This window comes from Panthera pardus, unplaced genomic scaffold, assembly GCF_024362965.1.
Source record: "Panthera pardus isolate Hobbes unplaced genomic scaffold, ASM2436296v1 HiC_scaffold_17, whole genome shotgun sequence".
Taxonomy (NCBI): Eukaryota; Metazoa; Chordata; class Mammalia; order Carnivora; family Felidae; genus Panthera; species Panthera pardus.
In genome coordinates, this window is record NW_026526732.1 from 19,020,211 (window position 1) to 19,081,158 (window position 60,948).

The 60,948-nt window shown below is 43.4% G+C and overlaps 1 protein-coding gene across 3 annotated transcripts; it reads right to left on the reverse strand.

Moving 5' to 3' along the window:
• Positions 1 to 4,300: 4,300 nt before the first annotated feature.
• On the reverse strand, positions 4,301 to 56,201 carry SAMD5 (sterile alpha motif domain containing 5). Of its 3 annotated transcripts, none has more exons than XM_019424988.2 (3): positions 55,395 to 56,201; positions 7,208 to 7,318; positions 4,301 to 4,685 (listed from the first exon to the last, which is right to left on the reverse strand). In XM_019424988.2, exons 1-2 carry the CDS (start codon positions 55,848 to 55,850, stop codon positions 7,220 to 7,222), a joined length of 555 nt encoding a protein of 184 aa, XP_019280533.1. In that variant the 5' UTR covers positions 55,851 to 56,201; the 3' UTR covers positions 4,301 to 4,685; positions 7,208 to 7,219. The 3 variants fall into 3 exon arrangements, with proteins under 3 accessions (XP_019280533.1, XP_019280534.1, XP_019280537.1); XM_019424989.2 differs by having other exon boundaries at positions 7,204 to 7,318; XM_019424992.2 differs by lacking the exon at positions 7,208 to 7,318.
• Between the last annotated feature and the right edge of the window lie 4,747 nt (positions 56,202 to 60,948).

The following is a 60,948-nucleotide window of genomic DNA, read 5'->3' on the forward strand; positions in this document are numbered from 1 at the left end:
ATGAAAGGGGAAAAAAGGTGTCAGTTGCAGTTACATTTGCAAAAACCAAACTGCAGCTTTTATTTAGAATGAATCTGTGCTCAGCTATGTAGACGTACACATGTTGATTATTTGGACCTATGCACGCATTTCTGGATGGGCAGAACTTCTCAATGAATAATGGCTGTAGTAACCCAAAAAGTATCTCAGAATATTGTCAGTCTTAGAGACCAGGGCAACAACTGCAATAGAATTTCTACCATTTGCCCCAATTAATACACCACTTTGCCCTGAAGATGTTCAAGTCAGCATTTTATTGTTGGAATAATAAAGAGAAATTCATCTGACAAAGGGCATGATACAGAATACATCTATAGAAGACACTTCTCATCTTAATGTTGACAAGTTGATGTCCTTCCTTTTGTATCAGTGAAAGAAATTTTGGTCAAATTGTCAAAAAAAAAAAAAAACAACAACAGAAACCCACCAGCTCCTAATGTGGAATTTAACCTCCCATTTTCGTCTAAAAGTTATCTTTTAACAACAACAATAAAAAAACTTCATTTCCAGGAATTTAAAAAATTGAAAGAAAAACATCAAAGTTGATAATTAAAAATAAAAATTTATATTATTCATTTTCCTGACTACTACCATTTTGTTTTGTTTTGTTTTTTTATGTGTACCTTTCATGGAAATATCTGTCACAGTGATCATGGAATAGAAATTTGATTTTATATCCTTAGAGGTTAATAATATGATGTTAACAACAATTTTCTAATCAAAGAATCTGATAGTGTAAAACATCTGATGTAGGAATATCTAACCGATGACCACTGAGATTGTGAAGAATCTAGAAACTTCAGAAAGAGAAAACCTAGCTGATTTGATTGGCTCTGTGTTGTACTACTTACTTTGTTTAATACAGCATCTGTTATTAAAGATGCTTTGGTCAAAGCACAAGTTGTCAACTGACTTCTAAGCATTGCCTATTACTTGGCCCCTGGTCTGAACAGAGAACTGGCAATTTAAGGTCAGGCTCTTGTTCATTTCCTGTATATGTCTCTGGATATAATATTCTATTGTTTATTCCCTATTTTACTTTGAAATTCAGAAACCTTCTACCTGCCTGAACCTGACGTTTTGATACCTAATTTAATATTTCATGTAAGAACTTATATAAACCAAATATTTTGTCTAAAAATGTAATTTTCTTTAACCTCTCTTTTTGTTATTCTTCAATGCCCAGGCAAGGAACCTGTTTACAGCAGTCAGACTCTTTCCAGAGAATAATCCAGATAGGCTCAGCTCAGTTTTCTGGCGGGTGCTTCCTAGTCACTGGTACATCTGGTTTCTCTTCACATAGAAAAGTTTGTTGATCTGCCATCATCTGCCTGGTACCTTGCTGGATTTATCCCAGAAGAATCTACGGGGAAATGCCCATTTGCACTCCTAATTTGTAAATCACAGTCACAAAATCAAATACACTACTCACTAACCTATACACCAAATTTATAAATGTAAAGCTGTAAAAAAAGAAGAAAGTTGGAGAAATACCTTCCTATGTGTCTATGGGACTATTTCCTCAGCCTTGAAAAGTGCTGGCCTTACACATTTGCTCACTGTTTTTAAAAAATCACATTCTTTTCATTCAATCAATAAACATTTACTGAATTCCTACTGTGAGTGGCCACTGTAACCTTTCTATCCTTTCTAAAAGAAAGCAAAGGGGCCTTGTTCAGTGGGTCTAAGGCAGTAATAAGGACATGTCAATTTATGCTGGAGTTTTCTAGTCAGTTTTAAGGTAATTTCTTTCATATAAGAGGAAATAACAGAGTAAAAAATGGAAGAGAGGAAGGCACTCAGTACCTATTTGTCAAGCCCTGGGCCAGGAACTCTGTGGATGTTTGGTGCAGAATGCTAATAAGCCTCTTAGGAATTATGGAAGGTATTTATTTTTCCTATTTTATGGACAAGGATAAAAAACTGTTGATTAGTTCAATAATCGTTCAAGACCATTCCCCATGCTACACTATAGTTTATGTTCTAAATTGATTCACCACCTGAAAAGGCAATCGGCATGATTCCAAAATTTGAACTAAGAGCCAAGGAGCTCCAAAGTAAAAACTCAAGGCTTACTGTTTTTGTTGTTGATTTCACAACACAAGATGCTGTAAACTTCTCTGGACTAAGAAACTGCTTGAATACAGCTGTTCTAATTTGCTTAAATTCCTGTAGTGGGAGGAAGCCCTTCACATTATGCATTACCTAAGTCAAGAAAAGGCTGATTCCTCACCCCACAAAATTGTGTTGTAAGATGAACTGAACAGGAATTTTGCTATAATCCTCCAAATTCATAATATCCTCAATATTATGAAAGAAAAGTCTCTAACTAATATCTTTTGATGTTCTAGGAAATACAAATCAAGGTACTCCTCTAGTTCTGTTAACATATCTGTCCCTTACTTACCTTATCTTAAAATATTAAAGATATCATAAATGTTAGATAAAAGAGAAAATGCTACGAAATGATTACTCATCCTTAAGAGTAATTATCTCCAGGTATAATTCATGGTAAGACTCCTTCCTTTCTCTTATATTTTTCTCTTATATTTCTTACCTGATCTTCATTTAATGCAAAAGAATTAATGAGCTGCCTTTAATACTTCCCTACTTAAAGTTTTCTTCCTCTGGCTTGAGGTAAGAAGTCTTACAAGTCCATTGGCTAGTTAACCATTCTAGATTGTGACTCTTAATTTAGGTAGAGAATCATTATTTTCAGATTCCAACAGCAGACACAAAGAGATTTAAATGTAGCAAGATAACTGAAGTTAGACATAACACAAATAGAAAATAAAACTTTAAATGACCAGAGTCCCCCCCACCTTTTTTTTTTTTTTTTTTCCACTTGCCATAGATTGTAATGCCCATGGTGAGCAGAGTTTTCAGAAATTGGGTCCCTTCTAGCAACAGTTCAAAAAATGCATGTAAACGTACATCTGTGAAATAAATCTACCACCGATGCTGCACCTGGAGATGAGGTGGTGAAGAGGAAGCCATTTGTTATCACAATAAATTATATCTGTAATCTATACAGACCTCCCACTCCTTAAAAAAACAAAACAAAACAAAATCTAGCTTGGAAATTTTAAAGACTCTGGTTCCCTTAGAAAAAATTACGAAAAGGTTGACTGGAGTATGATCCTTACTTATCCGCAAGCAACATAGAGTTTAAAGGACAATTTATACATGCTTTTGAGCTTAGTCTCCTTGCGTTGCATTTGAGACTGATTTTACAGTGTCTAAATTAATCTCTAGAAGTAGATAAACTATGTAAACCTTAGATTTTTAAAGCAGTACTGTGATAAAAATGCCCTTGGAGACCTTAACTGCTCACCTAGGGGCCAGTATACACCAGGAAGAAAATGAATGTTAATTGCTTTTCCTTTGAGAGCCTCCTACTCTTAAGAATCACAATGCTGATGTAAACTTACATATCGTGTCTATTTCCAAGTAGTGTGGGAAAGATTCTGTAATGCAGGACTGCTCAGGGGCTCTCAGAAGCTGCCTGCCCTGGGAGCCTGCTGTGTATCTGTGTCTTCTTTGATAACTTCCTTTCAATTATTTTTGATCCCATCAACATGGCTGTGTTTTCTAAGCAGAAAATAAAACTACTGACATCCAAAGGCAAGAAAAGTAAGAATCAGGAATATTCCAGATTTGTCTTCATTTCCTTCCCCTACTTCCTTCTACTCTCCTTTCTGGCTGTGGTTATGCGACCAGTGGTTAGGTCTACCACCCTGCCCCCCACATGCCTGACATCAGAAACTTGGGGAGTGAGGTGGGATTGGACACAACACTGGCCTTGGCAGCCCCCAGGGAGTGAGGGAAACTAGCTATCAAGTTACAGAGCTGGCTCTAGCCTAGCCGGGCTTCTGGGAGAGCAAGACACTGTTACTGGTCCTAACACTAAACTTCAGCCAGGTTAAATTTAAAACGAGAAGTTAGAAAAATTGGTCTTCCCTGGGTGATGTTCCTTAATTCATCAGCTTTATGATTCTACCTGTATATGAAATGACTATAAAAAGCACCTTAAAATAAGAATTCCATCACCAAACTATTCTATATTGAATTCTATAAAAAAAAATCTCAACCCACGAAAACATGGTCCTATATGAAGCGAGAAGAAGATGTATGTTAAAATATAAAATGAAAGCTCCTAACTCTCAAGTTAAAGGCTAATGTGGAAACGATGTAATGGCGAGCTAATGCCAGAAACCTGCTCTGTGTCTTATATTACACTTACAATCAGTTATCACCCAAATGCCTCAGCCAACCTCATTTATTTCCCCCCAAGAATTCGGAGAATGGACAGGAGAGTTCCCAAAGTATGCACAAGACCTTATCTCAAAACTGAACTCAGTTCTTCTTTATGTGATGTTTCACTGCCTCACTTCTAGCTGTTGTAAGTTAGTTACCCAGGATACTAAGTTGATTATTCCAGAATTTTTCCAAGCAAAAAGTTAAGCTGATGAATATTTCCAGGGTCATCATCCATGTCCCTTTTTTGAAAGAAGGTTCTAAATATGCCCTTTTCCAGTCTTCAGGCACCTCATCAGTCCTCCACGAGTTCTCAAAAATGATATCTAGCGGTTCTGTGATGACTTCGGCCAATTCATTAAGTACTCTAGGATGCCGGCCATGGGGACCTGTGGATTTGAACATATCGGGGTTATTTAGGTTCTCCTTTACCCATTCTTCCCCTAGTCCATCATGGATTTCTGCTCCTAGTTTTCTTTTAAGTAAACTCCACACCCAGTGTGGGACTTGAACTCACGACCCTGAGCTCAAGAGTCACATGCTGTACCAACTGCTGCTCCTATGTTTAAGTCACAATTGTCCTTTCTGGTTATCAAATGGACTTTTAAAACAATAGTTTTTTTTTTTTTTTTAATGTTTACTTTTTTAGAGAGAGAGAGAGAGAGAGTAAGTGGGCGAGGGGCAGACAGAGGGAGACACAGAATCTGAAGCTGACTCCAGGCTCTGAGCTGTCAGCACAAAGCCCGACGCAGGGCTCGAACTCATGAACCATGAGATCATGACCTGAGCTGAAGTCGGACGCTTAACTTACTGAGCCACCCAGGTGCCCCTGAAAAAACAGCTTTAAGTCTCTGTTTTTTTTTTTTTTTTTTTTAACCTATCAATTTTCTCCTTGAAGCTACTGAATGAAAAATGTAATTTTTTTCAGGCCCAAGTCTTATTTGTCTTGTTTAAAAACGTTGTTCTTTTTTTCCCCCCCTTTTATGTTTCTTGTAAGAACAGGCAAGTAAAACAAAAAAAAAAAAAAATAAATGAAAGTATATCTTGCAACAGTTTGTCTCCTGACGTCACCTCGCTCCCTACTACGCGGGAGCGTCCTCAGTAGCAGAAGTAACAGCACACTTGGAGACATTCTAAAGGCCACCTATCTCGGGCTCAGAGGGTACATATCTATTCAACTTGTACCTGCAACTGCTAACTCAAAATGCACCTTCTGAAATAGAAAAAAGATTCACAGTCATCCTTAGAATCGTTTGTAGGCACACACAGTCACTTTTTCACGTAGGCATTTCAAAAGCGTAGTCGTACACGAGCTGGAAAGAGATCGAGAAGGATTTCTTAGGAAGCAGCCCCCTCTCGTAGAAATTGCCTGCTGTCCTGCGGTCATCTGTGCCGACGTTCTGGGATTGCTATTACACTAATTATCACCGAGCTGTGATAGGCGTTGACAGTTTTAACCCCTTCTTTGTCACAGAGAGTCCTCAGAAACCGAAAGCCAGCAACAGATTATGGCTTCCTGCCCATATGTCGCCGCATGCCCCAAATCCCCTGATGGATCTAGAATACAGGCAGGGGAGGAAGAAAGAGAGTGCAGAGGGGAAGAATGAGGACACGTGAGTCTTCCAACGCGATGTCTGATGTGACAGGCAGACCGTGCCGCTTGGATTCAACTGTTAACTTGTTTCATTTTGTTTTCTAATTGGAACAGCTTTTGAAAAAGGTTGAATCAGTTGTGCGGTCTTTTGTTTTGCCTTTCTAGTCTCCACCTCTCCAGCCTCACCCCTCGTTTTAGCTCTTAAAAGAGCCGTGTTAAGTGCCAAAAAAAAAAAAAAGTATTCTAGACATCACTAAAAGACTCTTTTAAAGAATAATTCTGCACATTTCTCTAGGGTACAACAATTTGTTTTAGCATGTGCCATTTTCACCCCTGCTCAAATAGCCACCTGCTGATGGCAATATGTTAACTAATATGTCATTATTAATTAGTGTGGGTAATATCATCCACCAACTGCATCTAAATGGAGAGAAAGTATTACTATCCGTGCTCAGAAAGTTTCTTTCTCCGGGGAATCAAGCTCTTTCCAGGCCCTTTTTTTTTTTTTCTATATTACTAAGTAATAATATCATACTACTAATTTACATATTCAAATAGTCACTCCAATAAATTCACATCTAAGCCAACGCCTCTATCAAGATCACTTCCTGCTATGAACTGTGGAAAAATCATGTTCAATCTATCTTGACAAACTATTTTTGCAGGGCGGTGGGCAGGGGGGGGGGGGGGGGAACGAGGGGAAGTTCCGTAGAGGAGGGAAGTCACCCTAATATAAAGACGGCAAGACTGTTTGGTGTAACGTTGTCATAGGTGAATGAATGGAAAGGCATTCCACCAAAAACTATCTTGCCTATACAGTGCAAGAGACTGCATTTCAAACAGAAAAGGCAGAAGAAAGAGCTTCAGGTTACAGCTTTAGGCGTCAGCGTTTCTCGGATGGCAGGAAGACCCCAGCTAGGATCAGGGCAGAGTCACAAAGGGAGGGATAAGGCAACACCCATGGTGAGGACATTCTTCCTACAACGAAAGAGTCTCTGATGTCTGCCCAAGCTAGATATAGTTCCGTCTGAAGTCAGAAAGATGGCCTCACCTACCTTGAAAGGTCATTTTTATTCTAGGAACCTACGAAAGTAAGGAAAATGCCTTTGGACAGGTTATCACCAGCAAATGCAGACACCTTCCATATTATTAAACCCCTTAAAGACGTGGGGCGTGAAATCATTCACAAACCCAGCACCGAGCTGACAGCCTCTGAAACCTCGTGTGTGCCTTTGCTTCAACAAAAACAAATCACATTCATTAAACAAGCCCAGCCTTCCATTTTGCTTTGTTTTATTTCTTTATTTACTTACTTACTTACTTGCTTGTTTATTTATTGTTCTTTGGGGGAGAAAGCAGGAGGCAGACAAACAGGATTTCCGCAGTTGGGTCAATGGAGAGTTTCAAGATGTGAGCAGTCCCAGAGAGCTGTAATGAGCCCAGCACATGTTGGTTCATGATTGCAAGGAAACGTCACTAATTTCTCTGTTACAAACGCGGCTTCACGCTCTGGCAGCTGACATGCACCGTGACGTCCCTGATCCGGCTCCTGATAGAGCCCACTCTTCGTGTGGAATAGGAGCGAACAGATTTTGAAAATTCTGCCCGGCTTGCAGGGGATACCTGCTGGAAAGGAGTCTTCTGGGCACCGCCAGTCCAGCCTTATTTCGCACGGCTGTTCTCCCCGCCACACTTTTTTCATATTTCCTTTCCCCCCTAAATTATCTGGCAGATGCCTACCAAGAAAGAAGCTCTTTCTTCACTCCAGAGAAATAATAATCTGTTTATATGTATTTATAGGCTTCTTTGGATATTAGGTTGACAAAAAAAATCATGCATGGCATTGCTTCAAATCTGGTCCTTTCTCAAAAACCATGAAAAGCCAAGCCTTGGAACAATAAATAGCAGGCTATATTTTTGGTGCTATCAATGCTCCTGAAGTGTTGCTATTTTTAAAGGTGGAATTTATGAAAAATGAATGCAGTAGTTTGTAATGTGCCAAATTATATCTCTCTATTTCTAGGGAAACACTGCTAGAAGAGAAGAGAAGAGAAGAGAAGAGAAGAGAAGAGAAGAGAAGAGAAGAGAAGAGAAGAGAAAAGAAAAGAAAAGAAAAGAAAAGAAAAGAAAAGAAAAGAAAAGAAAAGAAAAAAGGGTTCTTCCCCAGCTGGCCTAATTCTCCCCTAACCTGCCTTTGAAACCACTCTCAATAATAGTTATGGCCACACAAACCTAATTCTTGGGCTGAACGGTGACTTTTCAGTTTTATATGTTCTAGGCTATTATGGGGAGTGGGAGGGGCGGAGGGAAAGTCTTTCACTTCACAGATATTTGGCAATTCTCCTAATCGACGTTAGAGTTCCAATCCGAGAAACAGGGAGGGGCGGCGAAAGTTATTTAATGAATAAAGAAACTATTGTGCTGTAGTTAAAAATTAGATTTATGAGACTACATTTTTTCTCGGTTGATTATTCTGATTTTTAAGTGATTTCAAGTCTGTTACTCTTTTTAGCTTGTGATTTACCCCCCTAATTAAAGGCAATCAGAGTTACACGGAGGGTGCCCGATTTAGAAGTTATTTCTCTGTTGTGTTATTATTCTAGAGGCTATAACTCCACTGCAGATATAGAGCCAACAGGCAGAAAATATCCACATTTGGGTGCTGGGATAAAGACATAAAACTGGCGAGTGAATATTAATAGCCCATGCAGTTTCCTTACAATGGGGGTGGGGAAAACACTCTCAGGAAAAAGTTAAGATTGATGGTACAAATGCCACGTTCTCTCCTTCTGGATGACACAAGGGGCACAGAGCTGAATGTGGTCTGGTGGTCTGGTGACAAGATAAAAGCTTTTTTTACCTCATGACTTTCTCAAGCTAAGTTTCCCAACATTCAGTCACATCACAATGCCTATCGTTATGGAACGAAGGATGGTTGGAATTTGCTTAGAGAGACGGGGCTTAAATACAGCTTGTTTTTCTTTTTTTATTATTTTTTTTAATGTTTATTTAGTTTTGAGAGAGAGAAAGCGGGAATATGAGCGGGGAGGGGCAGAGAGAGAGGGAGACACGGAATCCAAAGCAGACTCCGGGCTCCGAGCTGTCAGCAGAGATCCCAATGTGGGGCTCGAACTCATGAACCATGAGATCAAGACCTGAACCGAAGTCAGACGCTTAACCGACGGAGCCACCCAGGAGCCCCTTCAGCTTCGTTTCAACTGTGAACTTCTCCAAGGGCAGAAACCACATTTCATTCTCTTTATGTCTCCAGTGGAAACATACATATAACGTCACACACACGACTATTGCTGACCAATGGGATCCCCCACAGTATAACGTTTACGTATCATTCCTCAGTAAGCTAAGTTCCTACTGGAAAATATCAGTCCGGCAGTCAGCTGAGAGTATCTATTTCCAACAGAGAAAACATTTTCAGTATATGTCCACTCCACCAGTATATATCGTGATGGTCACCTTTCCGTTCCTCAAAAGGCCTGGGTCCCCTCGGCTGCTGCACTAGGAAAGGCCAAGGCTGCCTCCCAGACCCCAGGAAGCTGGAGGATGCCTACTTAAGGTCACATAATTAGCTGGCATACATGTCCTTTCGCTGCTAGATTTCCCAGGGAATTCTACAGACTAAAAAAAAAATAACTGACTTCGGAGTGACCTACGTATATTTTCTTTTTTTGACTTTAAACACAAACACCCAATGGGGCTCCTGGGTGGCTCAGTCAGTTGGGCGTCTGACTTCGGCTCAGGTCATCATCTCACAATCCATGGGTTCGAGCCCCACATTGGGCTCTGTGCTGACAGCTCAGAGCCTGGAGCCTCCTTCGGATTCTGTGTCTCCCTCTCTCTCTCTGCCCCTCCCCTGCTCAGACTCTGTCTCTCTCTGTCTCAAAAACAAATATTCTGATACAACAGAATACCAGAGACTGGGTGGTTTATAAACAACAAAGGCTGGGAAGGCCAACCTCAAGGTGCCTACAGATTCGGTGGTGAAGGCTCTCTTCTTGGTTCACCGACACCATCTTCTCGCTGAAGGAGTGAGGGAGCTTTCTGGGGGACCTTTTATAAAGGCGCTGACCCCGTCATCCGTGCCTCATCCTCACGACCCAATCACCTCCCAAAGGCCCCACCTCCAAATACCATTCTAGGCATTAGGTTTCAACCTACAAATCTTGGAGAACACAGACTCAGTCTGCAGGAATGTTTGTCTCTAACCAGACTCAAGGCTGCCCACTGAAGGGTTCTCTCCTCTCTCTCTCTCTCTCTCTCTCTCTCTCTCTCTCTCTCATCTACCTAGTCGCTGTAAAATCATCCATTATTATGTACTAATGGTCTCTGAAGACACCATTAGCAGTAATCTGCTAACTCTTACTATGATTATCATCGATATGATTGCCCTTAACGGTATGTTTACAGAGAATACTGTAATTATTATTACCTGCCTATCCTAGCAACAGTAAACAACTGCTAATCTTTATTAAGTGACCTTCCTCTGTGCCAGGCACTGTGCTGAGAACATCGTGTATTTACGCGAAATCTCCATCACTTGTCACCAGAAGCCAATGTGATGCCTATCACAGACCCGGTTTTATAGATGAGGAATCTGAGGCTTTGAAGTGTAGGTAACCTGGCTGGGTTAAAGTATTAATCAGTGGCAGAGGGGGTCTGTCCAACAGCAGAGCCTCCTCTTATAAAAGGACGTCTGCACCCTATCATTTTTTTGAGTTTTTTAACATTTTTATTCATTTTTTGTGAGACGGAGAGAGACAGGGTATGAGCAGGGGAGAGGCAGAGACAGAGGGTGACATAGAATCCAAAGCAGGCTCCAGGCTCTGAGCTGTCAGCACAGAGCCCGATGGAGGGCTCGAAGCCATGAACCATAGAATCATGACCTGAGCCAAAGTCAGATGCTCAACTGACTGAGCCACCCAGGTGCCCTAAGTAGGTCTGCACCCCACTGTTTGTGATTGGGAATGTATAATAAATGGTGTTCCCCAAAGTGCCTATCACTTAGAATGTGAACTCAGAAATACGGCCTTTGCAGAAGGTTCAGGATCTCAAGATAAAATCATCCTGGATTTAGGGCCCACCCTAATCCTAAATCCAGTCACTGGTGTGCTTGTAAGAGGAGAACAGTCCACAGAGAGACATACACAGAGGAGAAGCCCATGTGAAGACAGAGGCAGAGAACAGAGAGAGAGGCAGCCATAAGCCAAGTGATGCCAGGAGTCGCCTGACGCCGGGAGGAGTGCGGAAGGATTCTCTCCTGGAGGCTTTGGGGGGAGCACGCCCTCTCCCCCAAGACCTGATGTTGGACTTCTGGATTCCAGAACCATGAGAGAATAAATTTCCGTTGGTTTAAGCCACTCAGCTTTTGGCACGTTGTCATAGAAGGCCTCGGAAACTAATACAGACCCCTCTTACAGAAAGATATAATTTCTCAAATGCTCTTAGGAATATTTTTAATCACCTCATTGTTTTAGGCAGTACATGCAAATGTGATTTGAGGCAAAAGGTATTTTTATTCAGAATATTAAATGCTGAGCATAATGCTTACTTAGATATTATATGCAATGTCATTCATAATATATAAGGGAAATTTTGCTTCTTCACATTAAATAAATGATGCAAACTATTTAAATTAATTATATAAGAAAAATACGACTTATGAAAAATACATTAAAGATGATACACTGTGTTTATACATGAACTCCGTGTATATTAAAAAGCCGGCTGAGATTTAACCACTTGCTACAGCATCAAAAATAGAAAATAATCAGAATTTGAAATTACTGCTTTTCTTTTGCTTAATGTCCACTGATTTATTATTTGTTTGAATATTTATGATTTGCTTTAAATTGCAGGACAAGAGAAGGGTTCAGTGGCTATTTGCAAGCATTTCTCTACAGATAACAAACGATGTATGTGGATACTTTCATTTCCAATGAGTTCAAATTGCACATAATTGCCCATAGTTTTCTGTTTTAGTATCAGTTATTGATGAATGAGAATTTAATGTGCAAGGTAAGCATATTTGAGCTCTATGAGGTTTTCATTTTAAAGAGGACAATATTTAAATAATTTTCGGTATTTTCATTACAAAATACATTTAAAGGTCTATAATGAAACAGTCACTATTCCCAACCTGGAAAACTTTTTTTGATTTCTCTGACAGCTCAGAAGGCTCCAGCTGGAAAACACTGCAATTCTCTATTAGCAGTCGCCAAACATTTGGTTCCAGGATCCATTTGTATTTAAAAAAAAAAAAAAACAAAAAAACAAAAAAACAAAACATTGAGGATTCCAAAGAGCTTTTGTTTATGTGGGTTATAACTATTGATATATTTACACTATTTGAAATCACAACTGAGCAATGTTTGAAATATTTAATTCATTTAAAAATAAAAATAGTAAATGCATTACATGTTAACCTAAGTAAGATTTTTATGAAAAAAATACATTTTCCCCCCAAATTAAGAAGCATGGCGTTAATTTTCATTTTTGGATATTTATTTAATGGCTGGTTCGACAGACTACTGGATTCTCACCTCATCCACATTTGATCTGTGACAATATGTTATTTTAGGTGAAGTATCTAAACAAAATCTAGCCTCACACAGATATGTCATTAGAAAAAGACTAAAAAAAAACAAATAAAAAGGAAAATTATTTTCATAGTTTTATTTTTTATTTTCAAAAAATTTAATGTTTATTTACTTTTGAGAGAGAGAGACAGAGTGCGAGCAGGGGAGAGGCAGAGAGAGAGAAAGACACAATCTGAAGCAGGCTCCAGGCTCTGAGCCGTCAGCACAGAGCCTGAAGCGGGGCTCGAACCCACAGGCTGTGAGATCATGACCTGAGCTGACGTAGGACGCTTAACCGACTGAGCCACCCAGACACCCCTGGTCTGTTTTCTACTAATGGACCTCTTTCCATATATGACTTGGTAACATCATGCATTGGTCATTTGGAAACGGGTGGATTCATGGGTTATGCACTCTGCCAAACAATACACATCATTATTCGATATCAAAAAAGTAATGTATTTGTTAACGTCACTGCCCATTTCATCAAAAAAGCCTTCGACATGGGAAAATTGTCAATCTCACTGTGACAGATTTAAGTTTTCCAAAATGTACTTTTATTTGAATATTCAGATTTTAGCATTAACCATAAATATCCGTCACTCACGTTCAAAAAGTTATCTGCTAAAAAAAAAACAAAAAACAAAAAACAAAAAACAAAAAAAACCCAAAAAGTTATCTGCTAAACACCCAAGTCTAAATAACCACAGTTTGTTTCTCAGTCACTCTTTCAACTGAAAGTGATGTTCCATGAATAAAGCAGCCAATTCAGCGGGGAACTCAAACAAGAAGAGACTTGGTTTGCAGAGTCAAGGTTCACACACACTTCCATTTGCAAAGGAAGTCTTTATGGGTACCTAGGAGAAAGAAAATAAATTTCTCCCTACCCTCTAGGTTCTTGGCTGAACTCACCCCCCCACCCCATAATAAAAGAGAGACTAAAAAGAGAAAAACAAATTTAATATCGTACAGAAGCCAATTTGACAATAAGTTACATTAAAAAATAAATAAAAATAATATTGTGTGCATGAAGGCCCCAAAGATATGAGACCCAAAGAAGTGACAAAAACAGGCAGCTATTATACCTTTTCGGCAAAGAAACAATAAATGTGTAAAGAATTGACAAGGCAAAGAAGTTGAGGCTTAGGGTAGTAACTTAGTAAAGAAATATCAAGGTTTGTTTACAAAGGCTCTTGGCCTTGAACTCCCTAGCTCTGATGGTAAAGATGACTCCTTTCCCCCTGGAGCGGGGGCCACCATTCACATGGAGATTTATTTTCTGCTCTCAGAGAGACAAAGGACAGTCAGAGCATCCTTCCTGCATCAGCTGTTTCTCATGGAACTTTAATTCAAAGTAATCAATATGCCAAAGTGGTATTATTTGGGGGAACCCGGCCCCTAACCCCCATGAAACAGTTTTCTCTTGGTCAGATAGAGTGTTTTGTTTTTTTTTTTTTTTGAAATGTACGCAGAGATTGTGATTTAATAAACATACGTATCTCCACTACCCACCAAAGACATTTTAAGGCAGATGACTTTCTGGGGCATGTAAAGGTGAGGAATACAATAAACCCTAATACAGCTGGTGTCACTGCCTTGATCGGCACCAACATGCCTGCGTTTTTGCTCCCTGTTGCTTTTGTGCCACTGGTGCAAATGTCCACGGGGCGAAAAGGTGAACAATGTCACAGGGTTGCTATAAAGTAACTCTTACCTTGCAGAACCTAGAAGGGTCTCAGAGACCCCCTGAGGTCTGTGGCTCACACTTTGAGAACCACCGCTCTATACCACTTCTAGACGCAAGGGTCAAGTTGATATCGCAAAATCAGCACCAATCTCTGACCAACTCCTCAGTCTGGAATAGAATTCTGCCCTTTGAAATAGAAGCTCCTTGCTAATAATTGCTCTGCGTTTACCCTCCTGGCTCCCTATTTGCCTCAGCCCCAAGAAACTAGAAAGTCTGGAGCCTTCCTGCCATGAAAGCCAGTTGACTTTCTTCTCCTGTCTGGTGAGAGAGACTGCAGCGATAGCTGGTCTGAGGGGGTCGGGGGCGTCTCTAAGGCACTGTGCCTGCCAGCTTTCACAACAGGAGCTTTTGAAGTCACTTGGGCAATTCTGAACACAGCCAGCCTGCCGCATCAAAATAACCGTGGTCTCTTGGCATCCCATCCCGGCTTCCCGAACACTGAAGCGTGGCCTCCACGGGGCCTTGACCTCACCTGCCAAATTGGAATGGGCAGGGAAGCAAGGCAACTGTCATAATCCTCTTTAGCAATTCCTTGCAAAGCATATTTGCATGTTTAGTGGCAGCCAGAATGAAGGACTGTCCAGGGCATCTGTGCGGTTTGCTATCTCTCTACCTCTTCTCTGGTGTTGGCAGGGGAAAAGAGGGACAATTTCAAGTGGCTCACAAAGGCCACACTCTCTGATGCCGTCACTCAGAGTCTCAGAGGCCACTGGCTCATTGTCTTAAAGGAAGAGTGTTTATAAAGGCATCCGAAGAATCCTCAAGATTCTGGCCTTGGCCAAATGAACTCCGAAGACACGTGAATGGGTCACCGGAAGCCGCAAAATATGTGACTAGGACTGAGTTGCATCACACACCGGACGCCTTTGCCACACATACTTGCTGCTAGGAAGTGATAGTTCCAGAAGGTCTGGGAACAGAGCCCAGATCAAAGGACTCCACAGTTATAGTACAAGGTAGCTTAATGTCATTGTGTCCAGAGTAAGCCCAGGTGACTGTGTGTGTGTGTGTGTGTGTGTGTGTGTGTGTGTGGTGTTGAGGGTTAGGGATAGGGAATGGAGAACACACAGGGGTACACTACCTGAAATCAAACCAGCCTACCCTCCAGGTAGTCCTCAAGAGCCATCTATCCCTTTCTGCCAGGAAAGAAGTGAAATCCTCTGTGGGTTGGGGGGGGGGGGGGCGGGGAGCGTCAGAAAGCAGTGCAGGACCAGAGATCCAGGCTCACAATCTGAAATGAAACCCTAGGTTTACTGCTTCCTGATGGGTGGCCATGGGCAATCACTTAATCTAACCATTCTGTGCCTCAGTTTCTCATCTATAGAATGGGAACAACAGTAGTACCTACATCTCAGAGTGTTATTAGGAGCATTAAATGAGCTGGCTAATATTTCTAGACTCTTTAGAACAGTATCGGGCACAATGTAAGCCCATATAAGTGTCTGGGTGTTTTTTTCCTAACACTTACCCCATAAAAGGCACGGAACTCTATTTCTTCGTTCAGTCACTGAGTGATATAAACCCTCCCCCCCCCCCCCCCGGCCTTAGGAGGCACAGAGACTTAGGCACATCTTCAGGAAAAAAACATAATAGATGTGCGGCAGCATTAAGTTAGTCATCCACAAATGTTATTAGAATAAATCATGAGTAATGTGTATGCTTTAAGCACTGTCTAGCCATTAACTTTTAAATATTTCATTTAGCTTTGTGAAGCATGCCCTATAGAACATAAGTACCATAGGAGTATAGTTCTCAGCTTCTTCAAGCACAAAGACCTCTTTAATTATTTTAAAAACATAGTACAAGATAGAACCACGGCCCCCCCACACACAGGGCATGTGAATAAAAAAGTAATTTTACTGTTATATATACTTTTTTTACTTTCCTCCTGCCCTTTGATTGGGAAAAAAAAAAAAATACTGCTTTAAAAGTGACCAAGAACACCTTCGAATAAATGTATGCAAAGCAGGTTATTTATGTGGATATCCAACTGAGAATGTTTGGTACCCAAACAGGTTCTAGGACTCTTATTCCCCAAGGGTCCGTCTTCTTTGGATTAGGAGCAACTTTGCCAGAGGGACAGAATCCTCAGAAGCTAAAATCACATTCTTGGGAACATTCAAATGTATTAAAATGAAGAGGGGTTAACCAAATGAAAGTCAAACCCCAGAATCCCAACCTCAGGGTCACCCTTGTGGCCCCTACATTCTTGCATTGGTTAGCATTTGCCAGGCAAGACTTTTTAGAGCAGTATTTCAAGAAGCCAAAGGCCAACATTTTTTATGTCTTAACTCAGAATAGCCTGCTTTGCTCTTCACACAATCTTCCACAGTTGGGCCTTACAATTTTTCATTGTTCACTCCTTCAGGAATCCAAACCACCGTAGCAAAGACGTTAAACAGAGAAACAGATAATCCCACGTAGTTTCTGCAGGAACCAAGCCTGTTTCCAGAGATAATAGAATGGATCCAAATTTCATGGAACTAATACAGATCCATGGAAACCTCCCCAAGCAAAAAACACAGAAGCTCAATGCATTGGATATTTTCCAGAAACTTCAAAACCAGGATAACAAGGGATTTTAGAACTCCCCCACCCCTTCCGTTGATAGGAATTTCTCTCCTATGTGACCCGGAACACGATTCCAAGAACTGACTTTTGTCCACCCGGTAAAATAGTATTTAAAATAGATATATCCATCGGCTGAAATCATGTTTAAGAATGACTTGTCTGTTTCTCATTCCCTTTGAAACCAAATGTAAAATAACCTTTCACATTGCTGTATTTTACTACCACTTTAAAGGAGTTGTTTTTATTTTAGGATATAATGTGCAAAATCATGCCACTTAACACTACATTATATTCACAGATCAGGAAAGTTAAATACAGACACCTTGCTGATTTCCTAATATAGATTCAGCTAAGATTAGTTATGCATCCACCACCTTAACATTCAGATTGGGGGGAGGAAAAGCCTTAGTTAAAAATCACACTTGCATTGTAAGTGCTTAGATTTTCATGGTTCATTTAAGAGCTTCACAATCAAGAATTTAATTATGTCAAAAAAAAAAAAAAAAAAGAATGGTATCTTCTTAACAGGCAGGATTGCATCCCCCTCAACTTCTCCCCAACCCCCCCCCAAATGGATCATTATCTTTAACCTCTGTGGACTTGTTTTCTGACCTATGAAATAAGGCATTTGGTTAGGTGATTTTAAGATACCCTCTGGTTCTATCATGCTGCGATTTTAAGATTTCTAAGGAACAGACTAATGAGGAGGCGAAGAGGAAACAGAGCCAAGATGCTATGGGAACCTGGCCAATTCAATTCCTAAACAAGGTGATGTTTCCCATGATGCCAGACAAATGTCCCATACCTCACTGTCGGGGGACTGGTAACCGGGCTGATGGGTAACAAGGCATCATAGAACAACGGAGACCCCAAAACCTCAATTTTGCTTTAATATTTGAACATTTGCCTCACAATATGCTATTCAACAAATCACTGACTCTCAAAAATCATGGCCCTGGGTGTTAAGGCACCAGGACGGAAGGAGAACTAATAATAGTAAGAGACTAATCGGGGCGGGGGGTGGGGGGGGGTGAGGGGTGGGGTGTGGGGGGTGGTGATGGTCTTGTTTTTGGATCAGCAAATCTAACAATAACTTCCAGGCTGAGTAACAGAGTGTTCATGCTTTGCAAGTTTGTATCAATGCACAGTATAATCCTTTACACTGCTGAATTACTTAAATAATTCACCCTGGTGGTAGCCAGTGTTCTGACTGGTTCCACTAAATGAAGGTCTGACTGGTGAGGAGTCTTGCTCCCCCACCAAACAAAGCCTAAGACACAGGCTTGCGTGTGTGTAGTTTGTTTGGGAACGCGATCCCAGAGAGTAGAAGTAAGGGCCAGGGAAAGTGAAATAAAGGAAGGAAAGCCAAAAGGAGGATGCATGATGGAGTTGGCCACTTGATGTGTTCCTTCAATCCTGCAGGACCTTCTGAGGAGCCTTGGGAAATGCATCTCAGAACCGTGCATGTAAGAGAAGAAAGAGGGAAACATTTATCCCTCCAAGTTTCTTGCCCATTTGTCAAGGTTTTGCCTCGTGGGTGTTCATTTCCCTGCACTTCCTGTTTATACATGTGAGTTCTTAGCTCCCACAGGAATGCGTGACAAAGCCAGAGAAGCCCCTGGACGTGAAGCAAGAAGCACGGGCTTATGCCAACGAGCTGTCAGCCTGCACCTATGTGCTGCTAGCTAAGGCCTGTGTACAAGCGCTTGTTTAGCAGTGCCTGGAATATGAACCAAGGCCAAGATGATTTGAACTGGCATACACAAGCATCAAGGCATGTGCAGCAGTCAGGATGGGCCAGTTACGCTGCAGGAACAAATGCCCCCACAGTGTCAATGGCTTACAACAACAAAGGTTTGTTTTTCAGTCACGCTGTAAGTCCATTGTGGGGCTGCTATGGTTCTGTGCCATTTTCTCCACTCCAGGACCAAAGGGGACAAAATGGTCTCCATCAGGAACATTGCCAGTCAATATGACTTGAGAGAAAAGGTTAAATTTATGAACCATGCATAGTTTTGTCAAGCTTTTGCCTACAAGAAATTCGCCTTCTACTCACCTTTCATTGACCAAAACAGGCCATACACCTATTCTCGGTTCAGGGCTGGAATGTATGATACTCTGGCGGGGGATGGGGGTGGTGGGGGGGATGGGGGCGGGCAATGCAGGAAGGATGATGTGGAGTAGAGTAATTAATACAATCTAGCACACTATGCCTTCACTTTCATGGAAGAAAAGCCAAGGGTAGGAGGAACAAATCACTTCAGGGAATCCTGTGGAAATTCTTTTATAGCACCAACTTTTCCGTGGGCACATGGCCAGCCAATATTTAGAAATGTGAAGTCCCAGGGCACTTGGGTGGCTCAGTCGGTTAAGCATCTGACTCTTCATTTCAGCTCGGGTCACGATCTCATGGTTCACGAGATTGAGCCCCACGTCCGGCTCTGTGCTGATACAGCGTGGAGCTTGCTTGGGAGTCTCTCTCTCTCTCCCCTTCCCCTGCCCTCCCGTTCTCTCTCTCTCTCTTAAAAATAAGTGAAAGAACATTTAAAAAAAGAATAGAAGCTTTAAAAACAAAAACAAAAACAAAAAACAAGAAGTATTGAGTCCCATTCAAAGAAAGCAGATCTTTTCCCAATGAGAGAGGAAAAAAAAAAAAAAGGTGGTGGGTGATTCCTCAGGGGGAAGCATTAGAAATCATCTACTTCTTATGCCATAAATTTCTTCATTTTATAGATGTTGAGATGGGTCAGTTCTCAGAAATCACAAATGAAGTGACTTGTGCACAAGTTTGTGACAGAGCTGGGACCAGGCGTCAGCCAATTCTCCGTATTCCCATTCCAGGGCAAAGTTGAAGGAAACATTGCGGTTATAACTTTATATTCAAGTTACCTGAAAGGTATCTATATTTTCCAGAAAATATATTCTTTTCAGATTTAACAACCTCGCCTAACAATAAAACAATTTTAAATAGCTAGGTTAGCCCTACACTGACAAGATAAAGTCCAACCTAATTTATTAGTAAGTATTCCTGTGAGTGAGCATTTTACGGTCAAGGCACTTATCTACCAGCCTCGTGACCAGAGACATCAAGTGCTTTGTATAAACAGTTAAAAAGCATCAGAATTCTGTCGGACGAAAGGACCAAGAGGGAAAAGGCCAGAGGGGCCTCCCTCTAGAGGAAAGCAAAGTAACCTCCAGGCCCTTCCTTCACTTCATCTGCTTCACAGACCAATGGGGAAAGGGTGGCAAATCATTTCATTCGGTTATTGATTCAATCAATATTCACTGAGCCCCTACCACGTGCACAGGGCAGTTCGAGCCACAGGGCTTACAGTGAAAATGTGAGGCAGCCGAGGTCCCCGCCATCGTGGGGTGCACACTTTAGGGAAGGGGTACAGAATGAAGAAGAGAAACAATTAGACGTGCAGATAACCAAGATCATTTCAAATTACAACCTGTCTGTAAATCTAGCAAAAACAGTGACAGGGAAGTGAGAGGTGGGGGGCCAAGCCGTACGTGATGTTCTCCCTGAACAGGCAATAGGTAAGAAAATTACAAAACCGCTTCGGTAAAATCACAACATGGTTTTCAGCAGCAGTTAGCAGCATTATCCCATAAGGGCTATTGTTCCTCTATTAAAGATCTTGGGATGAGTTTTACCTTCTGTGCTCTCTACCTCCCGTTCCCCACTAAATCTCTCCCTTAATTGGCCATTACTATAGTTCTTCTGGCTGTATGTATTAAATGCAGTTTTGTGATTATGGTTCTTAATTTAAAAATCAAGCAAGGAAGCTTTTTATATGCCCCTTACCTAAATTCAGTTGCTTTTTAAGTATTTTCTGTATATCACAAAGCCTTTGAAAGAAAATTCATCCTTTCTCCTCACAAACGCTAGCCACCCTACCGGCATCTAATTCTTGTTGTAGAAAGATCTCTTACCTTTCAAAACCGTAGTCTGGGGCAAAAATGAAAACTTCCTTTCTAAACTATCTTGGACAACACCCATGCCTTTGTCCAACGCCCTCCCTTCCAAGTATGGGTGGACCTGTGAATGCGTGAGAGGTTCCTATGATTAGGCTACATTATCAGACAAAAGGCAGATTCTTGCAGTGTCTTCCAGTGCCTAATCTAACCCTTGTGTTTTAAAAGTATGGCGTTTTTCTGACTAGAAGACAGGAAGTCAGAGAGATTGACCCAACCCGCCACCACTGGCTTGAAGATGGAGAGGATACTTGAGAAGAAATGCAGTTAGCATCTCAATGCAGAGTGGCCCGGTCTAACAGCAAAAACCTGGGGACCCTGGACGTACAGCTGCAAGGAACTGGATTCTCTCAATAATTTAATTAAGCTTAGATACAGATTCTCCCCCAAATCCTCCAGATAAGAGCTCAGGCTGGCTGCTCCCTTGACTGGCCTTGTAAGACCCTGACCCGGTCCAGCTTGCCCAGAATGTTGACCTACGGAACTCTGAGATACTAAACGAGGGTTATCTTTAGCCATTAAGCTTGTGATAATTTGTCATGCAGCAATAGAAAACTAATAGATGTAGCCAGATTTATCAACGGAAGTGTTCTGTTAAACGGCTGAATGACTCTTCCCCGCCTCCAAAACGTGCACCATTAATTCTAATGAAAGGAAGGGAATTCTCTGGGGGGAAAGGGGAGGATGGTCAGTGATGGAAAACCAGGACCCAAGGTGGGACAGACCAGTGGGAAACACGGTATCATTTACCTGCCCAGTTGCAATGTTACACTTGGGCTGGACCACCAACTACTCTCAAGGAAGGAAAGAGATAGATGGACTGCGATAAACTGAAATGCTCCAAGCCACAAGTGATGGGGATTTGGAGACAACCAACTGATTTTCTTTCCTATTCTTACTACATGGGGTGGGAGTGAGAAGGATGTTGTCGTGTCATGTTGATCATGCTATCCTTGTCATGCCTTTATGGCATTTCTCCAATTATAAATTCACATGCTTGCATGCAAAGAGTTCAAAAGCATTTACAGAATGCAGCAGAGACACTGCTTATTCACCTGGTTCCCCCCTTTTCCTTGGCACAAAGGAAGGCTACAGTTCTCAGGCTCCTCTACAAATAGGTGGGAGACATCTGATGGCATTCTGGCCAACGGGATGGAAGCAGAAATAACCGAAGTCATTCCCAGGCCACACTTTTTAAAAAATATCATGAGTCAATATCCAGTTCTCTTGTCCCTGAAGAGGCCATGTGTTGAGATGATAGGTCGCTGGATGGAGGGAGCCTGGGTCTCTGAGTCACTAGATGGAAGAAAGTCTCCACCAACACACTGGACTTTGCAGGAGCCAGAAACAAGTATTTGTTACATTAAGGTTTTGAGAGTTGGGGGGAGGGGTATTTTCTTATTACAGCATAGCTTCCTAAATGCAGGAGTCCCTCCATCTGTGATACGAATGTGGGCTCCCTCTCTCTTACCACCTTATTCCACCGAGCTCCCCCTTCTTCTTGTGATGATGTGAGATGATAAATTGCCTATGTGACGAGGTGAAGCGAGGTGAGCGACGTAGGCACTGTGACCTAGCACGAGGTTGCTACTGACCTTGTGAAGCTACGTCAGAAAGAGGATCGCCTGCTTCCAGACCCTGATTAACCGTGGGTGACACAAACCGCAGACGGCAAAACCACAGCTAAGGGGAAGACTACTGTCTTAACCCACCCTGAATAAATCACACACGTTTTCTCATTGGATTCGATTTAACAGGTTTAGACAGAGTCTCTTCGTCTTCGACTTTTTCTTGATTTGGTACAACAACCAAGCATTTACACAAGAACATTAGCACAGGCATTTGAATATCAAATTTAATTACTGTAACAAGAAATTCATATTCTGACACATCTGATATTTACGCTGGGTGAGTTCTGTCTTACATAAAACCACAATGAGGAGCATATAAATCCTGATCTTTTGTGTCCATGTGTAAATATACTATATGTATACACACACGTAAATTTACACATATACAATAGCTATTAATAACAGGAATGATGGAAAAACAATAGAAACCATGACAAACTCCTTGCGATGCCAAATGAAAGTGTGCTCAGCCAGGGGCACCTGGGTGGCTCAGTCGGTTAAGCGACGACTTTGGCTCAGGTCATGATCTCACAGTTTGTGAGTTGGAGCCCTGCGTCAGGATCTGTGCTGACAGCTCACAGCCTGGAGCCTGCTTCCGATTCTGTGTCTCCCTCTCTCTCTCTGCCCCTCCCCAACACACACACTCTCTCTCTCTCAAAAGCAAATAAACATTAAAAAAAATTTAAGGGGCGCCTGGGTGGCGCAGTCGGTTGGGCGTCCGACTTCGGTTCAGGTCACGATCTCGCGGTCGGTGAGTTCGAGCCCCGCGTCGGGCTCTGGGCTGAGGGCTTGGAGCCTGGAGCCTGCTTCCGATTCTGTGTCTCCCTCTCTCTCTGCCCCTCCCCCGTTCATGCTCTGTCTCTCTCTGTCCCAAAAATAAATAAAAAACGTTGAAAAAAAAATTAAAAAAAAAAAAAATTTAAAAAGAAAGTGTGCTCATCCTTAACTACCGCTCAGTCTCCCACAACCCCACCCCCAAATCAAGAGAAGGGCCTACCTCTCTGACCCTTTCCAGACCAATCTCAGCAATGTCAACCTAGAACAAGAATAAGTTTAAAACAAAACAACTAGCATTTGTTTAACAGGGAGAAGGACTGGCAATGAGGAGTCAAAATCACTTTCCCAAACACTCAGAAAGGTGTTAACCATTTATAAACCGGGAAGCAGAAGTGAAGGCACCCATCTCTTCCAACCCCATCACCCATTACCCCACTGACTTGAAATGAATTTCAAAGGGCCTAGGAAGTGACAAAGGGCTAATACATATTCTTTAATGTACAGGATTATAATTAACCTAACGTCTGTTTCAAATTTACTATTATCTATTAAAGAATAAATAATTTTACAGCCCTCTAATATAGGTCTTAAGCTTTAAATCACTGACCATAACTAATAAGCAACTTAATAGCAAGAATGCCCTAAATAGAACCACAGACTGCAATTGCACTGAGCATAAATCATCGTCATTTTTAATGCAAAGGCAACAGCAAATCTCGGTAATTACTGGGTGCATTTTGAATCACTTTTATTATTACTGCACTGGCCCCATTAAAAATCCAAAACACTGAACTGCATGGAATATAAAACTGGAATTATGATACCCTACAAACTCTAATTGAAATCCATAAATTTCCTACTAGTATTCAGAATTATTTTGTTGCCAAAGAATTTCAGCTATTCAGAATTAATTTTGAAAGCGTTTGCTTCAAACCATAAGCCATAAGTAAGAAGATTTTATACCGCCAAATTTGGAGAGTCAGATCTAAAGCAAAACTATGTGGATGGTTTCTTATTCATTCAGGACTTCACCTTTCTCCAGCAAACCAGAATATGCAAAAAAAAAAAAAAAAAGAACAGAAAAATAAAATAGAATATACCATCCACAAAAAGAATATTAATTGGTGCATCCCTTCCAGAATCACTGGCATGCCTAAGGAAGCTCTCACCCACTGTACAACAGGGGTGAGCCTCCACAGCATCAGCGTTAATCTCCTTACTAAAAATGAGAGGCGCCTGGGTGGCTCAGTCAGTTACGCATGTGACTCTCGGTTTCAGCTCAGGTCACGATCGTACAGTTCGTGAGTTCGAGCCCCGTGCCAGGCTCCACGCTGCCCTTGCAGAGCCTGCTTGGGACTCTGTCTCCCTCTCTCTGTGTCCCTCCCCTGGTCACTCTCTATCTCTCTCTCTTAAAAATAAATAAACATTAAAAAAACAAACAGCACAAAACCTCCTTACTAAAAATGATAAAGAGATGCCACTAAATTCATAAAAGGGTAACAATGGCAACATTATTTGTCTGCGTAATAAGAAATGATCACAGGATGGACCACGAGCTGTTGGGGGGAGGGGGGGCAGCGGTGAAAATACTATGCACATAACTTCCTGTGTAAATTTAATGGCTAATGATTTAATAACGGCCTCATACGTATTCCATAAATACTGGCCTTCATATGAATGTATGTATGTAAACAGAATGTTTACTATTTTACATCATGTGGCTGAGCACGTAGTGCGATCATCCTATTAAAATCAAATTCTCTATCCGTTGACTCTTACTAATTTGCCTGATGTCCACAAAGGAGGGTACCGCCCTGGAAAACCAACAATTTTCTTATAATCAGGTTGTGCCACCATAGGGAGCCTTTTCATAAATTATATGTCTTCTAATTTTCTATTCACAGTACGCTGGCATCTTAAGGGCCGTAATCTCCCTGAAGGATCTGTATTTTAAACATCCCTTTTCTACCTTTAAAAAGAGAGGACTTCGGGGCGCCTGGGTGGCTCAGTCGGTTGAGCGTCCGACTTTGGCTCAGGTCATGATCTCACGGTCCATGCGTTCAAGCCCCGCGTCTGGGTTCTGTGCTGACAGCTCAGAGCCTGGAGCCTGCTTCCGATTCTGTGTCTCCCTCTCTCTGACCCTCCCCCGCTCATGCTCTGTCTCTCTCTGTCTCAAAAATAAATAAACGTTAAAAAAAAAAAAAAAAAGAGAGAGGACTTCGTTCCTTTGAACACTCCAATCCCACTCTGCATCACCCTGCTATCTTACGCTCTCCAGGACTGCCTTGGCTGCTCCTTCCTCCCCATATCTGCATCCGACTCAAGTCCCATCCTTTCTGTTGGAAACACCCAGAGCACCCCATCCGAAAGAATTCATCCTCCTCATTCTAAAGATTATTTTTAAGGGGGCTCAAACTCACGACCCCGAGATCAAGAGTCACATGCTCTACCAACTGAGCCAGCCAGGTGCCCCCACTCTCCTTATTCTAAATTCTGTCTTCGTTTAACAACCATCCTGATTTCCTATCTTTGCTGCCTTAAGCTCTCTTTGAACTTACGCATTTAATACTCCACAAATTTGTTTTTCTCATCAACTCGAAGTTCATCAACAGAGACCCTATCTTAGTGCTGAAGCATCCAAAAAAACTGTTCATGATTCTATTTTTTTTTTTAATGTTTATTTTTGAGAGAGTGAGAGAGAGAGAGAGAGAGAGAGACAGAGTGTGAACAGGCAAGGAGCAGAGAGAAAGAGAGACACAGAATCCAAAGCAGGCTGCAGGCTCCGAGCTGTCAGCACAGAGGCCAATGCCGGGGCCTGAACTCACAAACAAGAGTAAGCTACACCTTTCGGTGGAGAGAAAGGATTTTGCGGACAGAGGGAATGTAACCTCAAATCTGCTCCTGTCCTTCTGTGATCTTGGGACGCTGGTTCATTGGTTTAAAAAACCGGGATTAGAGAGTACGGTGAGAATGGCAGCGATTAGTGATTCTGGCCCCCGCTGCGGCGGGGAGGCTGGGTCCCGTTCCTCGTCCTGCCCCGTCATTCAAACTCCTTCTAGCTCTGTTTTCAAGTTTGAGACTCCTTGAGAGATTCTGCCTCAAAAAAAGTTTCTACAGGAAACAAAAGACAGAAACCTCCAGTCTTTTCGCCTCTGACATGCACGTCTCTGCAGACACTCCCATTTTATAGAGCAGAAAAGTCAGGCTGGAAAGGTAAAAGGGCTCCTCTCCCTCAGGACCGAAAATGAAAGCAGCCAGTGGCCGAGCGGGGGTCTCCCTGCCACGTTCCACCTGTGGTTCTGCTCCTCCATTCTGGGTGCAGAAGGCTGTCTCCACAGTGTGGGAGGAGGCGAGCTGCCCTCCTCGCCCTCTGTCGCGGTCTAAGCCACAACAGAAGCTGCACTGGGGCTTGTGATGAGTAATTCTATGTGTCAACCTGTCTCGACTATGGTGCCCAAGTCTTTGGTCAAACACAATCTAGAGGTGGTGTACCTGGGTGGCTCAGTCGGTTAAGCATCCGACTTCGGCTCAGGTTCGTGAGTTCAAGCCCCACGTCAGGCTCTGTGCTGACAGCTCAGGTTCTGGAGCCTGTTTTGGATTCCGGGTCTCCCTCTTTCTCTCTGCCCTTACCCCACTCACTCTTTCTCTCTCTCTCTCTCTCTCTCTCAAACATAAACACACAAAAACACAATCTCGAGGATGCCGTGAAGATATTTTTTAGACATTTAAATTAGTACATTGTGAATAAAGCAGATTATCCTGCACAATATGGGTGGGCCTTATCTAATCAGTTGAAGAGCTAAAGAGCAAGGAAGGAAGAAGGAAGGAATTGTCCCTCTGGGCACCAGTCCCAGTCAAACCGACAATATCACCTCCTCCCTGGGCCTCCAGCCTGCTGGCCTGCTCTGCAGATTTCAGACTTGCCAGCCCCACAGCTGTGGGAGCCAATTTCTTAAAATCAATCAATCCCTCTCTTTCTTTCTTTCTTTCTTTCTTTCTTTCTTTCTTTCTTTCTTTCTTTCTTTCTCTCTCTCTCTCTCTCTCTCTCTCTCTCTCTTTCTTTCTTTCTTTCTTTCTTCTGCTGGATTCACAGTGACTCCCTCACGGGCTGTTGCCACCACTGATGTTCTTGAGAATCCTGCTATCTTCCCATCTCAATCTGAGAGCTTGCCTGATCTCTTAAATGCTTTGTTTGCTTGAGCAAAGGCAGGAAGCCTCAGGGCTTCTTACTGGGGCTTTTCCCAGGACTTTTACCTAGCCGCATATGCCCTCAATTTTCTAAGCTTCACCTCCATACAACCCAGCTCCAGTGGACTGATCTGGGCTCCTACATTGGAGTCTGAGCTATGAATGTCACAACCTTCTGGAAGCACTGCTAGACTCCTCCTCTGCCCAAGGCCTGACCATTCCAGGGGGGATGGGGGGGGCAGACTCTTACTGTAGGTGCATTGAGCATGGAGAATAAAATAAGACCGTGCCTTCAAATCTCAGTTCAGGAGTTAATAATTAACTGAAGTTAACCTTTACTATCCCAAGTCCTAGATGTAACTATAATAAGCCCTCCTCAGTGGGGCACTGCTAAATATTTGGAAACTGGCTTTCTGGGAGACTGAGGGCAGGGGGTGGGGGGGATATATGCACATATACATGTTCATACATTTATTATTTTACTGATATAAAGGATGTATATTGTACAATAAAGTTTATAATACCCCTTATTGTGAATTCTATATCTCCACCTGATTCCCACAGAATACTTTTGATGGTTTGGGCTGAACTCATAATTTTTTCTTAATGTTTTTTTTTTGTTTTGTTTTTTCTTTTTTGAGAGAGAGAGAGAGAGAGAGAGAGAGAGACCACACGTATGAGCGTGAATAGGGCAGGAGCAGAGAGAGAGAGAGGGAGACACAGAATCCAAAGCAGGCTCCAGGCTCTGAGCTGTCGACACAGAGCCCGACGTGGGACTTGAACGCTTGAGCTGAGCCATGAGATCAGACCTAAGCCAAAGTCAGAGGCTTAACCGACTGAGCCACCCAGGCGCCCCTGGGCTGAACTCTTACATTAGGAGCCAACATATATGATAATAATGAGTATATCTGTGACGTGAACGTTGGTTGATATGTTTGCTCACGCTAACGAGCAAGATGAAAATGAAGGCAAGTGCCCTGTTAGTACACATTCCATTCAGCGTGACACTCACTGGGAGCCTGCCAGGCACCAGGCATGGTATCCTCTGGCCTTGGGGCTAAACGGATGAGTGAGACATGGGCCCGCCTTCGCGTCTTAAGGAACTAACGAGACTTAAAACAGCAATTATCTTGCCAATAATCTAAAATTACAATCACCTACTGCAATTTCAGGCAAAATATTTTATTTAAATTTTTTAACGTTTATTTATTTATTTTTTTATGTTTTTATTTTTTTAACATTTATTTATTTTTGAGACAGAGAGAGACAGAGCATGAACGGGGGAGGGGCAGAGAGAAGGAGACACAGAATCTGAAACAGGCTCCAGGCTCTGAGCGGTCAGCACAGAGCCCGACGCGGGCCTCGAACTCACGGACCGCGAGATCGTGACCTGAGCCGAAGTCGGCCGCTGAACCGACTGAGCCACCCAGGCGCCCCCAGACAAAATATTTTAAATGCTTGGCCAAATTCACATCTACAATTTACATAAGCGTAACCGACTATTATGACTTTGGTGTAGCTTTTGCATGTGGACTCAACTTTATCCACATAAACAAGATTAAAGTATTTTTCTAAGACAATGGAACAAAATGAATTGAGCATTTTAGACTCTGAAGAATCTCTTTGATCTCTAAAATTGAAAAGAGAGACAGAGAGAGAGAGAGAGAGAGAGAGAGAGAGAGAAAAGGAGGGAAAGAAACAAAGAAAGTAAACTATTATTTTTAAATCCCTGAAAGTTTAAATGTCTGGGATAACTGAACTATATATTCTGGTTTTCTTGTATAGACTTCTCAAGCCAAAAAGGATCTACAGTAGGAAAAGAAAAAGGCCTATGTTTTATAAACAGAGCACTATTTAACGTGCTGTAGTCAAGACAGTTTACAATTTTAAATAAATTGTAATTCCAAATGAAAGTAGGCCAAGTTCGGAGGTTAACTTGGATTAACTTGGATCTGTGCACCATGACTTTGTAGTTCTCAGAATAACAGATTAAGACATCAAACAGCAGAAATTGCAAAGAAGGCTGATTAGGCAAAACGCCCAGGGCTCAGAACCCAGAACGCAACGCTGCTCCCAGAGTTTGGGAACCACTGACCGGGCCTGAGTCTCCCTAAGACCTCACCTCCACCCAAACGCTTTGCACGCCTACTCTCTCCCTCCCACTTGGTCATCCTCTGCACTTACAGCAAGTCCTTTGTCTGCAAGGTTTGCATCTCACTGGTTGTTCTGCTTTATTAAGTTAATTACACAATCCTCAATAACCACCAGAAAGATTTAAAAACAAAACCACAAGCCAGTGGTGGCTGAGGAGGCAGGGGCCGGAGCTATATGGCAGGTAGGATGTCAGCTAAGGAAGGAGTCGGTTGGCCCCAGAGGGCACCGTGGGTGGCTTCGCTTTGTACTTCTCTGCAAAGGAACTGAGCCTTGACATGCCCTATGACTTACAGAAAGCTGTCTGCACCTGCCTCCCGCACACTGCGTGTAGGCTCTGCTCCCAGGGAAAGGCCAACAAGTCAATTGTGTGTGTGTGTGTGTGTGTGTGTGTGTGTGTGCGTGCGTGTGCATGCGAGCGTGCGTGTGCATGTGCACACAGCAGGGGAGGAAGTCACCGTGTTGCCAAAAAACATGCCTCCGCTAATATCAATGTGGTTCCTATCCATATCACCGCTACGTAGAATTAAAACTCTATGGTTCTTACTAAAGAGAACTCTCAACCACAAACAACAAATATTTCCCTTCCTGCAGCAAAACTTACATTTGACAGTTCTGTTTGCAGTTTTTTTTTTTTTTAACAGAACCTCAATATCAGAAAAATATCTTCCCCGTATATGTAAAGACCAATCCACTTTAAAGAAAAAAAGAAAAAACACAAGAAGAAAAAATACTGAAATATCCCAACTGTATATATTTTTTAATGTCCTCTCAACCCATCTCTAATAAAATTTTCTTACTAACTTGATTCTTTTATATTTTTTAAGTTTATTTTTTTATTTTGAGAGAGAGAGAGAGAGTGCATACATGCACAAGCATGCGAGGGGGAGGGGCAGAGACAGAGAGAGGGAGAGAAAATCCTGCTCGGGTTCTGTGCTGTCAGCATAGAGCCTGACGGGGGGGAGCTCGATCTCATGAACTGCGAGATCATGACCTGAACGGAAATCAATAGTCAGACACCTAACCTTGACTGAGCCACACAGGTGCCCCTAACTTGATTACTTTAAACACCCAGTTTAAAGCTGTATTGGAGATACCGTCTCTAAATAGATACTTAGGGCAAAACGAGCTCATAGGAGTGGGTCTTAATACACTACGTCCAGAATCCTTATAAGAAGAAATGAGGAGATTACAACACAGACTGCACAGATTAAGGGGCCACCATGTGAGCACGTGGCGAGAAAATGCTCGTCCATAACTGAGGAGGGAAATGTCAAGAAACCAAGTCTGCTGACACGTTGATCTCAGATTTCCTGCCTCCAGAACTGTGAGAAAATAAATTTCCATTGCTTAAGCCACCCAGGCTATGGTATTTTGTTATGGCAGCCCTAGCAAATTAATACGGTCAGCAATCAAATCCACATCCAACCCTTGCAGGGAGTCCCTGTTCCTGAGTTACATGCTTTTGACCAATATGAGCAGGAAATTCAACTGCCATTGGAGCCACTTGTACCAAAGATTTATTTTTTTTAATGTTTTTTTTATTTTATTTTTGAGACAGAGTGAGACAGAGCATGAACGGGGGAGGGGCAGAGAGAGAGGGAGATACAGAATCGGAAGCAGGCTCCAGGCTCTGAGCCATCAGCCCAGAGCCCGACGCGGGGCTCGAACTCACGGACCGCGAGATCGTGACCTGAGCTGAAGTCGGACGCTCAACCGACTGAGCCACCCAGGCGCCCCTTTGTACCAAAGATTTTTAAGCCAAAGCCAGAAGATGGAGGGCAGAGTGGGACACAATAAATGGGGTGTCTGTGAAAAAGAGATTGAGAACTCCTGAGGAGAGAATGGGGAAGAAATCAAGGAATGTTTGAGTCAAAAGGAGATTTGTAAAATAAATAGGTTTAAGTATTTAAATAGGTCAATATTATCCGACGTCAAATATATCCGTCAAATATATCCAGGTCAAATATATCCGACGGGTTCCAGTCAGTGGAATAAATCCTAATCCCCTGGCATGACAGAAGAGTGTCTCAACAACTCAGCCCAACCCTATGCTTCACCTGGCACCATATAACCGGCCCCCAACCTGCCAGCACCGACGACGGACCACTCACCAATCCATATCATATACTTTCTCTACTCTGAGACTTTGCTTACGCCATCTCCTGTGTTCATTCAACAAATACTTGCAACAGGTGCTGAATATACCAAAGTTTATAAAGATAGGTAAGATCCTTGTAGAACAATCATCTTCCCTCCACTTCCGGTTCCTAGTCTACCTCTTGGCTCTGCCTTGTGAAATCCTACCTATCCTTCCCACCCCGGCTGTTCTCCAAAGTTCCTCCAAATCCCCAACCACTAGGAACAGTTCTCACTTTGGTGCTCCTAGAGAATTCTATTTATATTTCACGCTGGCATTCACATTATATTGAAATGTTATATATACGTGCCTAATTATATATTTATTATGTATGGATTTGTGAATATATATGTGTGTGTGTGTGTGTGTGCGTGTGTGTGCACGTGACTAGAACAGATACTGACACTGACACAGATCTCCCTCCAGATTATAAATTCCACGAGGACATAATTATACTTGAGTTATCTCTGAATTCCCCACATGACACCTACCCTCTGTGCTCAATAAATATTTGCTGAAGGTAATTAATAATATTAATGAAGAATAATCAGTAATACGCTAAGGCACAGAACTAAACAAAAATATGAAACTCACCAAATCCAAGCCGAAACATTTCTAGGTTTCCAATGCTTTCTCTGCGAAACACTGGTCCTCATTCCCCCTACAACTGTTCGTGCTTTTCAGATGAATTGCAACAAGTCTGCATCATCACGCTTGAACTCTGCCCCAGGAATTCATTTCTAGCAGGTCATTTGAAGAGTGTGGTGTCGAGGTGACATGAATGAAAATGTCAAAAAGCGGCCAGGTGCAGTCTCTGTGGTATATCCAAGGATAACAGCCAGAAGGTTGGACCTGTATCTGCTTGTTGGGAACTTATATTGGTTTAGAGACTGATGTCTTATCGTCATCATGAAACCATCTAGCTTTCCAGAAGGCACCCTGGCTTTCTGGGTTGTGTTTTTCTACCTGTAGACAAGCATATCAACAGACAGATTCTGCCAAGCAGCAGAATTTGTGTAGCACATTCAGGGACATTGACGGTTCCCAGTGCTTCCCTCGAACCTAGGCTGGCAGACGTTTCTCTCTTCCTCAGACTGTGACACAGACAGGCATTGGCTGATTCTGCCTCGTAAGAACCAACCGCCATGGTTCACACCTCAATTAAAATCTTAAGGGCTGTCTTTAGGAGGTTGATGGCCGTGTTTTAAGTTTGACCTTTCCACTGTGACTAACGACAATGCCAAGTCACAAATGGGAAAAAGTTGGAATCCTATTCCTTGGAACCTCTAGCTACCTGTACTTTGTGTATCAGTTGATTGAAAGATCAAATACTATTTACACAGATTTAGAGGGCCTTTTTTGTTTTGTTTTAGTGTTCCAGGAACTTTAAAAAATGTACTCCCGCTCCCAAATAGGCCAAACTGATGGCCAATTTGCCTCCAACGCATACTCCTTAGGGTTCAGCCATATCATCACCTCCCCCATAAAATCTTTCTCCCCTCCAGATTAGATACCTATTCCACAGACTCCCATAACAGGCTCCCACGCCTACTCATGCTGCTTACCACAGTCAATGCACTGTAATCCCCTACTGATTGGTCTGTTTTCACAGTAAGTTCCTGGAGGGCACAGACCAAGCCTGACTCTTCGAGATAATTCTACCACTCAACCCAATGTCTGACATACAGAAAGTACTCAACAAAACAAAACAAAACTCTGAAGGAACACAAAAATGATCCCATACAATGGCAAAACAGCAACATTCATCTAAGTTCTTAGATCAGGCCGTCAACAACAAGTGGAGCTCCGACCACTTTCACATATAGAAGCTAAAGCTGCCTCTGGGAACGCATGCTGGTGCAGCTACTCTGGAAAACAGTATGCAGGTTCCTCAAAAAAACTCAAAACAGAACTACCCTACGGCCCAGCAATTGCACTACTAGGCATTTACCCACGGGATACAGGTGTGCTGTTTCAAAGGGACTCATGCACCCCCATGTTTATAGCAGCACCATCCACAATAGCCAAAGTATGGAAAGAGCCCAAATGTCCATCGATGGATGAATGGAAAAAGAAGATGTGGTGTGTACACACACACACACACACACACACACACACACACACACACACACGGGAGTATTACTTGGAAATCAAAAAGAATGAAATCTTGCCATTTGCAACCACGTGGATGGAACCGGAGGGTATTATGCTAAGTGAAATTAGTCAGAGAAAGACAAAAATCATATGGCTTCACTCATATGAAGACTTTAAGAGACAAAACAGAGGAACATAAGGGAAGGCAGACAAAAATAATATAAAAACAGGGAGGGGGACAAAACAGAAGAGACTCATAAATATGGAGAACAAACGGAGGGTTGCTGGAGGGGTTGTGGGAGGGGGGATGGGCTAAATGGGTAAGGGGCATTAAGGAATATACTCCTGAAATCATTGTTGCACTATATGCTAACTAATTTGGATGTAAATTTTAAAAAATAAAAAATAAAAAATAAAATAAAATAAAATAAAACAAAATTTAAAAATTGAAATAAATAAATAAATAAAAAGAAGCTAAAGCAGCCTCAACATCCTCACGGAGAGCATTATTTGAGGACTTACTATGTTCTGGGAATTTTTCTAAGCCCTTTATGTGTACTATCTAATGAATGCTCACACACACACACACAAAAATCAACCAAGATCTGTAGGACTGGTATCTCATTTCATAGACAAGGAAAATTAGGTATTAAGAAGGTACTTAACTCAAGGCCACTCAGAGAGCACATCGTTATCAGACATTGCCCACATTTTTAAAATCCCATTTTAAATCATTTTCTGAGAACCTACTACATGGCCTTCTGGAATTTCACAGCATTTTTTTGGATGGGTTTGTTGATATAATTTGAACACAATAATTTGCCATTTTTATCTATTCAGCTCAAAGAGTTGGCAAATGTATAGTCACATAACCATAACCATAATCAAGATTGTATAGGCAGTCTGTAGTCAGTCCCCTCTCTAGCCTAATCCATAGCAATCACTGATCGTCTGCGACGGTCACCATAGTTTTGTCTTTTCTAGAATATCATATAAGTGGAGACAAACTCAATGTATTCTTTTGTGTCTGGCTTCTTTCCTTTTGCATAATGCTTTTGAGGTTTATCCACATTAGGTAAGTATCAGTGATTGGTTCCTTTTTTGTTCAATAGGATTTCATAGTATGGATATTTGACTATCTTTTTCCATTCACAAGTAAAGAGGTTTGAGTAGTTTCCAGTTTGGGGCTGTTTTAAGTAAAGCTGCTACGTATCTACACAGCAAGTCTTTGTTATATATTTAACAGGCTTTTTAATTCTAATATCCATTCTAATGATGTCTTATTGTGGTTTTAATTTACTTTTCTCTAATGACTAATGATGTTGAGTGTCATATGCACAACTAAAATCCATAGATCTTCTTTGACGAAGGTCCAAATGTCCATTTTCCTGGTGAATTGGCTTTCTTCTTATTAGTAAATTGTAAGAGTTCTTTATAGATTTTAGTTTGCAGTTCTTTACCAGTTTTGTGCTTTGCAAATTCTTTCTCCCAGTCATTGTCTTGACCTTTTCTTCCCTTAACAATACATTTTAAATGTATCCCTTGACAGTGTAATTTTTAATAAACTTTATTTTTCAAAAACAGTTTTGGAGTTAGCTGAAAAGACAGTACAGAGGATTCCCTGATAATCCTTCCCTCAATTTCCCTTATTATTGACATCTTACATTAGTATGATAGATTTTTAATAATTCAGAGCCATTGTTTAAGTTTCTACCTGGCAGTTTCAACATCCGAGCCATTTCTGGGTCTAGTTCTATTGACTGCTTTTTCTCTTGGTAGGTCAATTTTTTTTTTTTTTTTTTTCCCTTTTTCATTTGCAGGTCTTGTAATTTTTTTTTTTTTTATTAAATGCATAACATTGTATGTAAATGAACAGCCAAGACTGAAGGAAACTGAGTTTACTTCTAGAATGGGCATATCTCTTCTGCTGTGAAGCTATTTCCGGAAGCGGGTAAGTCAAAATAAGAGTAGTTGAGGTAGCTTTGTATGTGGTGGTTGCTATAGTACTCTTCAGTTCAGCAAAGGCCGTGAGTTCCTCTAGCAGTGCATTCCATCCACCTTGCATTTCATGTGAAGCCTGGAGTGACAGAGGATTTTTCTCAGCGTTCCTCCTCCACGCTTACATCACAGAGGGGGCCTCTCTGTGCCCACGTCCTTCCCCAGCTTTAGACTTGCTATTCCATGGAAGTCTCATAGTGGAGTCAAAGGAGTTTTCTTTAATCTCCTGCTGCAGCCTCTGTCTTTGATAGACCTTGTGTACCTAAGCTTTAGCTGTATGGCTTTCTCAGCATTCCTACTTCTTTCAAGCATGGATAACAGTCAAACTCAACCTGGTACCGTTGGTGGCTGTTGGGTCTACCCAGTTATGGTGGACCATTGTGTAGTATCAGTTCTGGCACAAGGGATTTCCCACCCCTCCCCTGGCACAGATAACATTTATCTAGTGTCACTGCAGTGTCTAGCTCTCGCAGAGGGCAAGAGCATATTTTCTATTCCTATCCCAACAACTGTCCATCTTTGCCCAGATCCAGGTGTTTGGGCAGGTTTCCGGCCCTCCCTCTATGACAGCCTCTATGTCCTCTGATAGAAGTCCTGGGACACTAGTGGATTCTGTGCCTACCTCCCAAAGGTGGCTGATCATTGTCCGCCAGCCTGTGCCACCGAGGGGCTCTCTCTGGCTTCCTGCTCCAGTTCTAATGTTTCTAATGTTTCTCGTGAGCATCTAATGGAGGCCTGTGGGCAAAGAGCCGACAAGTGGATACAGATCTTCTGTGCGTCTGGGGTCCCTGAATATTTGAAATTATCATGCCAGCCCACACTTGGCCTTTAAAAATTCACAAAAATTTTAGTTGTTTTCCTCATATTTTCTTTAATGGTTGCCAACCCTCCCTCACTTGGGCTCTGCCAAAGACAGAAGGCTCTGTCCCTTCTCTCCTTTAGATCACGTGGTTGCCTTTAGGCCTCAGGTCTCCGATGGAGTGAAAAAGGGCATAATGTTGTAGGTTATTCATCCTTTTCTCAAAGTTAAAGAGCAATGTCTTCTTATGGCTTTCTACACCCTATGTGAAAGGAGATTTATAGAGTTCCATATCATGTAAAACGATAATCCTACAGGAAGTGTTGGTTCCATAGAAAATTATAGTATAACCAAACACTTTCTTGTTATTTTGAAACTCCCCTTTCCTCTCTTCCTACGCAATGAAGTCACTAATCAGGATGTGACTCTTTTGTTCACACTCAGATGATCTGAAAATATCCTAGACATATTTCCATTAAACACACATGATGTTCATAGATGTAGCATGGGTCTCAGTCTTATTGGAACTGTACAGTATGGCAACTAATTCTTCAGAGCAGGTTCACTCCCCCTTTCCCAACTAAGGTCTAGGGAGAGAGCCTGTTTCCTCAGATTTATATTTGCTAGTCACTGAATTTCTAATATTTATTCTTAATTTTGATAGCAAAATAAGACCATTCAAAGGGGATACTTATTACAAAGGGGTAAGTAGATCTTTCAAGCAAACAAATCAAAACTTGAATGCTAAAAAAGTATCTTTAAAAGCGCTTTTCGTTGGGGGGCGCCTGGGTGGCTCAGTAGGTTAAGCGTCCAACTTTGGCTCAGGTCATGATCTCACAGTTCGTGGGTTTGAGCCCCATGTCAGGCTCTGCGCTAACAGCCCAGAGCCTGGAGCCTGTTTCGGATTCTGTGTCTCCATCTCTCTATCCCTCCCCACTCACACTCTCTCAAAAATAAATAAACACTAAAAAAATTTTTTTTAAAGAATAATTTTTGTTCGGAGACTATTATTATTATTATTACAACAGAACTACATACATGATCAAGATATTAATGAACCATTTCCCCTTGGAAGTGTCCATTTCTAAGAAAACTAGCCTTATCACTTTGTAATCACATTTTTTTTTTGTTTTTTATTTGAATGGGATGTGGTACTAAAAATAGGACTACATACTACCTAACTCATTTACCAAAATGACTTTCAACTGTTACCAAATCTTACCTCAAACACCGAAAATGCCATTATGGATATTTAAAAGCTGCTGGAGGCTACAAAAGCAACTCCAATTAACTTCTAGAAGGATTCTATGAAAGAATCATTTGCTTAAATGTCTGGTTCCCAGGGGTGTCTGGGCGGCTCCGTCGGTTAAGCATCTAACTCTTGATTTCAGCTCAGGTCATGATGTCAACGGTTCGTGAGTTTGAGCCCCACGTCGGGCTCTGCACTGACAGTGTGGAGCCTTCTTGAGGTTCTCTCTCTCTCCCTCTCTCTGCCCCTCTTCCACTCACGCTCCTTCTCCCTCTCTCCCTCTAAAAATAAATTAAGAACATTTTTTTAAAAACCTTTAAATATTTAAAAATAAAATAAAGTACAATAAAATAAATGCCCAGTTCCCATATTATTCTCCCCTCTATCTAAAAGAAGGAATGCCTCTGATCTTAAGAAGATACCATAAACTAAATTGCAAGGTATGATCTAGCAAAGACATTATCATGGTGAAAGTTCCTAAAGGGCTAAACCAAAGAGAACCAATATTTGTTTGCACTTTGGGACACAGTTGGGATTCAAACACAGTTAATGTTTGCTAATCACTTTGTCAGACGATAGAATATGGGACAAGACATTAGATCCTCAAGTTGAACAGGAGCTATTTTTTTTTTTTTCACCAAATTCGTGCGATTTAATTTACGTATGACTTACTTTCTTGTCTCCTTCTGTTGATGAGTATTTGTAATACGTGTTCAAAGAATGAAGGAATTCTCTTTGACTTAAATCAAATACAAATTATGGACTCATTCTACCCTTAACGTCCTTGAAATCTACACTAATTAGCATGCTATTATATTTTTAAAAACATTTTTTTAATTTTTTTTTTCTTTTAAGTTCATTTATTTTTGAGACAGAGACAGAGCATGAACGGGGGAGGGTCAGAGAGAGAGGGAGACACAGAATCAGAAGCAGGCTCCAGGCTCCGAGCCATCAGCCCAGAGCCCGACACGGGGCTTGAACTCACGGACCACGAGATCGTGACCTGAGCTGAAGTCGGATGCTTAACCCGACTGAGCCACCCAGGCGCCCCATATTTTTTTAAGTAAACGTGAAAATCTCAAGACATTCCCAGTCCCTACCTCACACCTGCTTTTCACCAACTGAAAGGCAGCTGTCAAATCCCAAAAGCAGAGTTTGAGGCAGAACTTCACAGCAAAGATGATCATGGGCTCTGGGGTGAGTACACCTGGTTTCCAAAGAAGATCTGCTAACTGGGTGACTTTGGACAAGTTATGTAAACCCTTTGAGCCTCATTTCCTTCATCTATAAAACAGAGATGACAAAAACATTACCACAGAGGCTTGTTATGAGGATTGAATGAAACAATATGGGAAAGCACTCAACAAACAATATATATTGACCGTTATCAGATATTATTATTATTCTGCATACGTCAAAACTGGTTCCTTATGTTCTATCTGAAAAAGTTACCAAGAGCAAGAAGCTTATCCTAATTTGTGCGAGTCTGACTGAAACAGTAACTCTAGGTAGGACGGAAAATGATATTTTAGCTTTCTAAACTCCACGGGGAGAAAAAGGGAGGAGGTTCAAGTAAGAAGAGAAGTCCCCTCCAGATGTGAAGAGTAAAGTCAAAATATCCGTAACTAATGGCCATATGGTTGGATTAAGAATAAATCGAATTTTCACAATTAATGAAATCAAAGCACAGGGGAAAGGTTTTTAGAATATGGGTTGAGTTCACTACCCTAGGGGCTCTTGCTTTTTCAATTTGCCTGCTTTCAGAAGAACAACATCACTCTCCCTCTTTCCCCACAAATCGCATTTAATATAATTGAGCACGTTCATCCCCAAATAGCAATATTGGGGGTGACACAGAATGTCATACTTCCTGTCAGAGAGCGAGATTGATATGGCTCAACAGTTGAAGCATATTACTGTCCCACTGCTTTAATAAGCGATCAGAAAACGATCAGAGGATTCAGTTCACCACCATTTTCAAGGTAAGTATATCCATATAAGGGGTCATGTTAACAGAGATAAATACACTGGCCCAAATTGCTGTGCCAAGACGTGGCAGGAAAAACTCTGATTTAAAAAATGACACTGCAATAAAACTCAAAGTTAACGCCACCAACCTAACTCCAACTCCCCACCACCTCTTGGTCATGAAGTACATCTCCAAGGAGTAAAATTACTTTGCATACCCTCTGGCACAACTTTAATCTCTAATGGATGCAATGTGCCTATCTTGAATTTTCTCCTACTGTATAAACCTAATGAAGCCAGAGACACGGTGGATCTGGGTGATCCCAGATAGCAACTAATATACCACCTTTTCTTCAGATGACTTATGAATGACAGTGACTAGAGCACCAACGTTGGATGCAATTAACAACTTACCAAATTATCAGGTTTTTTTCTTTCACATTTAGGTAGAGCTCCTTTTCACCTTAACGGGATCTACCATAGGAAGCAAGTCTTCTGGCTGGGTGGCGGTTCCTTATGTAAAATATTTTCTCTTCATAAAGATTATCTAGAGCTTTATTACTTTCTGGCCATGAAAAAATTGCCCCTGCTTAATGCAGCACTACTTTTGCCAATCAAGAATTTCCCAGAGGAGCATTTCATGACACAGCAGTGTTCCATTCTGTGTTGATACATGGTTACTTGAAAGTGGTTATATCTTTATTGCCTGATTGATGGCTAGCTTGGGAAGAGCTGGGTGCGTCCTTCTCTGCAAACCCAGCTGATTTCTGCAAACCCCGCCGAATTCAGCACCTGATAGAGGTATTTTCTCCAGAAACATAACATCCGTGTACTCCATTGTTAATTCTTGCCTCAACGACCTTTTAAGGAAGTCATTCTATTTGACCAGTCAAGAAATGTTGAGATGTAAATCAAGGACTCGGTACAATATTTCTTATTCTTACTGCGTCTTCCAATTGTATCTTTGTTACACATTGGGCTGTTGTTTCTATGCAAAATCAAAGACCCAAATTAAAACGAATGCCACATCAATTTCCTTTATAAGGGTTTTCAATTTAACACGGCATCTGGCAAGCAGCCCCTTGTATTTTCCACCAAAAGGCCTGGGGGGGGGGGGGGGTGGGCAGGAAGAGAGCAGGTGCCCTGTGAGGGTTGGGGGTGCAGTGGGTGGACAAGAGGGAGAATTCTCGGAAAACAGTAAAATCAACAGGGATTCAAGTTCAACCCGACTCCCTACCCTCCTCAGAGTTTCTGCTCTGTGGTTCAAACACAAAATGTCTGCACAAACCAGAAAAATAAGTAGTTACCCACAACTATGCAGCCGTTGCCTTCTGAGCCACAGGCTGCAGGCCTAGCCCCATGTCTCACCACTGTGACTTCCACAAAGCCATTGGCACAAAGTCAACTGTAATAACATCATGACGGTAACTGTCGAAGGGGTTAGCAAACTGAAGGTAAATGTCAAGCATTATTCATGAGAGAAAAGATATGCAATGTAAAAAAATGTCATCACAAACTGGGAGTAAGAACATAATTCCTCCTCCCAAGCTCAGGTTGCAGAAGACATTGCTTCATTATTGACTTCACCTCAATGATGTAAGCATGGTTTAATATTGAAAAAATCTATTAACGTAATACTACATCACAACATTAAGCCCAGTAAGAAAAGCACTGTCGATTATTTTTAAATTGTTGAAAATATATTTAATCGAATCCAATATCCATTGCCAATAAAAATTCCCACAAATTAGAAAAATGAAAATAATTTTTAACATTATGAGGAGAATTTTACAATGAGAACCAGTGGCAGAATAATTGCAAAATGTCTGCAGCATTTCCATTAAAATTTGGAACAAGACAAGAACACAGAAATGAAAGCTAGAATTCCTATAAGGTGCACGATAAAATTGTCATGTATGTATGATTACATATAACATCAGAGCTTTACCTTATCATATTTATACTTTATATCATGCACCAAAATAAACTTCAGATGGATGAGAGAGTGAAATGTAGAAATTAAATGAACAAACAAAAGGAATAATGGGAGATGTAAGTAAATATGAACTTATTTTGGACTTGAGAAGGGGTTTATAAGGGTAAAAGTGATCACAAAGATAGAGATTAACTATATATATTCTCTACCTAAAAAAAAAAAAAAAAAAAAAGGAAAACCTAAAAAGCAAATGATCAATTCAGCAAAATATTCTCAATGGTTATAGCAGGCAAAAATATTATACATGTTGCTATGATTTAAAGAGCTTTTTGAAATTATGAAAAGAATACTTAGTTTCAATAGAATGGTAAGGATGTGAACTAACTATTTAAGGTCTTCATACAGAGAATAGCTTCATAATCATAAGGTTAAGAAGTAGATAATATTATACCTATTTTATAGATGAGACAACTCAGATTTAGAAAGATTAAATGACTTGTCGAAGTAAATGGTAAAAAAAAAATAATTCAAATTCAATTATATCTGAGTTTGTACCTTCTATATTCCACCAGTCTGAAAAAAAAATACTAAAATTATTGGCAAATTAGAATACATAAGAGTTTTAATTTTGGTGGCATATGGAAAAAAAACCCATAAAATTCTAAGGTAAACCACCATTCTGGGAAATAGCTCTATAAACCACTATGCAATAATGATTGTTTTCCTTTATATATAAAAAGTTCTTGCGAAGCAACTGGGAGTAGTCTGAGACCACAGGGGAAGAAAAAAACAGGCAAGCACCATGAACCGGCAGTACATAATTATAAATATTAAAAGCCATAAATACAAAATTATGTAAACCGGTAATCTAAGAAATCTAATTCAAAGAACAACGAAATACTCTTTCTCAAACATGCCATCCTCAAATGACAAAAAGTTGTAACAATCAATAATAATATGGGTAAGGTTTCAACCCAATAAGAAATGATTATAAATTATGGTATTAAACTCAGAGAGACTACTTAGTGTAAAAATCATTTTTCAAATGATATCTGAGATACAGGAACAGCCTGACCCTTATCCATTAACAGTGTAACACGAAATTTGTGCACATGTACAAAACAAATATTCTTATATATAAATGACTTTTAAAGAGATACACTGTATCATTAGAAATTGCAATGTAGACTGTTTTAAATTTCTTCCTGATCTGCTTCAGTGTTCTCCAAATTTTCTCGGTTCAGGATGATTAATTTTCAATCAGAAATGCTTTCAAAATGTTATGATACACATAATGACTTATCCACTATCCATAAACACACCTTAAGTCTGTAAAGTCCTCCTAGAACTTAAAAAACAACTTCATAAATATTATCCCATTTCATTCACACTATAACCCGGTGAGAGGTCCCAGCACCACTTTACAGAAGAAACAGCTTCTCTTAAACTACAATGATCACATTGCTTCATGTCTCCCAGGCAGGGCAGAGGAAAGGGTTCGCCTCAGTTGTAGGCAATAGAAAGGTACCTAAAAACAAAATAAACCTTTTAATTATAAGCGTGCCCTACAGACAATTCTAAACAATGTTAGTGGTCTAACACTTCTCCCTGAAAAAGTCTTTGGTCTAAATTACTTACTGTAGCTGCTGCAATTACTTACTGTTCAGTTTCAATGGTATGTGTATTCGCTTCCAATTAGCATCTTTTTATGACCTGTCCTTTCAATGAGCACCGTGTTCTACATGACAGTTAACTCCGAGAACTCCCGGTGATACAGCTGGCACCAACCCACAGGCTTGGTTCACAAGAGTCCTTTTCTAGAATAAGTACAAGTCTGTGGGTTGGTGACACGTGTCTCTTATGCTATTATATATTCCTAAATTAAACAGGATATTTGAAATAAACAGTGATAGGAACCATGATTTATAAAAACAAAATAACAAATAAAAAAAAAAAACAACTTGAATTGTTCCAATTCTATTTGTCTTATGTGACCACTTAGAGTTCTTGTGTTGAAAATTCAAAACAGGGGCGCCTGGGTGGCTCAGTCGGTTGGGCGATTGACTTTGGCGTAAGTCATGATCTCACGGCTTGTGAGTTCGAGCCCCACATCGGACTCCGTGCTGACAGCTCAGAGCCCGGAGCCTGCTTCAGCTTGTGTCTCCCTCTCTCTCTCTGCCCCTCCCCCACTCATGCTCTGTCTCCGTCTCAGAAATAAACCAACATTTAAAAAAATTGTTTTTTAAAAAGAAAATTCAAAACAGTGAGGCAGCACAAATTGCAAAGCATAATACTTCAGTCTGGTTAAGTGCAAGTTTTATTTCATAGATAAAATGTTTGTTAAGTTTGAATACTTTGTGGTTTTTTTTTTTCAGTTTATTTAAACTCACGAAACGTGAGATCAATACCTGAGTCAAAATCAAGAGTTGGATGCTATACCGACTGAGCCACCTGGGCATCCCAAGTTTGAATATTTTAAAATTAAAATGTGTTCCTTATTTTAATTGTTAATTGCTTTAAAACTAAAGAAGAAATCCAGAAAATCATTACTATATACTATCCAATGACTATTACTTAAGATAATTTTGTCAAACAGAAGTGGGGTGTTAAAAAATTATACACCCTGGGGGTTAAATACAGTAGACATACCTCTAGTCTTATTATAAAAGTTATGACAGATTCTAGGGAAAACGCCTTAAAATTTGGAACAGCTGTTCCTTCTGATTTGGGTAAACAAAAAATACATACCAATTCTTTTCCTTATGTTTTGAACGTGTTCCAAATAAAGTAGGTCTTATTCTGTTTGTATTTATAACCTTATGGAAACCTAAGAGTAAGGTTTTTAGAGCTCATCAGACCATTTATTTCAATTAGAAGCAGTAATGAAATCTCTTTAAACTATTAGATGTCACTTAATCTCTATGTAAGACAGATTGTATCCTTAATGTCTCTTGGCACGATCCACAGTTATTTACCCTTAATAGTTTTTATATTGACTGAAAACGAGAATTCCCTTCCGATCCCTCCCAGGCCTCTCAAGTCCGAATCAGCAGCTGATCTGAAATAACAATTTTTCATAAAACTTAGAATATAGCTGTTAAAAACCTACCAACTCAAGCTTGGGTGGCAGCGAGAATAAGCCAAGGACTCCACGCCATTTCCAGCTCTGCACAGGCTGTGACATTGAGAGGCCATGACCATCTTGGTTCCTGGTGAACTTTCCCTCGCTCTGGGCACTGTTTCTCCAAATATCTCAGGGCACCCTTGTATGTTTCGAGGACCAGCCCTGGTCAAGCCCGTGGCATCTGACCCACCTTCCTTTTTAAGAACATTCATTTCAGAACATACTTCCAGTGAGCTGAGATCAGAGCAATGACATAATCTAAAAATAACTGCATTTATATCAAAACCTGTTGTCTCTTTCTTATCTGTCACCGTAAGCCTCAGACAACTACCTAAGAGCACACCAGGTTCACAAAGGCATTCTTAGCACTGGCGTGCCTGCCCTTAGCATCTTTTCTGCACTCAACAGTGAGAGGGAAAAATGAGAACTCTGACTTCCGTAACCCTGGTGAAAGCAGCCAGAGAGCAGAGCTTTCTAAGAACAGCAGGATGGGCAAAGGAAAAGCCACACACACCCCCAGGAGACTACCCACACCCCGATTAGCCCATCGAGTGCTGCGGCTTACTAATATCTACGTAGTTACCAAACTCCTCCCCTTTAGGGCCACAAGCACCTGGGCAATAATTATCTCCTCGCGGAGCCCATGACTAGTGCCTTACTCTTCGCAGATACGCAGGGAATGGACATTGGTATTTTACACAGCTTTGTTGAAGAGTTTCCATCCGTAGGACGTGGGTACACCATAAAAGCGTATTTTTAAGGATGCAAAAGTAGGAAAAGGATTATATCGTAAAATGTAAAACTACTTTACAAGTCATACCAAGAAAAAAAAAAAATACTCCATCTGTTGTCAGATGCCGTCTTCCATTTCCTATTTGTATCGAATGTCATTACTCATAATTGTCAGATTTGATTCCAAATCACTCTAGGTATTTACCCCAAACCGGATCCACCTTAGAAGAATGAAGGCTTGTCACCACTGAAGATGTTCTAGAGTGTTCTGCAGATGCCAGACCTTCAGAAATGTTTTGAGTAATGGGAACGCTGTGATGGATCAAGCGACTGTTTTAAAGATTACGATCTAATTTTGAATGTCTAAATGCTGAAATGTTTACATTTTTATTTTTTTAATGTGTATTTACTGCGGGGGGCAGGGGGCGCCCCAAGAGAGGCAGAGAGAATCCCAGGCAGGCTCCGCACTGTCAGCACAGAGCTCGACGTGGGGCTCAACCTTACGAACTATGCGATCATGACCCAAGCCGAAATCAAGAGTGGGACGCTTAACCAACTGAGCCACCCAAGCACCCCTGAAATGTTGATATTTTTAAAAATCATTTTCATTATTGTATCTTCAGGCAAGAAATGAACGGACATCGGTTGTAGTAATAATCTGCCACTCATTAATTACCAAACACCCCGATAATCAGGAAGGGGACCTGAGCCAAGGGGATTTTCTGTACAAAGCTGACAGAAGGCCACTATGACGGAGGCTGCAGCATCTGAGCAAGATGAGGTATGTGTGGCGGAACAGGGACTGCAATAGGGGGGCACTTAACCTGAACAAAGGTTCCTCATCTGGCAAACGCAATTTTCTCAATGCCCAGAAAATCCACCAGGCAAGGCCAGCAGTAGACCTTCAGTGACCTACCCCCCAGGGGCCATAGCAACTCTCCAGTACCTCTGTCATCATTTAGTTCACAGGGTTCTCGATCACACGTCCCTCCCGCCGGTGATGCCGTGCCGCCTGGACCTAGCGGACAAGGAGTCGCAACTCCCCTAGACTTCGTGGTACGAAATTTGCACGTCAGAAGGTGAGAAATCTGACACACACTGAGGGGCCTTCCCGTGAAGTGTTCAGGGGCCCTGGAGTGCGGGGCATCTTGAGACATCTTTTCATAAGGGAGGAGAAGTTGTGCCATCGGGCCCCTCCTAAAACCAGAAGGGAGGCACGGCGCCTAAATGGGCCCCTTGGGGCTTCAGAGGCAACCTCTCCCTCACTGGGAAATGCCGCCCCAGCCCTTTCACCAAGCTGCTCGTTCTGAGTTCGGCCCAGAGCAAGAGAAGGTTCTGCACGGGCGGCACTGCCACCCGGGCCACGCGCTCCAGCAGACCCAACGGCGCCCGACGTGACAGGTGACACATACAGGGATGCCCTCCGGAGGCTTGGGCAGCCCCTGTAGGTAAACCACAGTGCAGACCCTTAGGATTTTGGAGCAAGACCCCACGGACACGTTAAACTGGGACCTGCAGCCCCCAAAACCATGAGAGAATAAATGTCTGTTGTTTTATGGACCCCGTCTGTGGTACTTTACGACGGCAGCCCCAGGAAATGGATACAAATTATAGCCTCCTAAGTTCTTAGCGCATCTCACCTCCATAAGAACCTTGTGACCTAGTCACTGGTGTTGTCCACTTTTCGCAGGGGGGCCGAGGTGACCCCGCACGGAGCACAGCTGGGGTCTGGACTGGACGGTCTGGTTCTGAGCCGGTGGTCTCACCCACCGCAGCCCGGTGTGAGCGGCGAGGACCGACGAGGATGCGCAGAGCTCTCTCCCATCTGGATGAGCTCCACCAGCTGCTATCACACACAGAACGCAGGCCAGTCCAGGGTGGGTGCTCGGGACAGGTTTGAAGCATGGGAAGAGCAAGTGACGGCTTTGCAGGTGACTGGAGGGCGGCCGACATGCCCATGGATACCTGATCTTCCATGACGACTGACCTCCCCCGTTAATGGCGGCCAGCCCGCTGTCAGGGCCTAGAGTGCACATCCCCAAGGATGAGCACCTTCTTAAATTTTGTACCCTGGTCCTGACCCTGCTTTGCAGGTCTGCTTTTTATAAATTCTTCTTACTTTTTTTTGGAATGTTTATTTATTTTTGAGAGAGAGAAAGAGAGAGAGACAAAGCACAAGCAGGAAGGGCAGAGAGAGAGAGAGACACAGAATCTGAAGCAGGCTTCAGGCTCCGAGCCGTCAGTGCAGAGCCCGACGCGGGGCTTGAACCCATGAGCCGTGAGATCATGACCTGAGCTCAACTGACTGAGCCACCCAGGCACCCCAGAGGTCTGTTTTTTAAATGACCTGTCCAACCAGCCATTTTAATTCCCAGCTCTTCTTTGATGATACTTAACGAATAAGCATAGTTGGATTTTAAATTTCTTCACTGACAATCTGCATTCAAGTTTTGACCAAAGTTGATCTTTTTTTTTTCTTTTTTTTTTTTTCTTTTTTTTTTTTTAACATTTGAAACCAACCTAAGTGCAGAATTCACTAACTCTTGGCATTTGTGGAGACAACGTTGAACTGTTTTGTTTGTTTGTTTGGAAAGGCAGACTGCCCCATGCACAGAGACTCACTGGGATGTGTCTGGAGTCTTGGAAGCCTGACTGCCCGACGTTCCACAAATGGACCTTGAGAGCTTGTTTGGAGGTTCTAGGAGGGCGGTGCAGCTATTCATAGACCCTTGACCCAGGAGCAGCCCTCCCCCATCTGGGAAGGTCATCCTCTTAGACTCAGTGTCGCCTCGAGGAGGAAAGCACATGGAGTGGTGAGGGAGGAAGGGGACACCTGCCTAGCCAGCCAGATCAGCCCCATCAACCCTGGTGATCAACAGGGTGACAGATGTCACAGCCAGATAGCCTTCGCATCCCACATTCAACTTTTACAAGGTGTCATTTTTGCATGTCAGACCCTGGGCGAGGCCCTCCAACATACACATCCATCGATCGTAAGCAGGAGCCATATCTTTCCGGTTCACTGCGAGAATCCTAGGGCCTGGCCGCTGGATGGCGGTCATCGAGAGAAGGTGACCGCCAGTGGACCCGAGAGCTGGACCCCAGCAAGCGGAAGCTCCTCAGACTCACCCGTCTTTGGAATGAATACCCACTGGTACGTTCCCATACCAGGAACCACTTCAAGAACACAGCCTTTAGACAGTAATGTGCTGTTGAGAGCATCTGGATGATGTGTATGACCATGCCCCATTACGACCTCTGTACAAACTTTTAAGATTCTGGCAGGCGGGTGCAGAGAGCTACTCACCACACAGCACCCAAGACAAGCCTCACTTGTCAGTTCCCTTGCTTATTTCAGACCTGCCACCTACCAACCTGGACTGGTCTGCCTCTCTCTCCGGTCTCTCTCTGCGCTCCGTGGACAGGGGCCAGTTTCAAATTTCACCTGAGGAACTCTGGAGGGGATGTTTAAGTAGATGGACGGACAGATGGACGGCTAGATGGCTGGCTGGCCGGCTAGGAGTCCATGTTCGTGGAAACTCTCCGGAAAGTAAACTATAAAGAGCATGAGGAAAGTCGTCTCACTCCCAGCCCCTTCTTTCTAGATGGAGCTTCATTCGCCGAGGCTGCAGATACTTGAGGACATCGACTTGAGCTGGGAAAACTGAACTTTGCCAGCTTCTGATCTGTCCCTGATAACTTCACGAAGGTGGAAGAATTCTTCGGGAGGAATATTTATGGTCAGTTCAGCTCTGCCAGGACCCAGGGCAGAACTCTAAAGTTATCTTCACCAACTTCTGTCTTTCCTTTCTGACTATTTCTTCTGTATCCTCACCCTGGCACAGACACAGAAGCCCTCGTGCCGCCTGTCCTTCATCCCAGGCCATCTCTCCCAAACATCCATTAACAGGCCTATTACCACAGGCATCTTGTTACATAATTAAATTCACACTGAGGTATTAAAGAAACCTAACACTCTGACAGCATTATTAAATAAGGTTATACTAACTCACAGGTTTTTCTTAAAGTTTATTTATTTATTTTGAGAGAGAGAGAGCACACACAACCGGGGGAGGGGCAGAGAGAGAATCCCAAGCAGGCTCCACACTGTCAGTGCACAGCCCAATGTGGGGCTTGAACCCACAAACTGTGAGATCATGACCTGAGCCGAAACTAAGAGTCAGACGCTTAACCATATGAGCCACCCAGGGGCCCCTAACTCACAGCTTTAACTGGAAAGGAGATGTTTTTCAAATGAAAAAGTCAAGAAGCCTACCCCGTCTGCTATCTATCCTGTGGCCTGCTTTCTGCTTTTCCAAGTCTGCTAGGAAACAGGATACCTTTATAGCCCCATAGCATTCCCCTCTACCACACCACAGTCCAGAGCACTGCCAAACTCCACAGGACTCAATAAAACTTACGCACAGCCTGCAATTTGCACCCCACACATATGCACGATGAGGGTGCCTTCTATACACGTGTGGTTACGCACATCCTATAAATACTGTGTCATGTTCAGGTATAGCCATAGCACCAGATCATAATACCCAATACTTGTATATGACCACAACCTTCTCCCCTAAACCTCTAATCCCTCCACTTCCCCCTCACTGGCATCAGGCGGTCAGAGAAATGAGGACTTCTCAATGTCACCCCCTCAACGTTCCCAGTCTCCTTGCCCATCCTTCCTGTGCTCCCTCCCACTATGGAGGAGGAACCCCTCTCCTACTAGAAGCAAATCCACCTTTTCCTTCCAATGCTTTGGGCACGATTCCCTCCCACCTCCTCCAAGACTTTGACCTCCTGGGTGTCTCCCTTTCTCTGGCTCCCTACCATCAACACTTCGACACGTTTGAGTTCTTCTCATCCTTAAAAATAATTAAACAGGGGCGCCTGGGTGGCTCAGTCGGTTAAGCGTCCGACTTCGGCTCAGGTCACGATCTCACGGTCCTTGAGTTCGAGCCCCGCGTCGGGCTCTGGGCTGATGGCTGAGAGCCTGGAGCCTGCTTCCGATTCTGTGTCTCCCTCTCTCTCTGCCCCTCCCCCGTTCATGCTCTGTCTCTCTCTGTCTCAAAAATAAAATAAACGTTAAAAAAAATTAAAAAAAAAATAATTAAACAAACAAACAAAAACACAACCCCGCAAAACCCTTCCCATGACGGAGTCTACCTTCTTCCCTAGCAGTAGCCTTGGTTCTGTCTTCTCTGCCAAACTTCATCATGTCGGTGTTACATCTGTTCAATGGAATATGGTTCAGCGCTAAAGAGAAATGAGCTGTCAGGCCATGAGGAGACATGGAGGGGCCTTAAACACACATTACTAAGTGAAAGAAGCTAATCTGAAAGAACTACATACTGTGTGCTTTCAACACACAGTTCTAGAATGTTCTGGAATGTTCTAGAAAAGACAAAACTATGGAAAGAGTAAAAAGATCAGGGGTTGCCAGGGTTTTAGGGAGGAGGAAGAGTTGGAACTCAAGAGGATTTTTAGGGTAGTGAAGACACTGGAGACACTCTGTATGTTTACACCTGAAGGCAGCCTCTTCCTTCCCAAACTTGCTCTTCTGTCAGGTCCTCTACCTCGTCAGGGAACAGCATCAGAATCCGAATCCTGAAATCCGCAGGTCCTCCCAACCTCTCAGAGCCCTCTCATCCCTGTCAGCCAAACGGTCACCGTGTTCCGTCCATTCCACCTCACAATTCCCTCCACTGCTCCTCCCCCACTGTCACTACCCAGTCCAGGCCACCAGCAAATCTCTCCTGACCCTACAACAACCTAAACTGTTTACCCTCCCTCTGGGCAGGATCCATCGAGAGCTCCCCTCTTAAGATACTCTGAACTCCTAAGGATGAGTTCAAGACCACCCAGGACCAGCCACTGTCTGTCTCTCGTATCTTGCCGTTTCCTCCAAGCATTGTGGGCTCTGTCCAGACTGAATTCCCTTAAGTTCCTGTTGCCAGGTTGCATACCCCAACCTCCTCCCTTTCTGGCCTTTGCACATACTGTTCTCCCTCTCTAGAACACTGTTCCCTTAGGATCCTTGCTCATAGCAAACCTTCAGGCCAAACCCTTCCCAACCTTCAGCTCTCTGACCCAATGTCTGTTCTGGAAAGCCTGCCCAGACCCACCTCCCTGCAAATGAAGTCGGACGCACCTGTCCATGGCATCATGTGCTACCCACCAAAGCAACCGTGCCTTTAGCATTACTGTTCATTCCATTTGATGTCTTCCCTGCTAGACCAAGCTCCTCGAGGCCAGGCTTCTGCATCCTGCCAAGCACAGGGACCGGGAGCCTAGAGGCTTGGCACAGGGCTCGGAGCTTGGTGAGTATGGAGATAATATGTGTAAAGCTTGACCTAATATTTACCCTGTGAAAACATAACCCCATTCCACTGAGGCAGGAATCACAGCAGTCACAGAAGCCAAGTACAGGACAGAAAAGGGACCCATCCAGTGCTTTTTTATTTCAAGCAGCATTCGTTCTTTGCAAGCTCCTGGTTTTCCAAAGCTGCAGACTTGCTTTGGGAACCAAAGGGGAACTTACTTTGAACTTACATTTTAATTACTTTCTTTGGAAAACCAAAGGGAAACTTACTTTGAACTTGTATTTTAATTACAGCCTTTGGAAAACAAAGAGGAACTTAACTTTTTACTTACATTTTAACTCACCGAAGAGGGGAAAGTGGCGACAGTTGGTAAGATGCACAGCACCCCCAACATTAACTGTTTCCTGAGGCAAATCCTACAATCCTAACGTCCTCTCAAGTGATTCTTGGGAAAACTCCTCAATTTACTTTCCTCTCTAAAGATTTGCTATCCCTGCCTTGATCATTCATGGTATGACCCACTTTCAAGCCACCTAATATTCTTACCAAAATGCAAAAAAATAATCACAGGGATCAACGATGCAAATGACTATAAAGGAAATGTAAGGCCTGCTTGAATAAGCAGAATCCCAAATGCACATAATGAACCACCTACACGTTCTGACCATGACCGAGCCAAGGAACTTGGAGCTATTATAATGTGGCTCACATTCTGAAGGAAAAGTCCTAGCACTATCTGCCCACACACAAGCTGTGCCAGAAAACAATTCTTTTTTTTTTTTTAATTTTTTTTTTTAACATTTTATTTATTTTTGAGACAGAGAGAGACAGAGCATGAACGGGGGAGGGGCAGAGAGAGAGGGAGACACAGAATCGGAAGCAGGCTCCAGGCTCTGAGCCATCAGCCCAGAGCCCGACGCGGGGCTCGAACTCACGGACCGTGAGATCGTGACCTGAGCCAAAGTCGGACGCTTAACCGACTGAGCCACCCAGGCGCCCCAGAAAACAATTCTTAAATCATTTAAAACCCAAAACTTTAGAGGCAATGCACACATAAGTGACACATTCAGACCAAGCAACATGATTTGGCACTGTGGCTCACTTGTATGTTCAATGCAACGTTAATTACACCTTAGTTCCTATTATGTGTTTTTCTTATAACAGGTGTATAAAACTACAGCAACAGAACTTTTTTTTATAATTCAATTTGTCATCTCTATGTTTCTGGTCCCCAGTCGGAGCATCCGTGGAGGTCCAAAAACACTTCTGCCCCCATTTGATTCCTTCATCAGTTTAAGAACCAGAATTAAGTGTGTATGGAAAGTGAATAGGGTGTTATCTTTTTTATCAAGGATTGTTACCGGATTTATATGGAAGTTGACTAAAATCATCATTTCCACGGAAAGTAAATAGTATTACAACACGAGGTGAAATCTTCTTCTCTAAATCGCACTTGCTCAAATGAACTACCATATGGACACCATGATCTAGGCAGGATTCAGTCCAAAGTCTGCACCCAGACATTTCACATCCATAGAATTCTCGACCGCTTCTAAATGGAACAAGAATCCTTCTCAGCTTCTAAGTTTGATATCTATGCCTGTATGTTTAAGTCTCAGGACCAAATGGGACACTTCCTGCACATCACTCTCTCCAGCGCACGCTCTCCTCTGCCCTCTTGCCCTCACTCAGCTCTGTTCCCGAAGAATAAGCTAGTGGCACAGTGATACACCTTATTCTCTGTATCCCATTCTGGCCAGGCCTTGACCTATGTCCTCACCATGTGCCCACCTGCTCACATATTCTCAGCCCACACCCACTTCACTTCCTGCGATGTAAATCACAAGAGTCTGACACCTTGAACTCCTTTGATCTGCTGTCTCCGGGAACGAGCCTTTAGACTAATGGTCCCGTCCCTCTATCCACACCAGACGGGACTAACTCTACCTGCCTGGGAAAAGCGTGCTTTCCTCTCTATTCCCCGGTTTGGGGCCTACATCGGTTATATCGGTAACACAGGGTGGGTGACTGGAATACAGGTTTAATTTGAGGCAAACTGTCCTCCGGACCTGCCCTCTCTATATTTTTATAAGTCAAATGTCTACTCTCAAGCAAGTTATCCAAACTGCCTTTCTTGCAAGATAACATGTGGACAATATCAAACGCTTTATTCCCGTCTACCCTATCCACTTTTTACCAAGTTTTCGCTTGCCCTTCCTGAAAGCTGGACGTTATGACCTTCACTTAAGAACATAATGCAACGCAAGTGACCAAGATGAGCACAGAACATGTAGATAATCCGTGTTCCCCTGTTAGGTTGCTGTGTTTACAGCCGTTCCCCCCACCCCCCCTCACCCCCCAGCTGCAGCTCCTTTACCACCATTCCCCCCCTGAGCTTCTCTATAGGATTTCCAGCTGAAGTCCTCCCTTTCCTGGGTAAATCCAAGCAAGTTTGAGGATCACCTGTGCTGTCTACTTCTCCCTTTCAAGGCAAAGACCCTCAACTTGGAAGGCTTCAGGAACCTAAACGGAACAGACTCGGCTGGAGGGAGAGCTCCTGTGTGAAAATAAGACTTCCTGTTCATTATTCAAGGCCCAAACCTGTATTTGAGCCTTCCTCACAGGGCAGTTTCCATAACCTCCCAGTTCCTTCCCCACCCCTCTCCCCCCTGCCCAGAATTCCTCACTGGCCACTGAAAAATCTCACTTCCTTGCACTGTGCTCTCCCCTCCCAACCGCGAGCCCACTCAACACTTTCTAGAACTCACAGTGGTTCCTACTTTGTGGCATCTGGATTAACAGTAAACCAAATCGGTGACCCAGCACAGACCCTGGCAGCACACCCTCCGCCGCCCCATTATCTTCAGTGTCTTTAGCACAGATGACCTCCCTGTACTCCAGGTGAGGGAACTCATCCCAAGTGGCCACACATTTGTTTTACCCGCACCCCCCCCCCCCGGTCCGTGTCAGTGGTTCACTTTACAAACGTGCAGCACTGCTTAGATTTGACTTTATGGAACTGGGAATCACAGGGCTCGACTTCCCACCCTTTAAAGAGTTCGTCAATTTTCCTCTGGAAATTTCTCAAAAAGATAAGGAAAAGGATGAGAGAAAAAAAAAAAGATCGACACCAAGGTAGGTATTAGCCACCGTTCCGGTACCTGCCAGACTTAAACACTACCACAGAGGGTATCTGGAATTGCCCTTCGCTCCTGGAGAAGCGCCGCTCATTCCGGTTCCTGGCAGGTGAGCCCCAGACACTAAGCGGAGACTTGGTCCTCGTTTAGAACTGACACCTGGGTGCGGGATCTTGCCTTACCAACCGCTGGTGACACCGGGAAGGAAGGACCCAAGAGCGAATACGGAAAGAACAGACGAGAGCATCCCAACTACCCAAAGCATCCTTGGCCTCCCCGTCGTCACCTGGCATGCGCTGCCGCCGCTGGGCCGTGTCCCCTCCCGCCGCGCGCCCCGCGCGGTCCGGGCGGCGCCTCCTTACCTTGCGGGAGTACGGGGGCTTGCTCAGGTGGATGCCGTCGCGGACGAGCTTATCCCTGATCATGATCTTCAGCTTCAGCTTGGGGTAGCTCACCAGCTCCCTGCTGCGGGGGGCGGTCGTCTGGCTGCGGGGGTCCCCGCGAGTGCCCGAGGCCGGGCCGCCACACGGCTCCCCCCGGCGGCCGGTGGGGACGGTCACCGCGGGCGGCACGGGCGGCGGCTGCGGCTCCAGCGTGAAGTAGAGGCCGGCGGCGGCGGCATCCTGCTCCCGCAGCCGGCGCACGGCCTCCAGGATGCGGCGGCGGTGCGCGGGCGCCAGCACCCCGATGGCGTCCAGGTCCGGGTCCCCGATCTGTTTGCACACCTCCAGGTCATCGTAGCCGTTATCCACGAAGGACTCCGCGTACTGCGGGAGCTGCAGCGCTTTCAGCCACTCGTAAACTATGTTGGTGCACATGGTGGGACTGGAACCCCGCCGGCAAGCACCGTCCCAGCGCCCGAGCGGCACGGGCGGCACCAGTTCTTGGAACTTTTAATCCTCTCCTCCAAGGGGAAAGAGAAACCGCCGCGAAGTTCTCCGTGTAAAGGAAAGGAGAGGGCCGGAGCCAGAAAGCCAGCAGAAGAATCCCGAAGAGGGAGAAGCGTAAAAGCGGCAAAGTGAATTCCCCAAGCAGCCTGGAGCTCGCAAGCACTGGCGGCTGTGCGAGCCGCTCCGCTCGGCTCCGCGCCGCCCCTGGATGCGCCGCCGCCGCGGGGAGGGGCGCGCGGCGGGCGCGGGAGGGGGCGGAGGCGGGCGGGGCCGGCACAGCCCTCGGACTCGCGCCGGGTCAGCGGCTCGCGGTGCCGCCCCGGAGTTTGCTCCGCCGGGACCGGCCGGGAGCCGCGCGCCGCATCTCGCCTTCCGGCGGCCGGTGGCGGCGTCTGAACGCGCGCCCCACGCTGGGGAGGCGGCTCCTCCGCGCAGCCCCGCGGCCGCCCTGGAGCGCCTCGTCTTCGCGAGTGCGGGTCACCGCCGTCCTCCCGGCGCGCAGGGGGCGGCTTCTAGGCTGCCCGGCTCCCGCGGCTGCCTGGGATCGCTCTGTGCATTTCTTTTTAATCCGATTTCTCTAGCTCGTGGAAATCTCACTTGGTCGCGAGCCGCCCCGACTTCGGCCGGCGCGCCCGCGGGCAGCCCAAGGGCACGTCCCGCTGCCTGACCCGGCCGGGCGAGGCCGTGAGGCCAAGTTGCCCTCCTCCTTGCCCAATCCGAGTTAGCTCCCCTTCCTCGGAGCCGGCGCGCAGGCCGGAGCCAGGCGGTCTGGCTTCTTCCGTGGACGCCCGCCCACAGCCCCGAGCCGCGGCGCTTTAGCCCGGCGGGTGGGCGCGACGAGGGGACCGCCGGCGCTGCGTGCCGCCCCTCCTCGCTGCGGCGGGGCGCGCGGGGCGGCGGAAAAAGCTGGCGCTCCTGCCTGGCTCTCCCCTCCGAAGCCCCCGAGTCTGCGAAAGTTTGGGATGGGTCGGACCTTTCCCCTGGGCCGGCGCGTTCCACCCGGTCCCCCCACCCTACTTTCTGCCAGGTTCTTTCATCCTCGTCTCCAGTGTGCTTTCAGTCCGGTCCGCCCACCTTGCATTCCGCCCGAATCTCCCGGGTGGCTCTGTCCCCAGGGACGCTTCCGGCGACCTGTCCTGGAGCCCAGGGAGCAGAGCTCACACCTCCCGCCCGGGATCGCGAGGACACGGATACACCGCCACCCAGCCGGCTTTAGAGGAGACGCTGGGACACCTTGGCGCGCCGCACTTTCTCTCCAGGGAAGAGAATCAGCCGAGTTTCCCCCTTTTTCCCAAATGCCTGGGCAAACGCCTGGGGGTGGGCACCCGAGCGGCAGGTGGAACAGAGCGAGTGCCTCGACTACATTTCCTGAATTATCTGACCTCTTCTTGGGGCTAAGAGAATTTTGGTCGAGGTACTCGATGGGGCAGGTCTCCTCTCTTTTCGCAGAAGGGCGATTCAACTTCGCGCCTGAGATATTTGAGGACCGAAACTGGGCGCTGTTCCCGGAGGAGTCCCGGTGGGGAGTGCCATCCGCTAACCTGGACCTTGGAGACAGACTACTGATGATTTCAGAGTCGTTTCCAGAATTGCGCATTTGGCTTTGGGGGGTGGGGGAGGGGAGAGTCCTCTTTCCCTAAATCAGAAAAGCTTAACCCCTTAAGGGACACAGACCCCTTAAAGAAGCAAACGGCAGCTTTGACCCTTTTGCCCGGAAAAGCACCCCACCTAGGCGCACCCAAAATGTTCCCTACAGTTCGGGGGCGGGGGGGGGGGGGGGGGTCCGGGGCTAGGGTGTCCGGGTTTCTGAGCTCAGGCACTAGCGAGCGGATCCCACGTTATGAAGAGCCGCCAGGAAGAACCTGCCAGGAAGGGACCTGTTGCAGGGTGGGAGGAGAACGAGCTCGAAGAGCTGTCGGGCTACCTGTAGCCCCTCGCTCCTGCTGTCATCAAGGCCACTCCTTCCGGAGCCCGAGCTGGGGCGGGGCGTTTCTCCCGGACGCTGGGATCCAGTCCTCGCGGCCCCGCGCTGCTGTCGCCTCTCCCGCGCCAAAGCAGACTCACAGTGCCCCCTTGCGGTCGCGCAGGCGAATTTTAAGGCGTTGTCCAAACACGCTTTATTCAGCGTAAGAGAGTGAGCTGAATCGATCTTTGTATTAGTTCCCTGCCCCACCTTTTAAATGAAGAATTTTTACATCACGTTTACCATTGTACCTCAAACGCTCTTTCCTAAGGACCTTTGATCTTTAGGAGGAAAACATTCCAGCAGTTTGAATTTTGCTGCTGAAGACATAAGTTATAGAAGATACTTACTTGGAACTCACTATATGTCAGGAATCTATACATGTATCTCCACGTATCTGACTAAGTAGTATTACATTCAGCATCTTACAGAAGAAGAAATTGAGGAAGCAGAACACTAATTTGACCCCTCCCCAAGATGTCGCCGTTCAGGATGGATCAAGAGCTAGAACCCTGGAGGAATAAATTCAGGCTTGCCTGCCAGCTGCTATGCATTCCAGTCTCCAACGTATGCTGGAGGAAAACTTGGGCTGGTTGTAAGATAGGAGTCCACACCACCCCCCTTTCTTTTGGGCTAGAAAACTTAAACCTCTGGGGTTCTATCATTAGGGCTTTCTTTCCCAAGTCGTGCGAAAAGTCCAGCAGCTTCTGACTAGTTCTTTGCTTACTTGTATACAGCCTTTTCCCCTCCGGGAGCTTAAAGACATTCACCTTATCTCATTAATCCTCTGTGAAGGCAGCAAGTATTTTTATTTCCATTTTATAATTAGCGAAACTGGTTTGGGGGAAGATAAATGACTGGCCCAAGGTCATATAGTAAATCAGGAGGGAGACAAGAATAAACCTGCCTTGTCAAACTGTCACCCCAACAGGCAGCAGTGATTCTCCTTTATTTATGTGCAAAGTCACCATCCAATTAGGAAATAAAGTATCCTGGTGCTCCCTTTGGAAGGGAAGCCTTTTATAAATTAATCAGTTGTTAATCAGTCATAAATAAAACTTACTGTTAACCTCTAGAGAAAACCTGCTGTCTGGAGACTTCTGAACTACAGGGGCGCTTTTTCTAGATATCCTTCTCCTTCTCTGGTCTCCTCCACTGGCTCACCTCTTTTATGTGTGAACCCTCAAGGCTTCTATCTTTCTACTGCTTGCCTTAGCATACAAGCCTAAAGAGATTTAGTTCTAGAGGCCACTACATGTAATTTCAAAGGCAGAGGGTTTATAGCCTAAATGGGTCTCTACCCATGGCTACCGTCCAAAGCAAAACTGGAAAGAATGACTGGTTAATATTAAGATTTAGAACTAGGGTTTGGGAGGTAGGAGGCCACTCGAGATTGTCTGAAACATCCGCGTTTGCATGGAGGAAGTCAAGGCTCAGGAAGGACAATGGACTTACCTGAGATCACACAGCTAGCTCAGGATAGAACCTGAGCAGCAGGTTCTCAGAGCAGCAACCATCTTGATTTCCTCGAATGCTCATCACAATTGCCACATGACCTCATTTTTCTGTAAGTGCCTGGCTCCTGTCGCAATCATTCATTTACTCATCAAATGTGTATTAAGTAGACATCCCAGTGCCAGTCACTGAACTAAAAAGAGAAGAGTTTTCTTCATTAAATGGAACTGGAGAGCTCTCAGATTTTTAACACGTATGGAATAAATGGAAAGTTTCTTTTAATATATATTAGTTCATTAATTAGGAAGATTACAAAAGTTCTATTTTCTAAAAGCTTGAATTGATAATCCAAATTCTATGAATCCTAACATTAGCCGAAATCTGAAATTAAACTGTAGTTTACATCCACACAAAAATGTACTTAAAAAAAAAAAAAAAACAAACAAGTGGCTATTATGTTCCTAGGCATAGCCTTAGAACAGCAAATTAATTTACTCAACATACATTGTCAAGTGCCTATAATTTTACAAGTACTTCTGAGTGGTATTGCTTTATTAGAGCTTTTTTTTTTTTTACATGAAAATTTTCAGAACACTTATCATGCTGTTTATTATTTAATATGTTTGGGGCCAGATTTTTTTTTTTTTTCCAGGAAGAACTTCTTACCTAATGAAAATCAATGGAAAAATAGGTTGTGAAAAAAGTTTCTTTATAGGCACCATTTTAGAATTGTTTTGCACTAGTGATAACTCTGGCAAAATGCCTATTGATACGCTCAGTGTAATAAATTAATGATAATCATATTCAGGTTTTAAATTCTAAATATCAGGAAACAGCTTTTCCACTTTGCTCAGACTCTGTAACTTGATTTAAGGATATAGAGTGAAAAATCATTTATTATGAAATTTTCTTGGTGCCACATAGGTTTCACAGCATTTTATCCCAAAGATAAATGTTCTCGCACAGGGTGCGTAAAAATTAAATTCCATTAACATCTGTTAAACGTCAGTCCCCAGGGTGTCTAGCCTTGTAAAAGTCAAGTATATATAATATTAATCTTAAAATGCAGAATATGTTTTGCCTCTCCTTAACCATGAGCTAAAAAGCATCTAGAAGGAACATATGCCATAGGGAGAAATGAGAACAATACACTTGAGTGATGTAACGGGCAATCTGTTCTCTGGTGGCTGGGGGTGAGGCAACTACATTAGGGGAAGCCTGGGTGGAGGCGTCTGGTAAGATGTCTGATCTGTATACATTATACTCATGTGACAACACATATATGCAAGAAGGAGAGACAAGAAACAGTAGGGAGTCACAGCAGGATACCATTAGATTATTCATTTCTATTATAACATGCCTTTCTTTCTTTAGGGAGGGAACAAAAGGTGAAAAGAAAAATGTGCAAGAAGTCAAAGACCTGGAGGTCACTAACAGAAAGATAGCCCAGCGAGAAGAGGATAGTGATAGACAATAAAATGAGATCCAATTTTTTTTTTACATTCGTATCCTCTCATCTCTGGTAATCCCCAAACATTCTATTATTTTTAAATGCACCCACAAAGAGGGCGAAAGTATTAGTCCAGTGTTTTCTAAGGTAAAATGATA

Excerpts from the sequence above, each read along its gene's own strand:
- SAMD5 (XM_019424988.2), bottom strand. The coding sequence starts at position 55,850 with ATGTGCACCAACATAGTTTACGAGTGGCTGAAAGCGCTGCAGCTCCCG. Across the intron at positions 7,319-55,394 it reads AGCCCCCGTACTCCCGCAAG|CTCTCTGGGACTGCTCACAT; the intron begins GTAAGGAGGCGC and ends GGCTCATTACAG.